The 70,968-nt window shown below is 45.6% G+C and overlaps 3 protein-coding genes across 6 annotated transcripts in view; 2 read left to right on the top strand and 1 right to left on the bottom strand.

Moving 5' to 3' along the window:
* LOC127584859 (uncharacterized) overlaps window positions 1-1,962 on the bottom strand; it is a 51,693-nt gene extending 49,731 nt beyond the window's left edge. The window contains exons 1-2 of the mRNA XM_052041826.1: window positions 1,706-1,962; window positions 875-963 (exon numbers count right to left, since the gene is read on the bottom strand). Coding sequence (XP_051897786.1) covers window positions 875-963; window positions 1,706-1,914 — 298 coding nt within the window. The 5' untranslated portion in view covers window positions 1,915-1,962. The remainder of the gene's footprint in view (window positions 1-874; window positions 964-1,705) is intronic.
* A 16,409-nt stretch (window positions 1,963-18,371) lies between these two features.
* LOC127585073 (cyclin-dependent kinase 4 inhibitor D-like) lies at window positions 18,372-26,513 on the top strand. Of its 2 annotated transcripts, XR_007958464.1 has the most exons (3): window positions 18,373-18,603; window positions 23,169-24,673; window positions 26,280-26,303. XR_007958464.1 is itself a non-coding variant. In XM_052042229.1 (2 exons), exons 1-2 carry the CDS (start codon window positions 18,466-18,468, stop codon window positions 23,541-23,543), a joined length of 513 nt encoding a protein of 170 aa, XP_051898189.1. In that variant the 5' UTR covers window positions 18,372-18,465; the 3' UTR covers window positions 23,544-26,513. The 2 variants fall into 2 exon arrangements, 1 of the variants encoding a protein (XP_051898189.1); XM_052042229.1 differs by having other exon boundaries at window positions 18,372-18,603; window positions 23,169-26,513.
* Window positions 26,514-33,135: 6,622 nt separating this feature from the next.
* On the top strand, window positions 33,136-66,678 carry kri1 (KRI1 homolog). Of its 3 annotated transcripts, none has more exons than XM_052042037.1 (19): window positions 33,136-33,374; window positions 36,110-36,180; window positions 37,875-37,980; window positions 40,018-40,123; window positions 40,596-40,647; window positions 42,190-42,239; window positions 43,257-43,353; window positions 44,303-44,380; window positions 48,201-48,310; window positions 54,105-54,237; window positions 55,363-55,458; window positions 57,501-57,671; window positions 57,779-57,854; window positions 59,540-59,655; window positions 60,337-60,478; window positions 61,845-61,975; window positions 64,201-64,265; window positions 64,679-64,774; window positions 66,079-66,678. In XM_052042037.1, exons 1-19 carry the CDS (start codon window positions 33,251-33,253, stop codon window positions 66,563-66,565), a joined length of 2,307 nt encoding a protein of 768 aa, XP_051897997.1. In that variant the 5' UTR covers window positions 33,136-33,250; the 3' UTR covers window positions 66,566-66,678. The 3 variants fall into 3 exon arrangements, with proteins under 3 accessions (XP_051897997.1, XP_051897996.1, XP_051897998.1); XM_052042036.1 differs by having other exon boundaries at window positions 33,154-33,414; XM_052042038.1 differs by lacking the exon at window positions 33,136-33,374 and adding an exon at window positions 34,220-34,367.
* Window positions 66,679-70,968: the final 4,290 nt, after the last annotated feature.

The following is a 70,968-nucleotide window of genomic DNA, read 5'->3' as shown; positions in this document are numbered from 1 at the left end:
CCCCCTCCCCCAAACACCCTCCTGTAAACCCCCTCCCGCAAACCCCCTCCCGCACCCCTTCCCTCCCATCCTCTTTGGGAACATGGACTCTTGCTCCTATAGGTGTGTCCTGTACCGATCGCCTGCGGCCATTCCTTGTGTGTGACCAGAGGCAATAGTGTTACAGAGAGAAATCGTTACCCACGCCGTACCTTCCAGAGGACTGCTGTGGTTATTGTACCTTTGGGGGAGGAGGGGGTAGTGTAACCGTGGATGGCGTCAAATTAACTGCCCCGGTACATCAACAAAAAGGGAAGAATGACCTGCATTTGTATAGCACCTTCCACATTAACTTTAGGTGTACCAAAGAGTTTAATAGGCAATGAAACACTTTTGAAGGTTGTAATATAGGAAACCTGGCAACCAATTTGTGCATAGCAAAAGCCCGTTAAGGAGAAAACAATCATCAGTTTTGGAACTGAGCAATGGCCAGCACACCAGAGAGAAATCCTCCACATTTCTCCAAACTGATGGCATGGGATGTTTCAGGTGGAGCTGAGAGGGATACAGGCTCACAGTTCAGTGGCTCAGCCGGAAGATGGAGCACTCCTTCAGGGCCGGTGCATCACCCCAGACCTGTCCCTGCACACCCTTCTTCACAGACTGGAACCCAGAACCTTCCATGTCAGGAGTCAGAGTGCTCCACCGAGCCACAACTGGCCAGCTGTAGTGGCCCAAGGTCCAGAGAGGAAGGGTTGGAGTGTGATGGGTGGCAGCAACCCTCTGACACAGTGAGCACCACCTTCCCATGTGAGCTCAGACAGAGAACGTCACTGGGCTGTCTGGTATCTCAGTGAAGGTAACACAGCCCGTGGAGAGTTCTCGGTTACTACACCTGATATGTATCCGATGGCTGTGGAAAAGGTAGGAAAGTTCAGATCGGAAAGGATTCTTTCAGATGGCATGGAGTTAGTTAATCGAAACCTAGGGAACACAAAACACAGCTGAGACGGTACAGTGTAATGGTTACCACAGCAGATGAACAAACCAAATGTAATAAGTCAATTTCTGTGACTTGCTCTGGTGGGATTTGCTGGCTGGATTTCTACTCATTTTCCACCAGTAGTTCTAGAGACATACAGTCATTCCCCAACCCTCTGGAATCCCCTCTGGAAATCTCTCTGCATCTTCTGGAGCCACTTGTTAAATCCTACATCTTTGTTCATGCTTTTGACCCCCTGACAATGCCTCCTTGCCTGGTCCAGTCTCAGATCCTGCCTGACGACTGTTTCTGTGACAAGGTTTGGGGGTGTTTTCCATCGTGAAAAGGCCTGATGTATTGTTTTAAGTTCCTTCATTTCTCAGGATCTCGTTGTTACTGGCAACACTGCACGTTGCCCCTCTCCATTTACCCTTCAACCCGAGCAGCTTCCTGGACATTTCAGAGGGCATTTAAAGGTCAACCAGATTAGTAAGTCTGGAGTCACATGGAGACCACACAAGGTAAAGCAGCAAATTTCTTCCCCAGGAGAGCAGTAATGAGCCAGGTGGGTTTCTACAACAATCCTATAACTTTCTTGTCATCAAAAGTAATGACTTCTTTTAGTTCTAAGTTACCAACTGAACTTAACTATGGCTACCCTAGTGGGATTTGAACACGGGACTCTGGATTGTTCGTTCAGGACACAGGATTACGTGCCCAGGAACAACCAACCCTACCTCTTACCATTCTGCCTGCTGCTGGATCTGACGGAAAAGTCTGGGGTATGGATTCTGTGGCAGTTCCGTGCTCCTCAGTAGCTGGGCACACAGGTCCTCCATGCACTTCTGAAGTCCTGCTGCATCCAGGTATTTCCACAGCAGGTTTAACCTTTGAGCTACACTCGGGTTGCTGGACTGCGGAGCCTTGGGTCTCTTCAAAATCTGGCCGGACATCTCCTTACCAGGAAATCCTGTTCAGCAACTCCTTTCAGTTCTCTGTAACTCACAGCGTCCAGTCTGGTTGGGACATTGCAAATAATATCAGAATATCAGAAAAAGTTCGAAATACTCAGTGCTCAGCGGAGAGAGAAATAGTTCATGTTTCACATCAATGGTTGATGACACTTCGGTTGAACGGACTTGATCTGAAACATTAAGTCTCCACAAATGCTGCCTGACCTGCTGAATATTTACAGCATTTTCTGTGTTCTCATTCCAGCGTCTGCAGGAGTTTGTATCAGGCAGCATCTATGGAGAGAGAGTCAGTGTCCGAGGTCAGTGGTCAGGAGTGTAGACTAACATCATGAGGACGGACCTGGAAAAGAGGTGACAGAAAACGTTCCATAAAAACAAAACGTGCAGATTCTTTATTTCCACAATTTCATTATTTTGCTCTTGCGTTGGTTGCTAAGATCTCCGGAGATGAGGTGTACTTTACATGGTGTGAGAAACTGCTGCTTACTTTCTCAATGTGACACGGAAAGAGGCCATTCATCCCATCGGATTCATGTTGGCTGCAGACACTGTATTTCCTGTATCCCTGCAGCTTCTGCCCCACAAATGCCCATCATCAACTCTTTGATTCTTTTGCAATTTATCTCAATGAGGCGTAATTCACGGTGGTCACTTAAACTTCCAGCATGGCTTTGGGACGTGGGGGGAAACCAGGGCACCCAAGGGAAACCAGGGCACCCAGGGAAACCATTGTCAGGGAAACCAATCTTTCACTAATCTCCTTTGTGGAAGGAAACCTGTTGTCCTTGGTCTGACTGCATTGCCAGAGCAATGTGTCTCTGAACCGGCCTAGCAGGTCACTCAGCCATCAGCTCACCATCCAATCACCAAAAGTGCCTGTCAGTTCAAAGAAAATCCTCCTTTTGATTCTATTGCCCACCACCATAGACCTGAATTCCCCAATGAACGTGCGATTAGAGCCAGCAATACCCTGTACCTAATCATGTTGGTCTCTCCACACCTCCACCATCACTTGTTCAGTGTCAGGCGGATGCACACTGTCCTGCACTGCAGGGTTATTATTGAATGTAGAACAGTTCAGCACAGGAACAGGCCCTTCGGCCCACCAAGTCTATGCCGACCATGATGCCAATTTAAACTACCCCCATCTGCCTGCACGTGATCTGTGTCCCTCCACTCCCGGCCTGTTCATGTGTCTGTCTAAATGTCTTTTAAACACCTCTGTCATATCTCCCTTCACCCCCACCCCTGGCAGCCCGTTCCAGGCACCCACCACTCTCTGTGTAAAAAACCTGCCTTATAAATCTCCTTTAAACTTTCCCCCTCTCACCTTAAACCTCTGCCCTCTAGTATTTGACATTTCCACCCTGGGAAACAGAGTCTGACTGTCCACCCTGTCTCTGCCTCTCATAATTTTATAAACTTCTGTCAGCTCTCCCCTCAGCCTCCAGTGCTCCAGAGAAAACAATCCAAGTTTGTCCAACCTATCCTTATAGCTAGTGCTCTCTAATCCAGGCAACCTCCTGGTGAACCTCTTCTGTACCCTTTCCAAAGTCCTCACATCCTTCCTGTAACTGAGTGATCAGAATTTCAATCAATGCACAGTTTTATACAGCTGCAACATGACCTCTTGAACCCTGTGTTCATTGTCCCATCCAGTGAAGGCAAGTTCACCAGACGCCTTCTTTACCACTCTATCTACTTGTGTGGCCACTTTCAGGGAGCTATGGAGTCGGACCCCATGATCCCTCTGTACAGCAATGTTTCTGTACAGCAATGGGCAGGCATGGTAGTGTAGCGGTTAGCGTAACACCGTTACAGCGCCAGTGACCCTAGTTCAATTCCAGCCGCTGTCTGTAAGGAGTTTATACATTCTCCTCGTGTCTGCGTGGGTTTCCTCCGGGTGCTCCGGTTTCCTCCCACATTCCAAAGACGTATGGGTTGGGAAGTTGTGAGCATGCTATGTTGGCACCAGAAGCGTGGCGACACTTGTGGGCTGCCCTCAGAACACTCAACGCAAAAGATGCATTTCACTGTGTGTTTTGATGTACATGTGACTAATAAAGAAATCTTATCTAAAGGTCCTGCCATTCACTGTATACTTTTATATTTGATCTCCCAAAGTGCAACACCTCACACTCATTCAAATTAAACTCCATCTGCCATCTCTCTGCCCACCTTTCCAACTGACCTATTTTCTGCTGAGTCCTTTGACAACCTTCCTCACTGTCCACAACTCTGTCAACTTTTGTGTCACCTGAAAAGTTACTAATCAGCCCACCCAACATATATATAAAACAACAGAGGTCCGAATACTGATCCACTGGCCACAGACCTCCCGTGAGAATAGCACCCCTCCATCCCTCCACCAATGATGAAGGTCTGGATGCTGACAGTCGTTCCATGAAGCAGACTGGGTCGTAAGCTTCAGGTGGCAGAATCAGATAATCAGAGGCACCCAAGCTGTTCAAATACACTTGAATGACAAATAAATATTTAAAAAATTAAAACTTATTTAAAAAAATCTACTGAAAGATTGCATGAGTGACTAGGAAAAAGGTAAATTTGGATAAGTAAACAGTCCACTTGCTTTTTTAATCAAGATTGGCAACTACAAATGAATGGAGTCATGCTACTGAGGGCAGCTGCCCTTGGAATGAAGCTGAGAGGTCAAATGCAAAATATCTCTGGCTCCTCATCTCAGAACATTGTTCACCATTGCTAACCTCCTGCTGGTCCCTGGCTCTGCACTGCAATGCACAAGTGGTGAAATCAGAGATGAACTAACCAACTTCTGTCCAAGTGTTTGTCTGCTTTAGTCCAATAAAAAGTGGTGCATCTCCTGTCTGAGGTTACTGAGTATCTGATTTGCCATTCTGCATTCCCTCCCGCTTCACTCCCAAGCTGTGACCTTGACCCATACGTGGAGTAGGTGACCTGCCATCAATTTCAGCACCGCTTCTACCTTGGAGTTTCACATCTGCAAATTGTTCCCCTGGCTCTCTCTCTCTTACGGTCCTAAGTAAATATAGAACCATTATGTCTATGTTATGAACTTAATTTGTAACGTATTTATGCATTGAAAAAACAGTTTGAAAATGTGTATAATGTGCACTTTCTGCTAAATCAAACCTATTATAAGAAAATGTATTTGACTGATGTTCCCCTGAATGATAATCACAGAAAGCATGTAGGAAAATGTATTATGAAGCATAAATCACTTTGCTGTCAGAGTGTGGTTAAAGTAGCCCACTGGTTATAATAATGGCTTGGTAATCTGGAGGTAAAGAGCTCAAATTAATTCAGTGAAATTAAATTCAATAAATCTGATTATTTATGGGTTAGTACTGGAACAGTTATCATAGCCTCTGTGGGTTTGATAATGCATTTCAGGGGAATAGAGTCATGGAGTCCTGCAGCACTGAACAGGCCCTTCAACTCACCAAGTGCATGTTGACCCCTAAGCGACCATTTACACTAATCCTACACTAATCCCATTTTTATTTTCCCCACATCAAACTGGAAAGATTGCAGAAAAGATTTACGAGGATGTTGCCAGGACCAGAGGGCCTGAGTTGTAGGGAGAGGTTGGCCAGGCTGGTCTTCATTCCTTGGAATTTAGGAGAATGAGGGGCAACCTGATAGAAATGTTTATAATTATGAGAGGCAGAGGTAAGGTGGACGGTAACAGCCTTTTCCCCAGGGTAGGGGGGTCCAAAACTAGGGGGCATAGGTTTAGGGTGAGAAGGGAAAGATTTAAAGGGGACCTGAGGGGCGACTTTTTCACGCAGAGGGTGGTGAGTGTGTGGAACGAGCTGCCAGAGGAAGTGGGTGAGGCAGGTACAACAGCATCATTTAAGAAGCACTTGGATAGGTACATGGAGGGGTGGGGCTTGGAGGGATATAGGTCAAATGCAGGAAATTGGGACTAGCTGGGTGGGCATTATGGTTGGCATAGACTGGTTGGGCCGAAGGGCCTGTATCCGTGCTGTACTGCTCTATGACTCTATGACACTACTTCTATGACCAGGCCAAGTTTATATTGAACAAAAGAAATACTGAAAACAAAGTCAGGGTCCACTACTTTTCATGTTATACATTAATGATCTGGATGACGGAACTGATGGCTTTGTGGCCAAGTTTGTGGATGATACAAAGATAGGTGGAGGGGCAGGTGGTGTTGAGGAAGCAGGGAGTCTGCAGAAGGACTTGGACAGTTTGGGAGAATGGACAAAGAAGTGGCAGACGGAATACAGCGCAGGGAAGTGTACGGTCATGCACTTTGGTAGAAGGAATAAAGGTGGAGACTATTTTCTAAACAGTGAGTGAATTCAGAAATCAGAGGCGCAAAGGGACTTGGGAGCCCTAGTGCAGGATTCCCTAAAGGTTAACTTGCAGGTTGAATTGGTAGTAAGGAAGGCAAATGCAATGTTAGCATTCATTTTGAGAGGACTGGAATATAAAAGCAAGGATGTAATGCTGAGGCTTTATAAGGCATTGGTCAGACCACATTTGGAGTATTGTGAGCAGTTTTGGGCCCCACATCTAAGGAAGGATGTGCTGGCTTTGGAGAGGGTCCAGAGGAGGTTTATAAGAATGATCCCAGGAATGAAAGGGTTAACATGTGAGGTGCATTTGATGGCTCTGGGCCTGTACTCACTGGAGTTTAGGATGAGGGGGATCTCACTGAAACCAACAGAATATTGAAAGGCCTGGATAGAGTGGACGTGGAAAGGATGTTTCCAGTAGTGGGAGAGTCCAAGAGCAGGGGGCACAGACTCAGAATAGAAGGATGTCCCTTTAGAACTGAGATGAGGAGGAAGTTCTTTAGCCAGAGGGTGGTGAATCTGTGGAATTCATTGCCACGGACGGCTGTGGAGGCCAAGTCATTGGGTATATTTAATGCGGAGGTTGATAGATTCTTGATTAGTGAGGGCATCAAAGGCTACAGGGAAAAGCCAGGAGAAAGGGGTTGAGAAGGAAAACTAAATCAGCCATGATTGAATGGCAGAACAGACTCGATGGGCCGAATGGCCTAATTCTGCTCCTATATCTTATGGTATCCAATCTACCAAGTTTCCATGGATCCCATGTACCTTGATCTTCTGGATCAGCCTGTGATGAGGGACTGTGTTGGAAGCTTTACTAAAATCCATGTACACAGCAATTAAATTCAAATGGAATTGAAAAGCAAAAACAAACTGATGTTGGAAATCTGAAATAAAAGTAAACATGCTGGAAATCCGCAGAAGGCCGGTCCCCATGACTGAAGAAACAGAGACAGAGAAACAGTTAACATCTCAGGTTCTGATGAAAGGCGATTGACCTGCAGTGTCAACTCTCACTCTCCACAGCTGCTGCCTGATCGGCTGGGAACTTCCAGCATTCCTTGTAAGTTCAAGTAGCATTTCCACACCACAAGATACATTTTCAGCCCCACAGGATAACAAACAATTCATCAAAAATAAATTAACAAACACTGCGCCTTTATTTTTCTTGTTTTATCCAGAAAGAAACACTCAGTGCAGCTCAAAGTGAGAAATATGGAGCTCTGGGCCATCTCCAAGAGGCAAAATGGAATTAGGTCGTGGAGCAGTGATGGACGCAACCACTAGGTGGTGGTGTGTTCCACGGTCTGACTGCAGCCCCAACACTGACATCCCTTGACCTGCTCCAGCCTTTGAGCTCAGTTCAGAGTCCAACCTGACTCCAGACAGAACCAGAGAAGGTCATAACTAAATCAAAAATACTTCATGGGCTGTATTATGGCAAGGGATATTTCCAAGAAAGATGTTAATTAGGTCATTTGTTTTAAAAACTAAAGATTTGTGCCTCGTGTTAGTTTACTCATCTGGAACATCTTCCTCATGCAAGGGGAAGACTATCACTGATAGCCACACGGGAACACAGGATCAGACAAAAACAGGAGCAGGGCTAGGTTTGAAGGGCTGAAAGGTGTCTCCAGTATGATCCTCTATCTCAGTAGGATATTCCTGCTCTCTCCCCATTGCCCCCGATGCCTCTCGTGTCTAGAAATGTTTTTGTCTCCTTCTTAAATATATTCAGTGTCTCTGCCCCCAGCACCTCCTGATTCTCATCATTTCAGTCCCAGACCCCGTATCCTGAGACTGTGTCACAGAACATAAAAACAGTACAGCACAGGAACGGGCCCTTCGGCCCACAATGTTTTGCCAACCTAATTAAATTAGTAATCAAATGCCCAACTAAACTAATCCCTTCAGCCTACATGATGTCCATATCCCTCCATTTCCTGCACATTCATGTGCCTGTCTAAAAGCCTCTTAGACACCTCTATCGTATCTGCCTCCACCACCACCCCTGGCAGCACATTCCAGGCACCCACCACTGTCTGTGTAAAAAACTTGCCCCACACATCTCCTTTGAACTTTCCCCCTCTCACCTTAAGTGCATGTCCTCTAGTATTAGATAGTTCAATCCTGGGAAAAAGATACCGGCTGTCTATTGTATCTATGCCTCCCATAATCTTATAAACTTCTATCAGGTCTCTTCTCAGCCTCTGCCGCTCCAGAGAAAACAACCCAAGTTTGTCCAACCTCTCCTTATCGCACATGCCCTCTAATCCAGGCAGCATCCTGGTGAACCTCCTCTGCACCCTCTCCAAAGCCTCCACATCCTTACTATAATGGGGCGACCAGAATTGAATGCAATACTCCAGATGCAGCCTAACTAAAGTTTTATAAAGCTGAAACATAACTTCTCGATTCTTGTACTCAATGCCTCAACTAATAAAGGCAAGCATGTCATATGCCTTCTTTACCACCCTATCAACCTGTCTAGCCACTTTCAGGGAGCTATGGGCTTGGACCCCAAGATCCCTCTGCTCTGTTAAGGGTCCTGCCATCATCTGCCCAGGCTCGTTACCCAACACCAGGTCCAGTACGGCCCCTCCTCCGTTGGACTGTCTACATATTGATTTAAGAAACCCTCGTGGATGCACCTAACAAATTCCTCTTGCACTGAGGAAGTCCCAGTTTATATTGGGGAAGTTGAAGTTCCCCACCACAACACCTCTCCCTAATCTGCCTGCATATCTGTTCCTCAATGTCCTGGTGGCTATTGGGGGGTCTGTAGTATAATCCCATCAGCGTGATTGCACCTTTCTTATTTTTGAGTTCTACCCATATAGACTCAGTGGATGAGCCCTCCGTTATGTCCCCTCTGAGTGCAGCTGTGATATTGTCCCTGATTAGCAGTGCAACTCCCCCCCCCCTTTACCTCCTTCGATCTTTTCTAAAACATCGAAACCCTGGAACATGAAGCACCCCATTCCTGTCCCTCTCTCAACCAAGCCTCTGTTATGGCCACAACATCACAGTTCCATGTACTGATCTATGCTCTGAGTTCGTCGCCCTTACCCATAACACTCCCGGCATTCAAACACACACTTCACCCCGTCCGTCCCATCGTGTCTGTTACTTTGCTCCTGCCTGTGTTTACTGGCCCTGACATCGACCTTCCTCTCGATCCCTCCACTTTCTAACCTGGTGCTCTGGTTCCCATCCCCCTGCCAAACTAGTTTAAACTCTCCGTAGCACCAGCGAACCTCCCTGCCCCCTGCACCAGTTCCTCAGCCACTCATTCACCTGTTCTGTCATCCTATTCCTGCCCTGACCAGCTCGTGACACTGGGAGTAATCCAGAGATTACTACCTTTGAGGTCCTGCTCTTCAGCCTCTTTCCTAACTCTCTATACTCACTGTGAGGACCTCTTCCCCCTTTCTACCCATGACATTGGTGCCAACATGCACCACAACCTCGGGCTGCTCACCCTCCCCCTTGAGAATGTTCTGCAGCCATCTGAGACATCCCGGACCCTGGCTCCCAGGAGAACACACACCATCCTGGTGTCTGACGGCCACAGAATCTCCTGTCTGTGTCCCTAGTTCTAAACTTCCATCTGGGGGAAGCACCCTTTTGGCATCCAACCTGCCAAACTCTGCCAGAATTTTGTACATTTCGATGAGATCTCCTCTTGTTCTTCTAACCTCAGATGAGATCTAGAGGCACCAGAGACTGCAGGTGCTGGAACCTGGAGCAACACACAAGATGCTGGAGGAACTCAGCGGGTCAGGCAGCATCTCTGGAGGAAATGGACAGTCAATATTCCGGGTTGAGACCCTTCATCAGGACTGGAAGATAGAGGGGAGATAGACAGTATAAGGAGGTGAGGGGAAGGGGAGGGGCAAGAGCTGGCAAGTGATAGGTGGATCCAGGTGAGGAGGGGTGATGGGCAGAAGGGGGAGGGAGGGAACAGTGACAGAGGCCAGGAGGTGAGAGGTGGTGGCGACACAGGGCTGCAGATGGTGGGATCTGGTAGGAGAGGAAGGTGGAACATGGAACCGAATAGGGGAGGTGGGGAGGGCAGATGGGAACAGTGGGGGGAGGGGACAGTGGGAGGGGTGTGTGGGTGATGGACAGATGGAGTGTGTGGGGGAGGGGAAAGAGACAGGGTGATGGGGGGGGGGGGGTGTGTAGAAGGAACTGGGTAGTTGGCCCAATCTGTTCTTACACGGCAGTCTCACCATCCTAGGAGTCAGTCCAGTGAACCTCACTGCACTCCCGGAGCTGCAGCTGATGCTCCGGATGTGGTCTGTCGAAGACCTTGTACCATTGTAGAGGATATCGTTGTTCCTGAGCTCAAAGCCTCCTGCAGTGAAGCCCAGCGAACCACCTGCTCGCTGCACCTGCATGTTTCAGTGACTGTGTTCTCGGACACCCAGGTCCCTCTGTAGCTCAACATTTCCTGATGCATCACCATGTAAACAACACCCTGAATACTTTGTTCCTTTCCCTACCAATGTGGATGACCACATTTATCCACATTAAACTGCTTCTCCTGTGTGTTTGCCCACTCACTCAACTTCCCTAAATCGCCTTGAAGCCTCTTTGCATCCTCCCCACAGCTCACAATCCCACCCACTTTCGTGTTGGTGAACTAACACATCCAGCCCCACATCCAAACCGCTGATGTGAGCCTAGAGTATCAGACCACATTCCCCACCACACCTGCACTGTTCGGGTTCCGCAGGTCAGGGAAACCACTCGGATTCCTCACACGCTCCCAGTGCCTCAGGACCTGCTGCAACACTGCTGCGATACTGCTGCAATACTGTGCAGCCTTCACGTACTGTCTGACCGCAGGGCAATGGGGAAAGTGCAGCTGTGGTCTGTACATAGCAAGATCCAACTGTTGGCCAGAGCTGTTCATTTTCATCAGCCTACTCCCTATACATTTCACCCCCCGGCTCTGGCTCCACCCCCCACCCCCCACCCCCACCTGGTTCTGGTTTCACCTACATTCCTCCTGCACGAATAGTTCCCACCATCACCTCCCTCACCTGTCAGGTTCCAGCCTTGTCTTCCTGTTTATCCCCCAGCAGCAGCGCCCAACCCCACCCCCTTCCTCCCCCACCTGCCTCGATCTGCCCATCACCTTTAACACCCCCCACCCCTCAGTCCACCAATCACCTACCGGCTCCCATCTCACCACTCCCCCTCCCCCCTCTATCCCGGCCATCTCCCCTCACTGCTCTCAGTCCTGATGCAGGGCCTGGACCCGGAACGTCAACAATTCCTTTCCTCCCACGGATGCTGCTCGACCCGCTGAGTTCCTCCAGCAGATTGTTTGTTGGTCATTTCTGCCTCAGTTAATTTTCAGCCAGAATCCAAGTCCAGCTGTGAACGGAAATGGCCACTTGCCATTCTTGGACAACTGGAGCTTGTCGTCAGTGGGAACCGGCACCAGAGCAGCTCACAGGACCTGCCTTTATGTAGCACCTCCTTACAGACAATGATGCACTTTTTAAAAAATAGTCACCCTTGTGATGCAGGAAACACAGCAACCAGTTGGTGCATAGCAAGATCCCAAAACAGAGGCGTGGTAATTACCAGGTAAAGTGTTTCAGTAAGTGTTGACTGAGGGGTTAACACTAGTCAGGGCAGTGAGGGAAACCTCCGCTCTTCTTCCAGGTGAGGCGGAGGGATCTGTTACCTGCACCAAGATGTGGAGGGACCTCAGCTTCATATCTCCTGCCAAGTGTGACTGAGCAAGTGTATCAATGGGCAAGTAGTTCCCTTACTTGAACAAACTAGTTCAGTTTTAAACTGCATTCAGGCCTGTTTAGTGGTCACTTTCTGGATTGAAACTACTTTTGGATTCATTGGACATTGTTTAATCAGTGTGACTGGAATGCACAATTTATCTGCTGTTGACATAACCATAACAGCAGCCCAATATCAAATAAAACAAAAAATGCTGGAAACACTCATCAGGTCAAGCAGCATCTGTGGAGGGAGAAACTGAATGAATGGTTCCGGTCAGAATCAGAGTCAGGTTCATTATCACTGACGTACGTGGTGAAATGTATTGTTTTGCAGCTGTACAGAGCAAGACATAAAAATATAAAATTATGATAAAATATCAAATATAAAAAATATCAAATATGAAATCTATCATCAGAACTCTCTGTACCCCCCGCCCTTGAACCACCCACTGATGGCAGCTCCTTCCCTCTATTCCCCTGGCTAAACCCGTTGTGACCTTGAATAAAACCAGAACAGACTCAGCAGGGCAGGCAGCATCTGTAGAGGGTGAAGCAACGTTCATGTCTCAGGTCGGGACCTGTCTGGTTTTATCTCAGGTTTCCAACATTTGCAGGTTTTGGTTCGATGTTCCCTCGCTGATCTTGGGGTCCACATCTCCTCCGTTACCTCAGGGAATATCTCCCTCCTCAACACTGCTCGCTCAGTGAACCCTCGGCGGGGGGATCTCGCTTCTGGGATCTTCACGTCCCTTCTAAATCAACCAGGTCCGGGGTATTCTCCTTACTGTTGAGAGCCCGGGACCTCGCCACCCTGTTACCTCCTTTCTCCAGATGCCCTGCTCCCTTCAGGGGTCAGCGCACCCCTCCCACGTCTCTCCGCCCTGCGCCCCTTGGAGAATTGGGCATTAAGTCACCTTTCCTGCCTCAAACTGTCACTTACGTGCCATCCCGACGTGTGCACTTGAAGCCTGTGGTAATTCTACGGGGGAATGTACTTACTGGGCGGCCGGACAGCGCATCAGGTCCTCCCTCTCGTTGCTCGGTTGTTTGGGGAATGCGGGCGGCGCGTCCTTGGTAACGGGCGGTGTGAACGGCAGGACTTGCTGCTGTCTGACCGCGCCGTCCACAGGGGCCACATCCTGCTGACAGCAGCGGTCACTCCGCAGGTTCACTGCCCGACTCTCACAGCTCAGTGTTGGTGGGACATCTCCCCCCACAGACGCTGACTTCCAGCAGATATCCGTGGGGCTGGGGAGTGAGTGCGGGGCAGGGGGCGGCTGTACGAACAGATTTAGGTGGGGAGGGATTATTTATTCAGAACTTTTGTCGTGTGTAAGATTTATTACAGAGTTGTCCTGTATGTTTGAAGTAACGAGGTTTTATGTTAAAGAACTTTGGGAGGTAAACAGAAAATCAAAGGCGAAATAGTAAACTAAAACCTCCTGATTTATATTGCAATTGTAAAGCGAGCTCCACGGCCCCGGCAAACTGGAGGAATTAAACAAATCACCAGGCGACCTTCCTGCTCCGGTCCTGTCACTGGGCAGCTCGACAGTCGGGCGCTGGACCCGCTCCCTGGGAAACCGCGGGGCGGCTGGAGGTGATGTGGAGCGGGGGCTGGCTCGCCACTCGGCCGCGTTCATAGAACATAGAACATACACAGAACATACATAAAACATAGAACATACATAGAACAGTACAGCGCTGGACAGGCCATTCGGCCCGCCACGTTGTGCTGATCTTGATGCCAGTTTATACTAAATGTCCTCCTCCTGTGTATCATCCACATCCCCCCATTCCCTCCATATTCCAAAAGCCTCTTAAACTCCACCAGACCGCCTGCTTCCCCTACCCCTGGTAACCCGTTCCAGGCACCTACCGTTCTCTGTGTAAAAAAATTGCCCCTCACGTCACCTTTAAACTTCCCCCCTCTAACCTTAAAACCATGTCCTCTGGTGTTTGACATTCCCACCCTGGGGAACAGACTCTGACCGCCTACCCTATCTCTGCCTCTCGTCATTTAAAAAACCCCATCAGGTTTCCCCTCAGCCTTCCCTCCTCCAGGGAAAACAACCGAAGTCTGTCCAACCTCTCCTTATAGCTCATGCCCTCTAACCCAGGCAGCATCCCGGTGAATCTCTTCTGCTGATAAACCTCATTCCATGAAGGGGTTAAAAGGGCGGGGCCAGTACAGGTGACTCACAGGATTACATCATTACGACTGGTATAAACAGAACACGGAGTACAAGAGCAAAGAGGTCATGGTAATTTTTCACAAAGCTTGCTGGGCCAGAGCATTGTGTAGTAGTCCCAGTGCTCGATGTTAATGTCACTGAGATCATTTACTGTGGGGGTTGACAACAGGTTGAGTACAAATAATGCTTCTAATCACAGAGACATATTGCTATTGTGTTTCACAGAGGCATTGGTCAGACAGAAATAGATCCCTAGCCAAAGTTTATTGACAAGATCAAAGCTCGGTCTGAGGGGAGGGATTTAATGAGGGTCTTTAGGTGGTAGATGTTTAGAGACAAAAGGGTCTTAGGGAAGGATTTCAGAGGAGTTGTTGCCATCATTAGACGGACGACTGGAAACTGAAACTGAGGGAAGATCAGAACAGTTCTGACCAAACTATCTGTTAGTTCTGACCTGAACAGTAACCTCTGCTTCTCTCTCTACAGAGGCTGACGGACCTGCTGTTTTTTTTAAATTTAAGATCTCCAGTATCTGCTTTATTTTGCTTTTGCAGAGATTCCTTTTACCTAAGCACAGATTTTATGGACAGTTTGGATAAGGTGAGAAGAGGATGTCTTTGCATCGGCTTGGGTGTCATCAGTTTAAAACTGTCAGCAGGACACAGATTGGGTAAAAAGACGTTAGGCGATGGCTCGATAAAGCATGGAACTGAGGCAAAGTCCAAGGCATTGTCAGAGTAAGATAGCCCACACGGTCATGAAGTGAGTGAGCAGTTGGGTGGAAGTGTGGATGAGACAGAGGATCACCCACCTTCCGGAATGATGGAGCAGGTTCCCGAGGCTTCTGCTACTTCTATTTTACATGTGCTGTGGATAGGATTAAGATACTAAACACGTTTTTCTTTGCCTAGTGCCATGGGCTTTTTAACATCCAAAAACGCCATCAGAATGCAGAGGTAACCTCTGGGTGGAACACAGTGCTCAGGGCCACCATCTTGCAGCAAGGAAACAAGCCTGTCTGATAACAGAGACCCTGCTGACCGGGACGTGACCATTTACACCAATCCCATGTTTCATTTCCCCCTCACTTCCACTAACTCCCCCCACAGTGTGTCTACTTCGCCGATACACAAGGGGCAGTTTACTGCAGCCAGTTAACCCACAAAGGTACTTTTAACAGTGCAAATCTCCCTCATCTTCACAAGGGGAAGAAAGGCCTCAATGCTCTCACACTTGCTTCCCAAAGTCCCTCCATCCCTCTAATTTCCTGGTCCTTTTTCATTCCTCTTCCATTAATCCCTCCGAGTACAGGAGTGATGTCGTCTCACTGCAGTTACAGGGGGCTTGGTGAGACCACAGCTGAAAGGTCTCCTTAGCCAAAGCAAGGATGTACTTGCCATAGAGGGAGTGCAATGAGGATTCACCAGATTGGTTCCCCGGATGGTGGGGGAATCAACAACAGCCTGGAACTCGGTCTCAGAGTGTGTGCAGTGATGGGCACTGTCTGCTTACTGCAGCTGGGCACTGGTGATCCCTGCCCTGCCACTCGTTTCTGGAATGTGGACCACCTACAGCAGCTCTGCAGGTCACTGGAAAGAAGCCACCAATGCTGTCTCCACAAAGTCCCCCAAGTTCACAGGTGGGCAAGTGAGCCAATGTCCTAGGCCAACACCTCCATCAGAAAGGCCCCAGTCAGGCTCAGCTACTTTGTGTGGGTCAGATCACTCGCGTTCCTGAAATCAGACTCCCATAACAGACACTCTATCCAGAACTTTGTCCCGGGAAGAGATTACTATAAGACCATAAGCTCTAGGAGCAGAATTAGGACATTCAGCCCATCGAATCTGCTCTGCCATTCAATCATAGCTGATTTTTTACTTCAACCCCATTCTCCCACCTTCTCTCTGTAACCCTTAACCCACTCACCAATCAAGAACCTCTCAATCTCTGCTTTAAACACACCTAACGACTTGGCCTCCACAGCCGTCTGTGGCAACGAATTCCACAGATTTACCACCTTCTGGCTAAAGAAATTCCTCCTCATCTCAGTTCTAAAGGGACGTCCCTTTATTCTGAGGCTGTGCCCTCTGGTCCTAGACTCTCCCACTGATGGAAACATCCTCTCCACGTCCACTCTATCCAGGCCTTTCGGTATCTGGTAGGTTTCAATGAGATGCCCAGGCAGACAGTCAAAGCCTCCTTGAGGAAGCACAACACCCCCTGGGAATCTCTGGCCTATGACTGCCCGGAGTGGAGAAGGAATATTCCGGCTGGTACTGGGGTTCTTGAGTCCCTTTGCCTGGAGCACACTGAAGTCCAGTGTAAGCAGTGAAAGGAGTGCACACCTCACAGAGTACTCCGCACCACTCCATCAGTCACCCCAGGACCCACAGAACAGAGCGGAAACAGGTCAAACTTGATTCCGAGAGGTTACAAAGAAGAAGGATGAGAGGAAATCTCACTGAAACTCACAACACTCCCACAGGTCAGGACAGGGTAGAGGCAGAGGGATTTTCCTCTAATACCAGGAGTCACAGTTTCAGTATAAGGGATCGGCCATTTAGAACTGAGATGAGGAGAAATGTCTTCAAGCGGAGGGTGGGGAAACTTTGGAACCCTCTACTCCAGAGATTGAGGAGATTTGGTCTGTCAACAAAGACTCTTACAAATTTCTACAGATGTACTGTGGAGAGCATTCTGACTGGTTGCATCACCGCCTGGTATGGAGGCTCCAATGCACAGGATCAAAAGAAGCTGCAGAGGGTTGTAGACTCAGCCAGCTCCATCACAGGCAAAACCCTCCCCACCATCGAGGACATCTTCAAGAGGCGGTGCCTGAAGAAGGCAGCATCCATCATTAAGGATCCTCACCATCCGGGACCTGCCCTCTTCTCGTTACTACCATCGGGGAGGAGGTACAGGAGCCTGAAGATCCACACTCAACGATTCAGGAACAGCTTCTCCCCCTCCGCCATCAGATTTCTGAACGGTCCATGAACCCATGAACACTCGCTTGTTATTCCTCTTTTGCACTCTTTATTTATTATTGTAACTTACTGTAATTTTATGTCTTCATGTCCTGCACTGTACCGCTGCCACAAAACAACACATTTCACGTCATATTTCGGTGACAATGACCCTGATTCTGATTCTCACTGTCCCGGAGTGTTGACAGCAGGCAGCTGCTCTGAGGTGGAAAGACTGGTATGAAGCGAAACTGCGGTCAGAGAATAAATTTAACCCAACGACAGCGTGGTGCCGACCTGTCGACAGAGGAGCAGAGTCAGACTCCCCGGAGTGGACGGCCAGCTGGCTTCTCTCGGAGTTAAACACCGGATTTACACCTTACATATTTAGCACTGTGTGACCGAAACCACTTCTAACTGCCACAAACGTGTGGTGTAAATGCGGATCCAAAAGCAAAATACCGCGGATGCTGCCCACCTGAAATTAAAACAGAAAGTGCCAGAAATACTCCCCGGGTCATTCAGCGTCTGAGCGGAGAGGAGATACCGTGTCAGGTCGCTGAACTGGTGTCAACTCGAGTCACCGGGCGCTGGGGTCGTGACAACAGTGAGGGAGCTCGTGTGAAATGTCCCTGTGGCTTTAACAGACGTGGGCCAAGGTTTGTAAACAGTCATGAAATAAATTTTATTCAAACGTGTAACATCCTTTTTACAAATGTTCCTGTGGAAGGTTTTGCTGGGTTGAAGGGGGCTATATCAATGGAAGTGGTTGTTGTAGCCTGGCCGTAAGCAGCCAGGGAGAGGGGCGGCTCCGGCTCCGGGAGCCCGGCTGTGTTTCCCGGTGAATTTCAGAGGCGATGCCGGAGCAGAGGGGCGAGGGCACGGCGCCGGGTGCGGGGCAGCCCGGCACACAGACGCCAGCACCGGGCGACGGGCCGACCGGCCGCGGACCCGGGCTCCCCGCGCGTGCGGCCGGGCCCAGTAACAAAAACAAATGACGTCACAACATGACTGACGTCAGGTGGCATTGTTGCCTTTTATACCTTTCCTCCCTCCTGATTGGCTGGCGCTCGGGTCTCCGAACGCCGAGTTTCAATTTCAGGCGTTGCTAGGGCGACGGCGCAGAGCGGCACTCCCATTGGCCGGCGCCATGTCAATTAGGCGGCGAGCGCTGGCAGGCGGGCTGATTCCGGGAAGGTTGGCAGCGCCGGGCTGTCGCAGCGGCCGCCCGCTCCCCTTCTCCGCACCGCAGGCAGAGCAGCGCCGGCGAAGCACCACAGCAGCGATGGGCAAAAGTATGTTGGGCGGGGACAGGCTGAGCAGGGCTGCGGCACAAGGCGACTGGCGGGAGGTGAAACGTCTCCTGAGCGAGGAGAAGGTGAATGTCACCGCGGTGAATGCCTACGGACAGACCGCACTGCAGGTTGGTGCCTCCTGAAAGATAGTCACCGCAGGCTTCAGTCACGCCGGTATCCCGGGCGGTGGGGAAATAATTCAGAATTTTGCTTTTTCAAAATTTGAATCTGCATTTTGTCTGTTTTTCCTTTTTCTAAATGTATGCACTTTGTTTTTCTTTTTATTTTTCCGGAGATTCCCGAAATTAAAGCTCTTCGGAGAATTGGATTTCTACTTAATTAATAACTGTCGATGTATTTATTGTGAGGGTGTTTGAGCTGTCAACGCCCCCGAGTTGCGATACCGCTGACCGCGACACCCTGTCAACCTGCGCTGTCTCTGAGCCGCTCTCTGAGAAGGCGGCTCGTAAACCTGTTAAAGTTTGGGCGCAATGTTTTATTTGTAACCCCACTGTATCGTAACATTTTGTGAATGGAACTGCTTCTCCGCTCGCCTTGGGGTTGAAACTCGCTCGCCTTTTTAAAAAGACATACTTTGAGCGAGTGTCTCATTTGCGGGAGAGGACGAGAGGTTCGTTGGACGGAGGCACCGCTGAAAGATCCGGCTGTTAACATGGTTTTTTTTAAGATTTAAAAGGCACTCTCATTGTGAAATATATCAGTGACATATTACTACTGAAGGGCGGAGCCTGAACCGGGCGACTGTGGCGCGGGTACAAACATTCACAATTAGTGAGCGTGCAGTTAGTTCCTGGAATTGAACTATCATCAACACTCTCCCACTCATGCCTCATGAGCAGTGCGGATTTAAAATTATCGCCAGACTCGTCGTAAAACAATTTTAAGCAGAACCGTGCGAGCGCTTGTAGGTAGCGGCACTATTAATTTGTACCGCTATTCACGGAATGTTGGTTTGCACCCAAAGTGATTGCTTCATTAATTCTAAAGTGACAGGTTTTGTGCTTTGGAATGGTAACAGAGGATAGAAGGAATTGACAATAAATATTGTTTGAAGATCTGGAGGTGGCTGTAAAGCATCCACAAGAACGGGAACACAACAGAAACAGATCTAACAGTGACTTCCAGCAGGATAACTGGCGGAGCTGTGGTAACACAATGGGGACTGGGACCTTTATTTTACTGTGGATGGCAATAGCAAGGTTTAGCAGTGTTTACTGATCACCCTGATTCTCCTCGGGGAGGTGATCGTTGCTTGCCTTCGGGAACCACGGCAGTGTGTGTGGTGAGGGTGCTGTTGTGCAGGGAGATCTAGGAGTTAGACCCGCCCATTGAAGCCAGGAGGTCCCGCTAAGGATGGTGTGTGATTTGGAGGGGAGCTGGTGGATGGTGGTTTTCCCCAGACTGGTCTTGAGTTGTAGAGGGTGTGGCAGGTTCTGGTGAATCCCTGCCTTGTTGTGGATGGTGAGGACTATAAACCTGCTGTGTGGGTGGTGGTGCGTGAATGCTTGGGTTGAGAGATGGGTTGCCAATCAATCAGACTGCAAGGTCCTGGAGGGTGTGGAGTTTCTTGACTCATCCATATATACAGAGGACCCTGATTTATGTCACATAGAGCCACTACCTCTGCTCCAGAGACCTGGGTTCAATCCCCACCTCCGGCGCTGTCTGTATGGAGGTTTCACGCTCTCCCTGTGACCCCGTGGGTTTCCATCAGTTGCTCCAGTTTCCTCCCACGTCCCAAAGACGTACGGGTGGGATAATTGGCCGCAATGTCATCCCTGGTGTAGGTGGGTGGTGTAGAAATCAGGGAAGTTGATGGGCTTATGAGAGGGAATATGTTTTAAGGAAATGTGGAGGAATGGGTTTGCTCTGAGAGCTGGCATAGACATGATGGGCCAATAGTCTCCTTCTGTGTGGTAAGGGATGCAAGGTGGGAAGCAGAGGCCACTTGAACAGTTGCTGAACCATTGCCCTCACTGGTACTGCATGACTTGTGCTGCATCAAACTGTGTGTCCATAGAACACAACAGCACAGGAACAGGCCCTTTGGCCCACGCAAGGTCCATCTCCCTCCATTCCTGCACGTCCATGTGTCTATCTAAGAGCCTCAAAGGCCTCTATCGTATCTGCCTCCACCCCCACCCCTGGCAGCACATTCCAGGCACCCACCGTGTTCTCTGTGGGGGAAAAACCTGCCTCACACCTCTCCTTTGAACTTACCCCCTCTCACCTTGAACCTATGCCCTCTAGTATTAGACATTCCGACCATGGGAAAAAGATACCGGCTGTCTACTCTATCTGTGCCTCTCGTAATCTTTTAAACCTCTATCAGGTTTCCCCTCAGCCTCTGCCACTCCAGAGAAAACAACCCAAGTTTGTCCAACCTCTCCTTATAGCACATGCCCTCTAATCCATGCAGCATCCTGGTGAACCTCTTCTGCACCCTCTCCAGAGCCTCCACATCCTTCCTGTAATGGGGCAACCAGAACTGAATGCAATGCTCCAGATGCAGCCTAACCAGAGTTTTATAAAGCTGCAACATAACTGACTCTTGAACTCATTGCCTTGACTAATAAAGGCAAGCATGCTGTGTTCCTTCTATACCACCACTTTCAGGGAGTTTTGGACTTGGACCCCAAGATCCCTCTGTACGTCAACACTGTTAAGGGTCTTGTGATCAGACAAACCTGACGGCATGGGTTTCCTGTTGTGTTTCCATAATTAATATATTTAGCATCTTGTATCTGTATCACATCTTCCAGTGGAGTGAATGAATGGGAGTCTGCCTGACTAACACTCTGCTGGAGGAACTCAGTGGGTTGAGCAGAATCTATGGGGGGGGGGGTGGAATTGTCGAGGTTTCAGGTCAAGATCCTGCATCAGGACCAGGAATTTTCCTGAGCCTCTTTTAGCCCTTCTTTGGTGCACCACCTGGCCACACATGGCTGGGATTGGGAGTGTGTTGTGTGGAAGGCAAGCTACTATTAACTGTTGTAAATCACTGGACGTCATTTGCTGTATAAAAGTATTTTTTTTCAAGCACTGGAGAGCTTTTCTTCCCCAACTGCAGAAGGATTGTCTTGGTAGATGTTGTGTGCCTTGGGGTTGTTATGGAGCCAAATCATAACAATTGCAGGCAAAGGTAGTAATTCAGATGTCTGCACTTCTCTGCAGCTGTGGGAGACGCAGATAGGAAGATGTACAAAGAAGAATGTTTACATTATTCTACAGCTGTGGTACAGAGAAGGGACGGAGGGAGTTTGACAGACACACAGATGCATGTCTCTGATGGCAAAACATTCAAATTTATTTATACAGAGAAAGTCTCCAACCGGTGCTAAACCTGCAATACTGCTTCATATTTCTTCCCTTCCTCACAAACCCTGCACCCACCACCTCTCCCCAGACAACTCAATGTCACCAAGACTGAGCAATTTTCTATTTTCTCAAAAGTACAAATGTATACCCCTTCTTATTTTTTTTTAACCGATTGGAACAGGAAGCAAAATTAGGCGTATACTAGCAGACAATATATCATTTCCACTGTTGTGCCCTCTAATTATTCAGTCAGGAATCCACCCATCTGTAAACTGCTACCCTCTGGTTCCTTCTCTGATGTTTTGGTTTTATAAAAAAAAGTCCTGTGCTCCCAATGCATTTCTCCAGGACCAGCCCTCCAGTGCTGGCAACATATCACTGTTAGCCTTTGGGAGGGAGAATGAAGTTTAGTGAGTACTAAATACCGTCTAGGCTGGCCACATTCTTGCCTTGGTCAAGCATGCTTGACTGGCTGAAGACCTCTTTCTACGGGTAATATTAATTGCCCTTTACAGTTTGCACAGAAATGTTTTCAAACTCAAAATATTAGCAACAAATCCAAGGATATCGTTTAATAAAAGTAGAATCTATTTTGCCCAGAAGAATTTTGAAATAGTAGTTATAAAGGAGCATCAGGAAGGTGTGATTTGGAGATAGAGGTAATGACCTTCTGATCCTTGCCCTTTGGGGCCACAGAGTCGTACAGCACGGAAACAGGCCCTTCAGCCCAACTGGTCCATGCCAACCAAGACTCCCACGTAACCCTAACCCTAACCCACCTAAGATCCCACAATTTGCCCATATCCCTCTAAACCTTTCCTATCCGTGTACCTGTCCAAGTACCTTTTTAAATGTTGTTAATGTACCTGCCTCGACCACTTCCTCTGGCAGGTTACTGGCATTTTTAACTATCCATTCACTGAATGTTGCTGACAAGGCCACAATTTATTGTCTATGCACATTGTCCTTGAATTGAGTGACTTATTAAATCATTTTAGGGGAAAGTTGGGAGTCAACCACATATAGGCCTATCCAGGTAGGTATGACAGATTTCATTTCCTGAAGGATACTAATGCACCAAATGGGTTTTAACAATAATCCAGTCATTTCATGTTCCTTATTAACAATACTAACTTCATTCCCATCTCTAATTGCCCGAAGTTAAGTTCTCCAGCTCCCATTGTGGGATTTGTCATGAGGTCATTAGTCCAGGCACCTATGGGTTTCTAGTCCAGTATCAAGGATCTTCATGCCAGCCTACACAAGGCTAATTAAGGAGTGTTAGTGATGTTCTGTGGTATTAAAGGTTGCATATTTAAGCACTGCATTCCTAATCCCCTGCTTCTCCTCCCAGGTGATGATGATGGGGTGCACCTTCGTTGCAGAGGAACTGCTGAAGAATGGGGCGAACCCTAATGTCCAGGATAAAAATGGCTTCTCCCCAGCACACGACGTGGCCCGCAGTGGCTTCTTGGATACCATGATGGTCCTGACAAAGTACGAGTCGGACGTGAACCTGGAGGATGCCTCGGGCTGTCTGCCAATACACCTTGCAGCCCAAGAGGGCCACTTAAACCTTGTTCAGTTCTTGGCTCCAAGGTCAAACATTTGGCACAAGAACTCCAGTGGGCAGACCCCGCTGGACCTGGCAAGGGCTTCTGGTAGAACTGAGGTGGTCGAATGGTTGGAGGAGCATTTCCAAGTGATAGAAACCCAGAGCCCCCACTGATTCACAGGCCACTGAGACACTGACATTTCCTCAATTTAACCTTCTCGAACCATGGTGTGTTCCATATTGCACTGCATTTTTATTTTAAATTTCTCCTTGGATCTTGAACTGGGGTGGAAGGTCCCCCCCATTGCCCCCCCCCCCCAAAATATTTGGTGGCCATCTTACCAAAAGATAACCGAATTCCTCAATCAATGATGAGCAGATTTTTTAATATATTTTTGCCACCTTATTGTTATGTAAATTTGAAAGGGAGCCACGGGCAGAAGTGACTACGAAGTCTGCGGTGCTCTCCCACCAAGGACTTTGCACACGTTTCCTCAGGAGCCCTGGGCATTGCAGGGGTGCTGCAGTGATCTGTACACCAGTGCAGTTCTGCAGACTTGGTATTCGGGAAACACACACCATGGAAGGGCTGCCTGGGTGGAAGAGAACTGAAGTCCGTGGACAGAACACTGCTGGGAGCCACTTGGTCAGTGGATCTGGAGATCAGCACTGAACCATGAGATCTCTGAGACGTGGGGATGGGTGGGGGTGAAATCAGCTGTTCTGCCCATGTGGCCTCGGGGAAAGTAGTGTCTCTGAAAAAGGAATATCCCAGATAACAGGGGAGCTAAAGATCCAAGGCTTCATGTTTTGTTTTAACCAATGTGTGTTTACATTGATTTAAAGTACTGTAAAAATGACTTGTGCTTTACAAATTTTTTAAAGTTAAAATGGTTTATTATTTTATTTTTGTTCTTGAAAGGAAACAGAAAGTAGTTAATGTAGCAACGAACTGTTCCTGGGTGCTTTAATACTTCATAAACGAGTGTATGTTCATTTATCTGGTTTTATTTTGAAAATTAATTTCCATTGACTAAAGGCATTGCTTTAAATGCCTCTTTTTTTTAAATCAAGAAATCATGCTTAACTTCTTAGAAGAAATTGTGAAGCATTTAAGGTTCTGGGTGTGATCTATTTGAGCAACATTGCACATATGCAAGGCGTGTTTGTATGTTTTCAGGTTTCATGGAGCAGGTAGACAAAAGTGTGATCAACAGAACACAGGCAGAGATTCCAGAGTTAAAAAGCATGGATTTTGGGATGTATGTACAGCATGAAGAGGAGACCTTCTTTATCTGGATTGCGTAGGTACCAGGAGGAATCCACTCACTAATTTCACGCAGCTACTGTGATGGAAAAATCCCCATTAGGCAAACAGCAGTCCTGGGACTTGTTTAATTTAATGCCATTTATTCTTTGCATCAGGCTAACAAACAGCATCTTCTTTAGCATTAGATTAGTTGGTGGCATTGGCATCATCTACTTGTGGGAGATGAAAGTTAGTGAAAGTTTGATGTTAAATTTTCACACAGAAAGACTGAATTTTCCTTGATCCTGTAGTGATACTGTAGACAACAACAAAATGTTGGAAACACCCAGCAAGGCAGACAGTGAAATCCAGTTAACATTTCAGACCAGTCGTCTGAACAGTGATGCTGTAATTATAGGGATCAAGTGTCTATTAAATTTGTCTAAATAGTGGAAGGGTGTGGCCACAGATGTAGGCATCTCACAGCCTAGTTTCCATATAAGGTACATGCAAGATGTAAAACAAGTTGAGTATTTTGTTTATGATCCATTTAACTCCCACGTGTTGGTAGACTTAGCAGCTGGCTTCTTCTCATGGAATGTGTATTCCGGTTCTGAGGAGCCAGAGGTGGAGAACTCTCAGGTTCTGAGCCCAGGACAGGTTGAGTAATCTGATCTCAGCCAAGATCTTCCCCAGGAAGGACACAGATCAGCTCCTCACCTCTTGGCTGGGGAGAGTGGGAACATCTCCTCCTGTTCTAGTCTCCTGGAAGGGAGAGAAGTCTAAAGGAAAATTTAGAGAGGACTATGGCTGTCCTTTATCATCAAGCTATTGATTTCAGTTCCATAGTATTCCTTTTGTGTAGGGGTGACTAAATGCTAGAGTGTGGAAAATTACAGTGAAGCTGGACTTCTCCTGTGCTGTTGTCAAGGATCTGTGCAGTTTCTCATCCATCTCTCCACCCTCTACTTTCCGATATCACCATGTCTTTGACAAGCAGTTACTCAGCTTGCTGCCTCTCCTGTGGCTATATTCACTCACACTGGCCTTGCCTGCTTTGTCTCAGCACTTATCAGCACTCTCGCTCCTGGTTCAGAGGGTTGTGGGTTCAAGCATCAACCCTGGAGACTTGAGGGCATAAATCTAGGCTGACACTCAAGTGAGGGTGTGCCGCATTGTTGAAGGAGCCTCCCCTTGTATTGAACACAGGTGAACAGTAAAGGTTCTTGGCAATATTTAGAAGTTAGCCTTCAAGTCCTGGGCAATATTTACACTCTACTTAACATCACTAAAGCCTGATTATCTGGCCATTATCACATTTTTATTAATGGAAGTTTGTGCGCAAATTGGTTGTTGCATTTCCAACATAACAGTGCTGATGCTTAAAAAGTATCTTGTTGGCCATGGGGCAATTGGAAGCCATGAGAGGTTCTACAGAAATTCAAGTCTTCAACTTTTTCTGCCTTTGGGAACTTTCCTCATGACTCATTTCTTGGAGCCTTATCTGTTTCTTTCCATATTGGTGCTTGTCCTCATTTCTGTCCATTTTTCTGTGGAGAGTTGGGATGTTTTTAGCTTTACTAACACTGTTTAAATGTGTTGCTGTTGTTACTGTTCAGCACGAGTTTGAAGTTTTGAAATCTATTTGTGCTTTTGCCTAGATCATTAACTTAAAGGTCCCTGACATTAAGAATAGGGCATGGGACTGCCCGCCAATTAAGGCAATCCCAAGCAGACAGACACTGCAGAAAGAGAAGAATCTGAGTTGGGAACGTTCTGAAGACTTTATAGGTTGATGTTGCACATATAATTATATTTATGAAGTTGAATTTATTGTTGAGTGGATTATACTTTTTTTAAAATTGCAAATAAATTATAACTTGTGAAAATTTAAACTAGTGCCTGTGGGTGTTTCTTTTTTTTGTAACAGACTGGTTGGAATGGCTGCTACTGTAAAAACATGGGAATATGAGTAGGCCACTGAGCCTCTCCCAGTGATGTGCATTCATATGAACACAAGAACATAGAAGCAGGAGAAGACCATTTGGCCCTTCACCCCTGCTCAACCATTCAATAAGAGCTTGGCTGAACTCTTACTTTGATGCATGTTCTTCTATTAACCCCATATCCCTTGATTTTTCTCAATATCCAGAGGTCTATCCATCTGTCCTTGAATATACTCAGGCTCCACAGCCCTGTTGGTTAGAGAATTCCAAAGATTCACTACCTGTTGGCGAAGAAGTGATCTTGGTCCTGAATGACTGACCCCTTACATTGAGAAGTCACGGTTGGCTGAGAGCTGTAACTCTTCTGTATGTTTCAATGGGATCATTTCTCATTCTTCTAAACCCTAGGGAGCATGATCTCAGTCTGCTGAATCTCTCCTCCATAGAACAATTTCCTCCTTCCTCCACACCCCTCTCATGAATCCATCTGGTGAACCTTCATCGCACTCCCCCTACCACAGATAAACAGCAATGATGGTAACCTTGGATTTGTGATGATCCCTGCTCCCAATCTCAGTGCAGAGATGTTCCTCTGTTTCATGAGAGGGATGTGTTCCTGGAAGGTGTGGCATTAAGTGAAATTTCATACATTGAGATGCCTGGGCAAAATGCATTGCGGATATTTGGCACGGTGTATTCCTGTGGATGGAATGTGGCGCTCTCTGTGGCGTACAGCACAACATAGATTGAAAACGTGTATCCCAATGACTCAAGGGCACTGTAGGAAAACTTGTAAATCCTACCTTGGTAAAACATGAAACTACTGTATTCGCCTTTTTCAAAGTCGAGTTTATTGTCAGATGCACAAGTCCATGTGCGCACAGGTGCAATGAAAAACTTACTTGCAGCAGCATCACAGGCCCAGAGCATCAGATACACAGCATTCACAAGAAAAATATAAATTGAACACAATTCTTACAAGAAGGAACACAATTAACAAGAAAGAGCCAGTTCCATCACAGGTACAACCCTCCCCACCATCAAGGACATCTTCAAGAGGCGGTGCCTCAAGAAGGCGGCATCCATCAAGGACCCTCACCACCCGGGACATGCCCTCTTCTCATTACTACCATCGGGGAGGAGGTACAGGAGCCTGAAGACCCACACTCAATGTTTCAGGAACAGCTTCTTCCCCTCCGCCATCAGATTTCTGAATGTTCCACGAACCCATGAACACTACCTCATTGTTCTTTTTTTTCTGCATTGTTTATTTATTTTGTAATTTATAGCTTTTTAATGTCTTTGCACTGTACTGCTGCTGTAAACAAGAAATTTCACATCATATAAGACAGTGATAATAAACCTGATTCTGATTCAGGTTCTGAATTAGAACGAAAAAAAGCAAAGTCCATTTGATGCATTTCTGAAAACGAAAAAAACCCCGAGTTAAAATGAACAACCGACCCAGCCCCACTTACTATTTAGAACTGGGTGTGCAGCCCTACAGTGAGGGAATCAAAGAAATAACCTGGCAGAAATCCTGCCTTGACTGCTGCCAAAATAATTCACCTCTGAGGCCCTCCTGAGTGGGAATAGGATTATACTCAGGCCAGTCCTGATGAAGGGTCTTGGCCTGAAACGTCGCCTGTTCATTTCCCTCCACAGATGCTGCGTGACCTGCTGAGTTCCTCCAGCATTTTGTCTGTTATACTCAGCTACGATGGTTTCTGCAGTTGAACAGTTGTCAATATCACCTGTCTCAACTCACATTTGAACAGTGACCCCTTGGGACTAACCATGTTGGGATAGTGGACCTGTAGCTGTGGCAGACATTGGTAGGGGGCAAAATAATACATTTGTACATAGCAGCATACAAATTAGGAGGCCATTTGGCCCCAGGACCCTGCTCTTCCTTCCTGTTCGATCCCAGCTGACCTCAGTTCTGCATTCCCATCTACCTCCAATAACATTTCACCCACTGACTAATCAAGGCTCTGCCTTAAAGCATTAAAAACTCCACTCCCGCTGCCTTTTGAGGAAGAGAGTTCCAAAGATCCATGATTCTGTGAGAGAAAAAGAATTGCCTCCTGTTTGTCCCGTGTGAGTGACGCTTTACCTTTAACCAGTGTCCCCCTCACTCTAGGTTCTCCCACAGCTGGTATAGGTAAAGGAGTGTGCTCTAATTGTGTACACACTCATTACACCAGTAGCATCAGGTGGCGATTGTAAGATGAACTTTGCTCTTCTCCTCTGGGCTTAACATAAAAATGCAGATAGGAGCAGGAGTAGGCCATTTGGCCCCTCGAGCCTGCTCCACCGATCAATAAGATCAGGGCTGACCTAACGTTGGCTTCGGCTCCACTTTGTCACCTGATCCCTTTTAACCCTCGATTCTGATGGACCAAAAATCCATCAGTGTCAGTCTTGAATGTACATAACTGACTCCTCGTGTGTAGCTCTGTAGGGTAGAAAATTCCAGAGATTAATACCCCTCTGAGAAGAAATTTCTCCTCATCGCAGTGTTAAATTATATGGGACATTTGTTTGTTCTGTGACCATGCTCCCCATTTCTTGATTCCCCCACTAGGGAAAGCTGTCAAGCCTCCTCGGAATCTTTCCTGAGATTGTGAGGAGTTTGTCCTAAATTTCATAATTGACCCCAACAAAAAATAAAACTAAAAAATCTTCTTAGGATGGCTTGTGTCATTTGACAGGGGCAGGGGAGTATCCTTCTCAAATTTCAATGCCCACAGAAATTATTCTCCAACTGATATGGTGTACACTCTGAGCTTAACCAAGTGGTTCGCATAGACTCGTCTTGGTGCAGACTGGTGTTAAACAAGCTGCGTCATCGCCCCAACACTTTTTTCCATCTTATCACTGCACCCTGCCTTCAACAAGCTTCTCACTGGAGTGAAGCTAATCCACAGAACAAATGGGGATCTCTGTCATCAACAATCATCGACTCGTTCACTGAAATGTACCCCATGAACAACAACATCCCTGACCACAGATCCACAAGGAGACCCTGGCAAATGTGGACCAACTTGTGTCCCTCCTGTACACTTCTGAGACATGGACTACCTACAGCAGGCACCTCAAGGTATTACAGAGATGCCACCAAGGCTGCGTTTGCAAGGTCCTCCTTGCAAACCAATGTTGGCCTCCAATCCAGACCAACATCCAACACTGAAGCTCTACTTACACCAATGAATGTGCCATGTTATTTCCATACCCAACAACAGACTCCTGGACTCTCATCTTTCTGAACTCCATCGTGGCAAGAGATCACCAGGTGGATAGAGGAAATGATCCATGGCCTGTTTGAAAAGATGTACGATTCCCACCAAGTCATGAGAATCCCTGACCCTAGACTGTTCAACATGGAGAAGGAGCTTACAGGCATTGAGAACCTCAAGTCCTTCAATCGGGAACACCCGATAGTCAAAGTCAATGGCAGAAGGAATGTACCAGCTCCCAGCCTACCCATCCATCTGTCCCACCTCCTGCCACAACTGTGGCAATGCTGTGGTTCCCACACTGGCATCATCAGCCACCTCAGAACACACAACTGGCATGCAAATCATCCAAAATTCCAGGCACTGTCTAAGGTGAGAAGGAGAAGAGCTCAGTCTTCGAATGTGGCTCATTATTGGAAACGATGAACTTATCAGTCATGTAAAAGGAAGAAAAAGTCCATTTGGCCCAACATGTCTGTGCTGGTGCTTGTGCACCACAGAAACCTCTTCCACCCTCGTTATCTAACCCTATCAGAACCTCATTCCAATGCTTTCTCACTCTTGTGTTTATCTTGCTTCTTAAATCCATCTTTGCTATTGGCTTCAACCACTCCCTGTGGTAGTGAGTTCCACATTCGAACCATCTGTGGGTAAAGAAATTTCATTTGAATTTCCAGTTGGATTTATTGGTGTATCGCATTTTTGTATAATATTTTTAAATATCATATTACTTAAATAGGTAACATTTTTATACAAAAGATAACTGTTCATTTTTGAGGCAAGTATTGGTCCGTCAGTTGGAGGTACAACAGTGTTTCTGAGTTTGTTTCAAGCAATATCCAGGCTGTTGCTTGTAATATTTTTTCAAGAAGTCTTACATCTGCACACACTTCCTGTCTGTAAAATATTACTGCTAGTTATCAGCTTTGTGTGTTTCCATTGTCACCTTTTCGGTGAGACTTTAAAGTGATCTCTTGTTCCCTCTGATGCACGTAAATGATGCCAAGGCATTGTTTTGAAGAAGAACTTGGACTTTCTCTTCAACATCTTGGTTAATATTTGTCCCTCAATCACCATGACTAAAAGACAGATTGTCCAGTTATTACCATAGATCTATGTGTGGGAGCTGGCTGTGTATAAACCAGCTGCTCTCTTTATCTACATTATAACAGTGCCTACACCAAAAGTATTTAATTTGCTGTAAAGTGAGTTGGGTGGTCCTGAGGACTGAAAGGTGCTAACATTTTCTGAAACATTTTTTAGAACTACCCCCCCCCCACCCCACCCCACCCCACCTTCTATTTTTATAATTTAATTGGCCATGTCAGCTTTGTGCGGCAATGCTGTCCTTCCCACCAGTGATGTCAGTGCAGAACCCCAGTGCCTCATCTCCCACCTTCTCTGCAGGGGTTTCCAAAGAGGAGCTCTGAAGTTTCAAACAAGTCCTATACTTCCAATTTGCCATGTTTTGTCATTTAACCATGAAAATAATTATCTAAAAATTATATAGCACGTGCCTCAAAATGCTAGTAACATCTATGAGCCCTGAGCCAACATCACAGGAGATGGAGCAAAAAACAAACTGCTGGAGGAACTCAGCGGATCAGGCAGCATCTGTGGAGGGAAATGGAAGTCAATATTTCAGGTCTAGACCCTTCACCTGGACTGAAAAGTAGAGGGGAGGTAGCCAGTACAAAGAGGTGGAGGGAAGGGGAGGGGCAAGAGCTGGCAGGTGATAGGTGGATCCAGTCGAGGAGGGGTGATGGGCAGATGGAGGGAGGGGAGGGTGGGAACAGTGACAGAGGCCGGGAGGTGATAGGTGGAGGTGACAAAGGGCTGCAGGTGGTGGGATCTGATGGGAGAGGAAAGTCAAGCATGGAACCAGTTTAGGGAGGGGGGAGGGCAGAGGGGAACAGTAGGAGGAGGTAACCCAGTGGGAGGAGTGCGTGGGTGATGGGCAGATCGAGTGGGGTTAGAGGGGAAAGAAACAGGGTGATGGGGGCTGGAGTGGGTGTAGGAGGAACTGGAGAGATCAGGGGACAGAGGGGGTTCAGGTAATCTGCTCTCCCTTTGTTTGTTTTCTCTCTCCTTTAGTATTTAGAAGGAGATCTTCAAATAGGTGGCTCAGCTCCTAATGAGAACTTGTCAAGATAAACACAGCTTTTTTCCTTAATACATTGGCATGTTTTATGCAAAAAATTTGAATAGATCGCAACCAACCTAAAACTTCCAGAAGCCTAAAGAAAGTATAGTAGGCTACACTTCCTATATCTAGTTCATGTCTGTATTTGTAATCTTGTAGAGTTTAGCTGAGGTTGAAAGGTTTGAGGAATAGTGAGAGAAGACAGAAAGACACAGACAAATTGAAAAGGAAATCACTGGATTCTTTTTTGCAAAAGAAATGATCCAAGGTGCAAAAAGGTGAGACACAGGTGGGATTAGAGAACATCAGACTCCACGGTCAACAGAGCACATTAAAAACTTCACCATAGAATTTCTGAGAATGAACCATGTCTTCATCAGTCTATATGCGATTCCTGTACACTCCTAAGGATTTGATTTTTCACACTGAGGTGCCAAAATACGTTGATATGGCAACTGAACTAATTGCACCTACATTCTAAGAATGAACAACTGGATAGTACCACCCAACCATTAGAATATGCACCCTAAATACACCAGTACAGACTACAGTGCAAAGCTCGCTATATGGAGTTCCGTCATCGAAAAGCCATTATCACCAAACGATGAACACTCAGTGGGTTAATTACCCTTCACTAGTTGCAATTCTTCCTCTCCTTTTGTTCTTTCTGTTCCCCAGTTGCTCTGTGACGGATGAAGCTTCCGAGGAAAGTGGACAGAGACATTAATATTCTGGAGCAACAAACAGGATGCAGGAGGAGCTCAGCAGTTGAGCAGCATCAGTGGGGGGAGTGGACAGTCCGTGGGGAGAGTGGACAGTCCGTGGTGGGAGTGGACTGTCCGTGGGGGGAGTGGACAGTCCGTGGGGGGAGTGGACAGTCCGTGGGGGGAGTGGACAGTCCGTGGGGAGAGTGGACAGTCCGTGGTGGGAGTGGACTGTCCGTGGGGGGAGTGGACAGTCCGTGGGGGGAGTGGACAGTCCGTGGGGGGAGTGGACAGTCCGTGGGGAGAGTGGACAGTCCGTGGGGGGAGTGGACAGTCCACACTTTGGGTCCAGACTGTCCTTTCCCCTCCACAGAGGCTGCCTGACCCTCTGAGCTCCCCCACACCTCCTGTGTTGCTTCAGCTTCCAGCATCTGCAGCCATTAATACCATCACTGGGCTTAGTGCTTCCAGTTGCTGAAGCAAACGCATCTAAAGCTCTTTAACTCGCCCTGTTCCCCGGGTCTGCTGCTCGCTCTGAGGATCAGTGCGGCCCAGCCCGCCATTGGTGGGTGGCCGGCCGTGACCCCTGACCCCTGACCGATGGCGGGGTCGGGCGGTGTGCATGGTAACGGCATGGAGTCGGAGTCGGGCCCGGGGCTCCGGATCAACCGGCGGTTCGCCGGTCGCTACGAGCGGTACCGGCAGAAGGAGGAGCTGCAGCGGCGTGAGTGACGGCGGGGCCGGGGCCGGGGGGAGCCCGCGGGGTAGGCCTCCCTCACTGAGCGGCGCCGGGCCGGGCCGGGCCGGGAGGCCGCACGGCGCCGATCGGCCTCCCAACGGCTGGGGCGGGGGCCGGGGTAGGGGCGGGGGGGGCGGGGGGGGGCGGGGGCCGGGGGAGGGGCGGGGGGGGGCGGGGGGGGGCTGGGGCCGGGGGGCCGGGGTAGGGGTAGGGGCTGGGGGGCGGGGGGCAGGGGCTTTGCAGAGGCTGCAGAACAGGTTCAGCAGGATCACAGAGCGCTGGAGGAGCCCAGCCCGTCGGGCAGCGTCTGTGGAGGGAAATCAACAGTCGGCGTTCCGGGCCCGGACCCTTCATCGGGGCTGGAGAGGGAGGGGGGCAGAAGCCGGACAAAGGTCGGAGGAGGGGGAGGGGGAGGAGTGCAGGCTGGCAGGGGATGGGCGAGTCCAGGTGAGAGGGGGAGGGAAGGGAGGCAGGTAGGTGGGTGTTGGAGGGAGGGTGAGGGGTGGAGGTGGGAGGGTGAGGGGAGTGGAGTGGAGGTGGGTGGGGTGTTGGAGGGAGGGTGAGGGGTGGAGGTGGGAGGGTGAGGGGAGTGGAGTGGAGGTGGGTGGGGTGTTGGAGGGAGGGTGAGGGGTGGAGGTGGGAGGGTGAGGGGAGGGGAGTGGAGGTGGGTGGGGGGTTGGAGGGAGGGGGTGGAGGTGGGAGGGTGAGGGGAGTGGAGTGGAGGTGGGTGGGGTGTTGGAGGGAGGGTGAGGGGTGGAGGTGGGAGGGTGAGGGGAGTGGAGTGGAGGGGTGGGGATTAGAGGGAGTGATGGAAGAAGCTGAGGGCTGATGGGTAGAAGAGGCAAGGGGCTGAAGAAGAAGGAATTCGGTAGGAGAGGACAGTAGACCATGGAATGAAGGGGACGATGAAGGGTCTCGACCCGAAACGTCGACTGCTTATTGTCCTCTGTGACCTTCTGAGTTCCTCCAGCATTTTGTGTGTGTTGCTCTAGATTCCAGCATCTGTAGAATCTCATGTGTCTCAGGTTCACCAGGGTGCTGCCTGGATTAGAGGATATGAATCAGAATCAGGTTTATTATCACTGATTTATATGACGTGAAATTTGTTGTTTTGCGGCGGCAGTACATGAAATTACTATAAATCACAAAATAAATAAAGCTAAAAAAAGGAATAGTGAGGCACTAAAAGGAAAGGTTTGACAAACTTGGTTTATTATCTCTGGAGAGGGGAGGAGAGACCTGATAAAATTTCATAAAATTATGAGAGGCATTGATAGGGTAGACATCTGGTATCTGTTTTTCCCAGGGTAGAAATGTCAAATACTCAAGGACATGTATTTAAGGTGAGAGGGGGAAAGTTTAAAGGAGATGTGCGGGGCAGGTTTTTTACACAGAGAGTGGTGGGTGCCTGGAACTGGGTGCCTGGACAGGCTGCCAGAGGTGGTGGTGGAAGCAGATACAATAGTGATGTTTAAGAGGCTTTTAGACAGATGAATATGCAGGGAATGGAGGGATGTGGATCATGTGCAGGCAGAAGAGATCAGTTTAATTTGGCAACATGTTCGGTACAGACATCATGGGTTGAATGGCCTGTTCTTCTGCTGTACTGTTCTATGTTCTAACAAAAATGGTGCTTACCTCGTAGAAATGAGTAATCTATATAAAATATTAATTCAGTGTACATGTAAAGTATGTTTATTTGTAATCTGTGTATGCATGATGTGCTAGAGATTATTTTAACATAGAACATTACAGTACAGGCCATTCAGCCCATGATGTACTGACATTTGATCCTGCTCTAAGATCTATCCAACCCCTCCCTTCCACATAGCCCTCCATTTTTCTATCATTCTTGTGCCTATCTAAGAGTCTCTTAAATGTCCCTCATGTATCTGCTTCCACCACCTCTGTCGGCAGTGCGTTCCACACACCCACCACTCTCTGTGTAAAACAAAACCTACCCCTGACAGCTCCCTTATACCTTCCTCCAATCACCTTAAAATTATGTCCCCTCGTGTTAGCCGTTGTTGCCCTGGGAAAAAGTCTCTGACTGTCCTCTCGATCTATGCCTCTTATCATCTTGTACGCCTCTTATCATCTTGTACACCTCTATCAAGTCCCCTCTCATCTTCCTCCTCTCCAAAGAGAAAAGCCCTAGCTCGCTCAACCTATCCTCATAAGACATGCTCTCCAATCCAGGCAGCATCATGGTAAATCTCCTCTGCACCCTGTCTAAAGCTTCCACATCCTTCCTATAAAGAGGCGACCAGAACACAATACTCCAAGTGTGGTCTGAGCAGAGTTTTATAGAGCTGCAACATCACCTCGTGGCTCTTGAACTCCATACCCTGACTAATGAAGTCCAACACGCCATATGCCTTCTTAACCCTATCAACCTGCATGGCAACATTGAGGGATCTATGAACGTGGACCCCAAGATCCCTCTGTTCCAACACTTTCAGGAAGCTGTGGACTTGGAACCCAAGGTCTCCTTGTACACCATGCTGTTAAGGGTCCTGCCATTAGCTGTGTACTTTCCCCTTTACGTTTGACCTTCCAAATTACAATGCTTCACACTTGCCCAGATTAAAATCCTTCTGCCAGTTTCTCTTCCCATTTCTGTAACAGTTCTATATCCTGCTGAATCCTTCAACAACCTTCTTCATTGTTAACTCCACCAATCTTACTCCGAAGTCTTCATTTTGCTTTTTGATTCTCAGTGAAGGATCGCTATGGTGACAGGGCAGGGGAAGAAGACAGCTCCAGCTCTGAATCTGATGACAGTGAATTGGTAAGATTTCTAAGCATGTTTTTGTTTCACTGCGTTCTGTTTCTTACACGAAATTTAAACATTAAAGGACATTGATTACTTACAATTTGGGGTGGTTAAGGATGGCGTTAGCCATTTGGGAAACTAGTGTAGTGTGCCTGATGCAGAACTCCACAAAAAGCAGTAGATGCAAATTCAACTTTTTCTTTAACTAGAAGAAAAGTGGTTGAAAGGAATGCAGCCTGTGCTATTTCCGTGCTTTTCACAGAGAAGAATGCATGGCTTCTGCTTATTTTTCCCCGCATCAGTGGAACACCGCAGAGTAGCAGCTTGTTAGCAAAGAATGGGCATTGTATTTTCTGACCATCTGGAAGGCAATTCAGATTTTTCCTTCTTATTTTGAAAGATGCAGTTGTTAATGAGCTGAATATGGTAACTGGTTTGCTGTTAGCTGGGTATTCCAGATGCATGATCTGAATGGCCAGAGACTGAGGACAGAATATTGGCTAGGAACTAGAAGATGAGAGAAAGGTCCTATCTTTGGCAGACCCAAAGGTCTTTTAATTGTCCAGTCTCCTAAGTATCTGTCCAGTCCTGGAGCATACATAGAACATTACAGCACAGGAGCAGGTTCTTCAGATCAGCATGTCTGTGCTGACCATCATGCCACTGTAACTAGTCCCATCTGCCTGCACATGGTCTGTATCCCTCCATTCCCTGCCTGTTCATGTGTCTGTCTAAATGCCTCTTAAACACTGCTGTCATATCTGTTTCTACCACCTCCCCTGGCAATGCATTCCATGTACCTACCACTCTCTTTTTTTAAATCTTACCTTGCAAATCTCCCTTAAGCTACTTATGCTCCTCTGGTATTTGACATTTCCATCCTGGGAAAAAGATTATCCTATCTATGCTTTTCATAATCCTGCATTAATATTTGCAGTGCAATCCCTCTTCCTGAACAATGTGTCCCACTTAGCATGTTTTTCAAGTAGTAGTTATTAATAACTACCTTATGAGCAAACAGGGTATTTGTTCAATGCTTTTTCCATGAATTAGTCCCCATTCAATGGCCCACATTACATCAAATGTTTAAGTTATGAATCCACAAACATAACTGAAAGCTAGAGCCCTGCTTATAACTTGTGACAACCGAGGAACTTTCCAGATGGTAATAAAACTCCTGGGTAGCTGTGGAATTTAAGAGATGTGTAGTAAATGTTTAACATCACTGATGTTAAGATAGCAAAATCTGAATATTTCCTTTAGCAATAAGTAGCCAGTTAGTTGGTCAATTACTGTATGAAGCTGTCAATGGGTATCACCAAATCTCCGACCACTACTCTGTGCCTGCTATGACCCATCCTGCCACGTAGGCAAATAGATTTTGATTCATTTCATTCCACAGGGTCATTTCACAGAGAGAATTCATCACAACTATAGATGGCTCCAAGTGAGCTAAGATTGGGAAAGTAACTCCTTATTAGGTACAATTGGGAGAATGTTATTTCAACTGCCCCACCCCCCAAAAAAAGCAATGAAATGTTAGCAACATAATTCTCAGGAAAAAATTAAATTTCAAACCCAATTTAGTAATGAGAATGTTTCCTTTTTAAGCCTGAGGTGGTTCTTGGAATCCAGGTTGGATTGAACATATTTGTGGCTGATCTTTTTTGGAAGTCAATAACACATAGCCTCCTCTATTTCTTTCAAAGGAAACTGACCCCACTTTGGACATTGACTTCTACAAGACTCTATCGTTGTTGAAGAAGAAGGATCCCAAAATCTACCAAGAGGATGTACGGTTTTACACACCAGATGGTAGGTGTTTTTGAGATCTGGGTGGCAGATGGTACCAATGTGGTCATTTTGTTACTGCTGAGCAACTTTGAGTGCCCAAGTGTAGTAATATTTTTAAGATAAGATCTTTATTAGTCACATTTTTGCGTGGTGTTCTGGGGGCAGCCCACAAGTGTCGCCACACTTCTGGCGCCAACATAGCATGCCCACAACTTCCTAACCCGTACGTCTTTGGAATGTGGGAGGAAACCGGAGCTCCTGGAGGAAACCCACGCAGACACGGGGAGAACGTACAAACTCCTTACAGACAGCGGTGGGAATTGAACCCGGGTTGCTGGCGCTGTAAAGCGTTACGCTAACCGCTACACTATGTGCCTGCCCATCCCTTGTCAGGCAAATATTAGTAAATGGGTGGTGTCAGCAGGATTTTCATACCCCATTATTGCACGACTTTCAAACAATCTATTACACAGTTCTTTAACATACAATCTTTGCTTGCTGATTAACATTGGCTTGCAGTCCACCAATGCATCAGCCTCATTTTCGTACTCCTCCATAGCTTTGTCTCTTCCTACCCAAATTTCCTTAAGACATAGAAGGAAACCCTTTCCTTCTGTGCTGTGCCATTTTCACACTAATTTTCTGTGTAACCTATTCTCTTCACATTCCTTTCAACTTCCCCCAGATTCTATTACTCACCGATACACTAGGGGCGCTTTACAGAAGCCAATTAACATTCCAACCCACACATCTTTGGGATGTTGGAGGGAAACAGAGCACCCAGAGGAAACCCACGTGGTCACAGGGAGAATGTGCAAACTCCACACAGCAAGAACTGAGATCTTTATTGAACATGGGTCTCTGGAGCTGTGACAGCAGCTCTGACATCTGTGCTACAGTACCACCCTGAATGTAACCGTTTTCAGCACCCTTTACACTCCGGCCTTGGCATGTCCCTACTTGCTTTGCTCCGGCACTGACAGCCCTGCTTTCGACTGCATGTTCCAGACTCTGATCTCCTTCCAAAACTGATTTCCTATCCTCCTTGTAAGATTCTGTGAAAACTTAATACTTATGGTTTTACTTGCCATTCTAATGACCTTTTCATATTTTGTACCTCACAATTTTTGTCATTTCACTTGAGTGAATTACCTTGGGTTCACTGTAAGTTGCCATTTCAATGAAAGTTTTACTATGTTGTAAAACAAACTACATTTTTATAGTGCCTTTCACCATCTCCGGATGTGCCAAAGTGCTTCACAGCCAATGCATTGCTTTTGAAATGCAATCGCAGTTATGTGTGCTCAGAGTCGGCAGCTAATTTGTGCATAGCAAGATCCCACACGGACAAACTGATCAGACGTTTTATTTTGATGGTGTTAATGAGGGAAAATATTGACCACAACGCTGGGCGAACTCCTTCACTGATTGTTTCCACAGACATTTCTACATCTTTCTGAACACCTTGTTCAATGTCTCATCTGAAAAGTGACTGCCTTGTCAGTTTCAGCACGTCCCCAGTACTGCAGTGTAGCGGCAGCCTAGATTACATGCTCCAGTCCTCGATCAAAGCTTGAATCCATGGCTGTCAGATTTTTGAGAGAATATTACCACCGGCTAATTTGATGGAACTTGTGCAAGTAATGGTAATTCAGTTATCTAAATCACTAACTGAGAATTGCTGTGATGGTTCAGCTGGACCTACAGGTATATACATATTGTTGGTTAACAGGCATCTGTAATTTGATTGGGCTGTGTAGCAGGTTGTATTTACCAACAAGTTCAACGTATTAATCCAAATACGAAAGAACACATCTGAAGTGCTTTAAATGATACAAATCCTTAGTTCTCCACCCCAAATTATTTACCTGATGTTCTCTTTTAACTGTAGATTGACTGGTTACAAATCTCAAACAGTTTTTTTTTTACTTCACTTTTCCAGTTTTGTCTTATTTTCCACTTGAAATATCTAGGGCTGGAGAGTGTAGGGAAAGTTGGGAAACTGTTGCAGCTATGGAAGGGGATCTGGTGGTAACATCCCACATTATCTTTTAACAGATGATGGCAAAGAAAACGGTAAGGGCAAAACTGCAAACAGGAAGAAAAAGGAAAATCCAATGTACCTGAAGGATTATGAAAGGAAGGTCATTCTTGAGAAGGGGGGGTAAGTGATTTTAGTAACATTACTGGAATCTTCTCAGTTCCAAGATGTATTTTACTTGCTTCTATCATATGGCTGATGCTTGAAGTCACTCCTGGGTGTTGGAGATTCCCTATTGTTCTCTACAATTAAAGTCTTTAGAAAATTGACAATATTCAAAACCACAGATTCCAGGATTTTGTTAGAGTGCAATCACTTTATGGGGAAGAAATAGATGTCTCTGTTTAAACGTTGGTAAAGGAATTTTGCCCTTTTTGCACGCCTGTTGTCACCTTGTTTGTTCATTGTTTGTACCTTGGGATTAAGTTTCCTCTTTGAGAATGGAATTAAAAGTCTGACTCAATTACTTAAATACTAATTTATTTGGAGTGAAGCTTGTCAATTTTTAACCATTGTGTTGTATAAGATTTAGATAATCAGAGCAATGTGATGGCCATTTTATAGCTTTATAAATATTGTTTCCTTCATTACAAAGGAAATATGAGGATGACGACAGTGATGGGGAAGAAACGAGAGCTAAAATAGAGGTAGGAGGACTGCAAGTTACTTTCTGAGTCTGTCTTTTGTTGAGTTATTGGGGCCTGGGGTTAACATGTGCCTCCTGTATTGTTTTTCACCCTGTTGTTCTGTGACGCTTTAGTACCTCTTTAGTTTGCCTCTCTCCCTCCAATGCAATACTGCCTTGGAAGAGGGAGGGAAGACAGATCAACCGAAAATCCATCCAAACCTGGAATTCTGGTTAGCAGTTGGAAATTTTCAGTGGTAATGTTGTAGGTAGCTGACTCATTATGCAAGAGCCCGGATCTGTGCGGTATTGTTTGAGTATCCCTGGCTCATGTCAGCTAGCTGCTTGCACACTCTGGTTCCCACAACTGGGTTTATAAAGTTGAACATTAGAAACAGAAGCTGGAGTAACCCATTTGGCCCCTGGAGCCTGCTCTGCCTTTCAGCAAGAACCTGGCATCAATATCACTTTCTGACTCTCTCCTTGTACCCCTTGACTGCCTTGAAGTTGAGGTAACTGTCAATGTCTGCCTCAAATGTGTTCAATGACTCCACCTCCTTGGGTGAATTCTAAAGAGTCACAACCCTCTGAGGGAAGAAATTCCTCCTCCATCTTAAATGAGTAACCCTCTATTCTGAAATTGTGCCCCCTAGTTCTAGACACCTCCAGTAGGGGAAGCATCCTCTCAGCATCCACCTTGTCAATCCCCCTCAGAATCTTGTATGTTTCATTAAGATCACCTCTCATCCTTCCAAGCGGTAAGGAGCAAAGGCCCAACCTATTCAATCTCTCTTCATCCGTCAACCCGATCGTCTGAAGAATCAACCGGTGAACCTGATCTACACTTCTCCAATGCTCGCTTCATGTGAGCAAGGAATTTCATTACACACTGCTGTTTGTGGCGCTAAACTGAATCTGAATCTATCCTTCCGTAAATAGGGAAACCAAAGCTATATGCCGTAGTTCAGGCAGTCTGAAAAATTGCATCAGAACTTTTCTACTTTTGTACTCCATACCCCATTCAATAAAGGCCAACATTCCTCTAACCTCTCTAACTGCTTTCTCTATCTGCATGCCAGCCCTTGAGCATTCCTTTAGCCTTTGCATTGGAGGGGGGAGAGAAAAGTTGCCTTTCTCTTCCTTCCCATTTTTCTTTGGTTATCTTCTCCATTTCCAAAGGTAGAGACTCAACGATACTTTGCATTGATATACCATGCTTAAAGTAACAAGATGGTTAACGGGACGCACTTGAACAAGCATCAGCATCCCTTGTGACTCCTACAGTACGAGCTGCTCCTCACCTGTACCTAAACAGAGTGCTGCAGCTTAATCTTGTAAACACTCTAACCTGTTTTCTGTGCAATTGAGTCCTTCAGAAAGACTTAGTAGTACCAGACTCAACTCTAAAACCAGGAGTGCATTCACTGAACATTTCACTAAGCTTTTGGTGTTGGAGGGAGCTCAGGTGGTTACTAAAGGCCATTTTTCTAGAAGTGATCATTTGGAAATAGGTTTGTTACTTTGCTTTTGTGATGATGACATGTTGTTGGGATCTTGATTTCAGAGAGCAGCATCTCCCAGTTATATAGAAGAACAGAAACAACTGAAAGAAAAGTAAGTACATGAGAGACTTGTGCTTGGGATAAACACTGCTTGAATACACTCAAATTTTGCTAGTCAATTCATCTAATTTCTGTTTCCAGTCCAAGCTGGTCCTTGCTTACATCCAGCCATGCTCTTAATTCCACGTGCATTGAATCCACCAAAAAAAAAATCCTGTAAATTTTGTTGAAGAATGGGGTTACATTTGACACAACGTCTCCTGTAACTTATCGAAATTACCAGGTACGAGAGTGAGCTCTGGGTCACTGTAGGCAGCCAGGGGCTGCCCCCCAGAGACTTCTCTGGGCTGCTGATGCTACTGCTGTGTGTGTGCCTGGCTGGAGCAGCTGCCTCAGGTGCTTTGAGTCAGCTAAATGCTAAAGTTTGCAAATTAGTCTGAGTTGCACTGTTTCTTTCCTAGGTATGTTACCAATGATTTTCTTTTTCTAAGAAAGCGTTAGGCACAAAAGTGTGCAGCATCAAATGCTACAAGCTATATAAATGTATTGACAGCTGTTAAATCAAAGTTTTTAACAAAAAAAAACATTTTTTTGTTCTCTTTAACTATTATGAATTTTGGATTTATCGTGGTTGTAATTATCAAACATGGAGGGGAACCACAGTGTTGTGATCCAGTACAGAAGTTTGGGTAGATTTGAAACTGGGCAGTGTCCCTTTACACTGTTTGCCATCGCTTCACCATCTCTGGTTTTCACACCATCTGCCCTCGTATGAGAACACCATGAATACTATAAGTGCCATGAGTTTGATGTCAAAGAATGATATTCCTTTGAAGGAGACTATTCAGCCCATTTTGCCGGCTATATGGGAATGGAATCCTGTTCCGCCTAGTTAGGATCCTTACAGCTGCCAAGTGGAAGACTTTGATATCATTGATCTTGAGCAGGTTTAAGACTGGGGATGGAGGGGGGAGACTGAGATAACCCATTCTGCTGTTCAGTTGCCCTGAAATTAAACATTGCAATGGTTATTGCTCTTTCTTAGTTCTCTTGTGTATATTTTCTGTAGCTTCCGTAAGTTTGTTGAAGACAGCGATGAGGACAGCGAGGGTGAGAATAGTGGCTCTGGCTTTCTGAAACTGCGGGTGAAGTCTGAAGAGGAGAAGGTACGTGACGAGGCTTTCTCTACTTTTAGTTTCAATGTAACATTTAAGATAAGATATCTTTATTAGTCAAACAAAGTGAAATGCATCTTTTGCATAGAGTGTTCTGGGAGCAGCCCACAAGTGTCACCACGCTTCCGGCGCCAACATAGCATGCCCACAACTTCCTAACCTGTACGTCTTTGGAATGTGAGAAGAAACTGGAGCACCTGGAGGAAACCCACACAGACACTGGGAGAACGTACAAACTCCTTACAGACAGCAGCTAGACTTGAACCCAGGTCACTGGCACTGTAATAGTGTCACGCTAGCCGCTACACTACTGTGCCTGGAAAGACAATCGTTCTTGGTTCAATGCCTGCCACTGCGCCTATTATTGGCTGAAACCTTTTATTGCGTGGCAAGTAATTTATTGCTCTGTAACATACTTTTATCATTCTACAGAAACCTGCTTTGCTTGCAGTATGTAGATTCACTTGCAATTTGTCACGTTGAGTCCCATACAAATTATTGACAATCTGACTTTGTAACTTGGGAAAACAAGAAAATTAAGGAATGAACAGTCTTTTCCTTCACAAAATAAAACCATATCTGTCAATATTCTGTTATTGTGGGTTTTAGGGTCAGTGATTTTATAACATTGGCTGTTTTCTGAGCTTAAAGTCAGGAGTATGCAACTTAAAATTTATGAAGTGCGGCTGCATTTGTCTCAACTGAGAAAGGAGAGCCAGGCTAGAAACTTATGGGAGCAAATAGACATTGTGTTGCTTTAGGCCCCATCAAGGGGCAGGTGTTGCTTCAGGCCTGCCAGGCAACCTGTGTCTCGGCTCCCTCTTAATTTCTTGCTGTGCACATTCATTTCTGCCCAGGGCAGGGCAGTGAATAAGGTCGTCACCGAGTCTACATTTAAGCCACCAACAATAATGATTACTCGTGTGTTGCACCTTCAAAGGAGAAAGAAGAGGAGTCTTACATCAATTGGCTGAGAGGGCAAAAAGATTTGGAAGAGAAGGGGCAGCTAAAAGACATAGTAAGTACTTTCAATGTATTTTCCATTATCTTGACATAACAGATGTGAGATCTATCTCTGCGGATATGTAAAAGTTATATGATTTGTATTACATTTAAAGATGATGCTGGATTAAAATAACAATCCAGATTACTTTCTGTTGCAGATGTTAAATAATCTTAAACCAGGTCAGAGTCATTGAGTTGTGTAGTAGTGAAACAGGTCCTTTGGCCCACCATGTCCATGCCAACCCTTTCTCCCATCTACACTAATCCCACCTGCCTGCATTAGTTTCATATTCTTCTATGCCTTGCCTATTCAAGTGCCTGTCTAAATGCCTCTTAAACGTCGAGATTGTATCTGATTCCACCTCCTCCTCTGGCAGCAGGTTCCAGATGTCAACCACTTTGTGTAAGAAAAACAAATTTAAAAAAGTACCCCTCAGATCCACTTTAAAAATTGTTTACTCTCACCTTGAGTCTATTTCTTCTTGCTTTAGATACCACCACCCTTCCTATGCCTCTTAGAATTTTATACACCTTGGTCAAGTCACACCTCAGCCTTTGTTCCAGGTAAACCAAATCCAGTCTATCCAATCTCTCCCCATAAATAAAGTCCTCCAATCCAAGTAACATCCTCCTGAAGCTCCTCTGAACTCTCTCGAGTGCAACCACATCCTTTCTATAGTGTGGCAACCAGAACTGAACACAAGTGCAGTCTAATCAGTGTTTTGTAAAGTTGCAACATAACATCCCAACTTGTATATTCTTTACCCTGACCTATGAAGGCAAGCACACCATATGCTTCACCTTCACCACCCTATCTACCTGTGCTGCCACTTTCGTGGAACAATGGATTTGAACCCCAAGCCTCCTCTGTTCAACATTCTTTAGTGCCCTACCATTTACTGTATATGAGCTATTCCTATCTGACTTCCCAAAATTTGGGATTAAGTTCCATCTGCCAACACTCTGCCCAACTTTCCATGTGATCTATATCCTGCTGTAGCTTTAGACAACCTTCTTCGCTATCCACAAACTTACTAATCATTACCTCCTACTGTTTCTGTTTGACCTTCAGTCTGAAACTGACCACATTTCCACCTGCAAGATTACCCATAGAAATCTGAATGATGTCAGTGGCTGTTCACTGAGCTGTTAGACTTCATGGCTTTATAAGAATTTCAAATGCATTTTAGTTAATATATTTGTTCTGTGTGATTTAACAATGTAACTGTATTTTAAAACTTGCTACGAACATTTCATGTTGGTGATGGTATTTTTTGGTAGTTCAACAAATGGAAGCATGGTACATGACCATACAGCAACACAGATGCAGATTTTAATGTTGAAAAAATGTATTTTGAGACCCTTCTCTGCAGCATTATCGATGAAATTCAGCATAAAGCCGCATAATATGAAGACGGAAGACCAAAATTTTTGAAAATAAATAGTTTTAAGGAACATTTTAAAGGGGGAAAGAAATGTGGGGAGGCTTATGGAGGGAATTCCAGAGGCAGGGGCCCTGTAGCTTAAGGCAAGGTGTCACAGGACACACGGAGGGTGAAGTTCATTTCTTTATTAATGATCCCAGTGGTGAAATACAGGGGATACTACAAATGGTCTTGCCATCTGTTCTGTGGTCGTCAAAGGACAGCTAGCATTTCAGCTTTTGATCGATATCTGTTAATTTCTGCTACAAGTAAAGGAAATAATCAGCAAATCAATCCTTAGTAGAAGCTGCTGCAGTAACTTAGTTTTTTGTTCCAAAAATAAACTTTAATCATAATAAAAAATATATACAAAGGAATAAACAGTGCAAAGCTCTTTACATTCTGAGTGTCATTTGGTCAATACATTCAGTTGTGTTAGCACATTTTTTTTCCTGCACATAGCACCTTTCTTACTCGTGGCCTGGGGGTGGGGGGGTGATACACTGTCTGTTGTTTAAGGGTCTTCCCCACCATGTCCAGTAGCGGAAGGAGCCTAGACTGGTTCTTCCCCACACAACCTTTGTATTGGCTGCACAGAGCTTCAGTGCATCCCTCAGCATGTCCTGTAGCTTGGACTGTGCCAGTCAGCATCATTCCTTTACGCACATCTCACTGTGCTGGAAGACCAACAAGTTTCAATCATATAAAGGGTGTCTTTCACTGAGATAATGCTCTTCCAACAGCAATGTTTGTCTCTGTGTGTCCCTGGGAATGGCCTGTAGACCTGAGAGTCCTCAGTTATGCAGCAGCTGGGGATGAATCATGACAAGGACCCTTGGATACTTCTCCACACCTTCTTGGCAAATCTAGTCTGCCAAGAGGTGGTCTGAACAGCAGTACGGTGACTTGTTCATAGCCAGAGGTGTGCTTTACTTGGGGTATTTATAAACAATAAAGCTGCAACACTCGGTGATTAGATCTGTAATTTCCCGTGTTTCGAAGCCTCTCCATTGTCTAATTTTTAACACCATCAGGTTTTGTGTCTCCGTTGTGCTTTAACGATTTGTTGAACTGGCTTTATTACAAACAATGGATATCTTGCTGTCAGCAATTGCCATTCACCCACCAGGACTAAATCTGTAGTCAGTCCAGAGAGACTTTCATCAATTCTCAGGCCAAATCTTAAACCTGAAACCAAGTGCTACTATAAATCTGGCTGAAAACAACCACCCTCTATTCCACCGATAAGTTTCTATTTAAAAAAAATAACCATTTTCATTAGTGTTTTTAAATAGCTGACCTTGTAGAGTGGGTTTTAAAGTACTGCTGAAGCACCTAATTTAACTGTTAACACAGGAGTCTGCAGCCCATTGGGTACCTGACAGCCCAGCCTCTATAGAATGTGCAAAGTTGAGTGATTTTTGCCCCCCCACCCATTCCTCTGTAAAGCTTCTGTTTTCTGCATTGAAACTGCCATCTAAAATAACAAATTTCATAAGTGGCTTTTGACCCATTTCCAGATTTTAACAGTAAATCTTTCTAACACATGACAAAAATGAGTGTTTTGTAAAATGGTCAGGCCTGAAGTATAAAACTGCTCCACTTCTGGAAGTGACTGTCAGTATGGCGATAAGATGTGAGTGGAAATGATGCTCTGTTCTGTTATTGCCCCGACCCATTCGGAGACCAGATTATCTCTGCTCCCAGTACTTATCACATAGGCTTGTACTTTGGTAGCATATCCTACTACGCATGGTAATTGTGCAGAATCATAACATTTATCCTCTTGCATTACCAGTTTGAATACCACAAACTTGGATTCATGCCATCAATTTCCTTCCCCTTCACTTAGTGTTACTGAAATCAACCAAGCACTGTTGGCAGTGTGTTGAACAGTACTGTTGGAGGCACTCAAGTTGGGCAGACTCTCAAGCCAGTCGGTTTTCAGATCTGCACTGCTGTAACCCAAAGAGTGTGTCTTCTGCCGTATAAATGATGACAAATTATATTTAAGTGGAATCTTCCCTGCAGAAGATTACTTTCTCCTGATTGGATGATTCTTTAAACTAAAGAAAATAGATTGTAAATTACACAATTACTGTAATTCTGCCTAATTTTAGGCAGTGCTAGATTATTAGAAGAACGTGGTGGGTCTTGGGTCAGTGACTGACAGGAATGTTGTAGTGTTGTGACAGAGACCTCCATTAGACTACAAGGGCGTCTCTTCGAGGGAGGTGTCTCACTTGCACTGCTCTTGCTTCCCAAAGCAGCTCAGTGGAGTTTGGGAACCCAGAATGTGGATGTTTTTAGTGCATTACCCAGCTGTTCTCCCACACTGCATCACTGTATTTAGGCACTGCTTGCCAAACCCAGACTTAAATAAAAGGAAATGTTTTGAATGTGTTACAGAAATACTTGAGGGATTACTGGAATGATCCTCAGTTGGATGAAGGGGAGAAGTTTCTGCGGGACTATATTCTGAATAAAGGGTATCTTGATGAGGAAGAGGAGGAAGACCGGTAAGAACATTTATTGCCAGTGTTTTCCACATATGCCGGGCTTTTGTTTCCATTATTTCATTTGAATTTTCTTTTATAAACAGTGTATTTATTTTTAGATTTATGTCCTGGACCCTTTGGGCCATGCTACGTGTGACTGTATTTGAAATTTACAGCCAAGGTGTTTATCTGTCTTAATGGCTTCCTTAAAAGAGAGGTGATCTAGGAACACTATTATCTGCTTTTTCATTGCACATTCCACTTTCGTCCAATTTTAAGACCAGATATGGGCAGTGGCGTCCTTGCACAGGACTATCATTTATTGACACAGGTCGTGCTGGACTCTGGACTATACCGGCTGGTGACCTCTGCCAATCCAACAGTCACACTTTTCGTAGCCCCTTTGGTCCAAAGGTTCACACTGTTGCTGCTGGTCCCTGCGATGGAGTTGTCTACGACCACTTCCTCACATGATGGATCCTGAGGTCCCCGCATCCTACCCCACCCCCTCAGACCACCCTGATGGTCTTTTGGCAGCTCGCTGCTGTCAAAGGCCTTTGAACTGCTTTTAAATGTCTAGTAATCACAGATGTTAAAAACAGTTCAAAATTACTTAATTTTTAAAAAAGACCTTTTAAAATTAATATAACTTAATTAAAAACATTTTTAAGTAAAAAGAGGAAAGTACACAAGCCTGAACTTTCTTAATCAAGGTAAATGACCCCATTCCTATGAATGGGATGTGCTGTGTACAGTTGGTCTAAGGCCAAGGGTCAAGATGTGACATTTATCTGACCCTTCAGCTCAGCACATCTGTACCTCACCTCTGGACAAGATGCTGAGTGCAGCAGCAGAGCTTGAGGGCGGGTGCACTGGCATTGGACGTCCTTGTTGCAAGCCCGTTCTACCTGAAATGTGAATGCTCAGCAGTCTTTGTTAGAAGGTGGTTTGTACCTAATGTGTACCAAGACATTTGGCACAGTGATTTAAAAGAAAAGCAAAGCTCTGTTAAAATTCAAACAAGATGCTGGAAGAACGCAGCAGTCAAGGACCTTCTGTGGAAGGAAATGGACAGTGAATATTCTGGGTTGAAACCCTTCATCGGGACTGAAAGTGAGCTCTGTGTTGCTGTTTCCACACTGCCCTTCTCCAACTGCCTATCACCCCCCTCCTCACCTGGATCCACATCACTTGCCAGCTCTTGGTCCACCCCATCCCTTCAACTCTTCATACTGGCTATCTCCCCTCTGCCTTTCAGCCCAGATGAAAGCTCCCAACCCAAAACGTCAACTGTCTTTGTTTCCCTCCACAGATGCTGCCTGACCCACTGAGTCCCTCCAGCAGTTTGTTGCTCCTGTTTCCAACATCTGCATCTCTTGTGTCTCTGTAAAAATTCAAGTCTCTAAAGACTTTGCCATGTCCCTAGACGCTGTGCAGCCAGACAATGAAGGACCTGCATTTACATAGTGCCTTTCTTAAACTTGACACCCTTAAGTGCTCTACAGCCAGTGAAATATTTTATTGGAATACTTGCAGATTTATTGCAGGACACATGGCAGTCAATTTGTTTACCATAGATTCCCAGAAATGAGACAAATTACTGGATCAGTTATCAGTGATGTTGGTTGAAAGATAAATAACTGGGAATATATTTCCTGCCCTTCTTCCAAATAGTGCAATGGGACTTTTCTTTACAGCATAACTGTAAAGGTTGATGGTGTAGAGAGCCTATGGATCGATAAGAAACTGTTGGAAGATTCTGCTTGGGGCCCAGTGTAACAAACTGACAGTTTCAGAATACAGCACAGGAACAGGCCCTTCAGCCCGCAATGTCTGCACTGAACACGATGCCCAATTAAATTAAATCTCTTCTGCCGGCACAAGATCCAAATCCCTCCATTCCCTATGTATTCATGTGCCTGTCCAAAAGCCTCAAGTGCCACTATTGTAACTGCTTCCACCAGCTCCCCTGGCAGCCCGTTCCAGGCACCCACCACTCTGTGTTTCTTTTAAAGGAAATGTGCATGGCAATTTTTTTAAACTTTCCCCGTGACACCTTCAATGCATGGCCTATGCCCTCGAGTGTACCTCAAGTATGCTCTCTACCTTGGGAAAAAGATTCTGACTGTCTACCTTATCCATGCCTCTCGTAATTTTATAAACTTCTATCAGGTCTCCCCTCAGTCTCTGACACTTCAGAGAAAACAGTCCAAGTTTGTCCATCCTCTCCTTATAGTTAATACCTTATACCTTATAGTTAAGGCAGCATCTTGTAAACCTTTTCTGTACCCTTTCCAAAATTGCCACATCCTTTGTGTTATTGGGTGACCAGAACTGCACACAATGCTCCAAGTGCTGCCTGAGCAGAGTTTTATACAGCTGCAACATGACTTCTTGACCTTGTATTGCCCCATCCAGTGAAAGCAAGCATGCCATACGCCTTCTTTACCACTCTACTTGTGTGGCCACTTTCAGGGAGCTATGGACTTGGCCCCCAAGATCCCTCTGTACATCAGTGCTGTTAAGGGTCCTGCCATTTCCTGTATATTTAAGTGCATATATTACAAAAGAAGTCTCTTTTGAATCTACGTGGGTACTATTGTTGATTGTTACTGTTTTCCTAATTCTTCAAAAATACCTGCAGCAAAGCATGGTTTTTCCCTTTTAAATTCTGGAGATCGGGATGAAGGGTATCCCTTACTGATTGTCTATATTTGTAGAGGTTCCTGGAGGTGGTGGTGTTGTAAGGGGCTTCAGGGTACATGTATGTACTGTCGTGGGGGAACTCCTAGAGTGTGTACATTTGCAAAGATGGCCCACAAATTAAAAATTTCTGCCTTGGAGATGAGCCTGTGAAGAAATTCGAGCATAAGACTGGCATGTGCCTTCAGTAGAGTTGCTGGACAGCGATTGACGGCAGGAACACACTAGCCATCTTTGATCTTACTGGGGGTACACAGAAGCTGGGTTTGCTCGGCTGCAGTTCCCTAATCAGCTGAATAGTCTGTTGAAATTTGCTGGTTTTGTATGTAAGAAATGGCTGTTTGCATGAGGTCCAAGATGTACTATTCTCCCAGCAACATTTGGCATCAGTGTTTCTGTGGTTGGAAAGGAGGAAATTTATCTTTCTATATACAAAAGAAATCTGTGTGATTTCTGCCTGAATCTGTGTGATTTTTTTTTTAAGCACTATCACCTCCCCAAAATGTGCATTTAAGATTAAAACAAAAAAATCAAGAAGACCAGATCTGTAAGTTAGAACTTGGTCATTTCTGGGTGGTGTCAGCAAACCAAATTGAATTTGGGGAAAAAAAAACTGGGGAAGGGAAAGGGGCAATTTGAAAATTTAAATACTAAAGTTAATAGATTTTTAGTTAGGTCAAGGGACGCAGGCAGGTGAAGTTAAGAAACAGATCAGCCATGATCTAATAGCAGAGCAGGCTCGATGAGCTGAATGGTCTCCTCCCTTTTCCTGTACAGTATTTGATTTGAAGGATACCTCTGGTGAACTGTGTGTCAGTGTCGGGGCACTGACAGGTCAGCCATCTGGGGCAAAGGATGCACGTAACAGTGTTGCATTGCAGAGTAACACAAGTTTGCTACAGCTGCTTAGCTGCAAGCTGATTGGCTGCAGCAACGTGTGCTACAATGACACTGCACCGGCATATAAACCTGTTTGACCATTTCCATTGGTAAATCCTTAGATATCTCTTCCAATGAAATGTAAGTTGAGGAAGAGCGGGAATTTTGACACAGCTTTCACTTTTTATATATATAAAAAAACGTACAAAATTATATCTTTCCCTCCGTCCCTGTTTAACCTAGGTCAAGGGGAGGGCCCAGAATACAAACCATCGCTGATGCCTGATTGCCCAATTGCAAGTTTAAAATCTTGACCAATAAGATAGCATTTGACAAAGAGCGGGAGTTATGAAATGGCTGTTATTAAAAGTAGAATTAACAATTTTCTGTCTGAAAATGGCTCTTGTACAATCCACAGCGAGGGCAGGGAATCCATTTAGATAAATCCAATCATTTATGTAAAAAAATTACTTGACCAGTGAAACATAAGATGCTGATAAGTGGGAAATATGAAACAAAACTATATATATATTTTTTTTAAAGTTCCCTGATTGCCCCACATCAGGAAGAAGGTCTGTTGGCATTGTATTCGGGCAGTTATGCCCTGTCCATTTCGCCTGTGGTTGCAAACCAAGGGAACTGTATAGTACTGCATTCCTCTTGCCTTGCAGTTGTCCTAGGTCTTCCTATAACTCCAGTCCTGGCCTCCTATCTATCCACAATGTTAATCTCTCCACCACTGACCTCCTGCACTGAATCTCTAGAACTCTCATTATAATCTCTTTTGATCTTTCCCTCTCTCTCTCTTTTTCCTCCTTTGATATTCTATTACAAATAAACCTCTGACCAAACTACACTTTAGTTTGGTCATACATAGGTATCAATCTTAATTATACAACTTTGTGTTTTGAAGTGCCTTATAGCATCCAGCTGTGTTAAACACACTGCCTAAACGCTATCAACACTGATCTGTAAATGTTTAGAACCCCTCTGAAAATTCTATGGGGAAATTCACTAGTTAGTATGGTTCCCTGCCTTGCAGTGCTCTACCCTGTAGACCAGCAGGGATTTCTGACTGAATCCATCATCAGTGCTGTCATCTGATCTCAGAAGGGACAATCCAGGAAGCCAATAACAGCTCAATGGCCCTTGACTAGGGAGGCAGTTGGTTCTTGTTGTTCACCCAGAAAGGGAAACTTTAAAAGAAGCACAGTTCATTAGTGGTGATGCCTGTCATTGACAGGAGATAATAGTGCGGTGGTAGCAGAGATCTCTGGAGGATCTCTAGACCCTTGTCTTGAACTAATGCAAGGAGAAAAAGCTCATGGAAATATCCAGGAATGTACAGTTTCTTAATTCCTGCATGTGAGGACAAGGTGAAGCTTGACGATGTCCTTGGTGATGCAAATAGCAGAGATCATCATTTGGCTGACACTGAAATACTAATGAGTACAAATTAAAATTTACAAGAAAGAGGAACAGTTTGTTTTCATTTCCCTAAAGACTAGTTGATTTTGTGGTGTTGTTCCATGCACCGAGTTGAGATTGATTGCCAACCAGGTAAAATGGGATTTGGAATATTGGGATAATTGGAGCAGGGTCTGCAGAGATGTATGCCCATCCTTGAATTGTATTTGGTTTGACCTTTTAATCTGCAGAGCATTTGAAGCAATGCAATGCCAAACCAAATTGAGACCTGCAGCAGAGGATGTCCAGGCCTCTCCTCAGTTGCTTTGAGAATTGAGAAATTGTCATAAATTGCACCATTATTGCCACTTTAAAAAAAAGTCTCAATTATTCTTTGGTGTCTGAGTAATAATGTAAAGCTGGAATGCAGTTGTCCAACCTTGCTTCATGTCAGGATGTGACAAGCAGGCAATGAGAGATGTTCACCCATCCAGTATGGGATGGACATCAACCTAAGTTTGACCCAGCAAGTGTTGATCCAAAGTAAAAACTGCAGTGTTCCAAATCTTCCCTTCCCTCATCACCAACAATCAGATGTGTTGTAAACTGCTGGCTTTGTCATGTGTTTTGAGCAGCAGTAGAATCTGCCTGGATGGTGAGAGAGAGGAAGGGGAAAACGCTCTTCTCTCTATGCACTTGTCTACGTGTGTAATGCAGCCATAATGATGTTGCCGTCCGTGGGAATTGCTTTCCATTTAGTCAGGTTGACACTCACTTTGATTTTGTTTCTTTCCATTCTTTCCTTCCCCCCCAACTGATCTTGAAGGATCCCTACCTATGATGAAATAGTTCAGGATGAAGTGGATGACTCCTCAGATGAAGGGGAGGAATTTCTAAGGAAACAGGAAGATTTTGAACGAAAATACAACTTCAGATTCGAGGAACCCGATGCAGAATTTGTAAGTGACGTATTATATCTAGATAATATTTCACCTCTCTTTATTGGCCCCAATTATCAACAGCTGTAATTTAGTTTGAGTCCCAAGTTCAATGTTGACTCTGCTGAGGTAGCTCTTGGTCATCAGCAGTGGAAGGGGTTCTCCAGCAGAATTCAACAGCCTCTGGAGATGGTTTGGGGTGGGGGGGGAAGGTGGTGGTGGTGGTGGGCGGGCAGAAGAATCAGTAGGGTTTCCCACTTGAGTGCTATCTCATGACTTGTGCAAGAATATAATTGGCAGAGGGCAGGAAGGAACTGAGCATCTGAGCAATTGGCCAACATTCAAATCTTTGGGCTTGCAGTTAAGGAATGGCTGTCAGGGTGTGATAGACTAGCTCCGTACCAGACCCTAGCACGTGTCCGTGCCTCAGGAAACTTAGAGTGGTATGGAGAGAAAGGAGACACAGTATGGCTGACTCCATGTTTGTTTTTTTTCACATGTCTCCCAACAGAGTGGGAGCCTAATGTAGACTGACTGGACAGCCTGTTGATGACATATGGCATGGGAAACAATGGAAATAATTTTGAAATTGGAGCAGTAATGTAGATATTTTAGTAACATATGTGGATTTTGGAAACTGCCCCACAGTTACCTGGTTGCCAGAACTTCCTAAAATCAGATGATAGTGCAGCAATGAAGGCCATTTGTTCCATTTTGCTGTTGCTAGCTCTCTTGGAGCAGTTCAGTTATTCACAGTTTCTCCATTACTTAGCAAAAGCCGAATATTTGATGCATCAAAATTAAATGGAAAATGTGGAAACCACAATTTTAAACATAGACACTGTAATATTAGATTTGAGGTGATAGCTTCGAGCTTTCTTTCAACATCTGCACCATCCAGCAGTCTCCCACTTTTAACAGGTGTTATTTTCAGACTTGTTCCTGCTGCATGATGCAGAGGAAGGACATGCACTTACTGCTTTGATCCTCGCCTGCATAGTACTGTGGCAGGCTACAGTGAAGAGTCTGTGTCCAAAACTGCCAACTCCTGAAAGTCTCCGCAGAGCTTTTGGTAAAACTCTTGTATAAACTGATATAATTGTTTTTTGTGGACTGCCAAAACATGGATTGTTTCCTCTCTTAAAGATAAAATCATACCCAAGAACCATTGCAACCTCAGTCAGAGCAAAAGACGTTAGAAGAAAACGCAAAAGAGAAGAAGTTAAGGAACGAAAGAAAAAAGTAAGTGTTTTACATAATCATTGAAACAGAATGGTGTCAATACAACAATGTTTGTTTGGATTACCTATGGATTACCTACAGACACCACTGAGCATCCTCCATAAAACCAAAGGCATTCAGACCAGGAGCTGACCCTTTTGAGCTCACTCCACCATTCAGGGCTGATCTTTTGCCTCAGTACTAATTTCCTACAATGACTCCATGTTCCTTGATTTCTAAAAACTATTGATTCTTTTGAACATACCCAACAAATAAACCTCCACAGCTGTCTTGGGTAGAGAATTGGGTGAAGAAATTTCTTCTGATCAGTCCTGAACAGCCAACCCCTTATTCTGAGAGTGTGACGCCAGTTTTGCACACCTCACCCAGCCAGAAGGAACGTCATCCCTGCATCCACCTTATCAAGCTCTGTAACAGGTTTGTACGTTTCGATGAGGTTGCCTCACGTTCTTCGAAGCTCAAGTACAGATCAAGTCTGCGTAATCTGTCCTCTTTGAACAATTTCCCACCTCCCACACCCTATCCCAGGAATCAATCTGGAGAACCTTCATTGCACTCCCTCTTGTGTGTAAGTCCTGTACAGAATATTCCATGTGCAGTGTCAGTCAGTACCCTCCACAAGTTCAGTAAGATATTTTTACTTTTGAACTTGAGTCCTCTTGCAATAAAGGCCTTTCAGGAAGCTTGCTGCATCCGCTCATTAACTTTCTCTGTGCATAATGACACACTGGTCCCTCTTAAAGCCAACACCTTTCTACCTCTCATCATTTAAGAAATTTGCTCCTTTTCTCTTCTGTGCACCCAAGTGGATGACCTTGTTCCTATACACACTTCATCTGCCTTGTCTGGCCTACCTATAACCCGCTGAAACCTCTCTCACCCTCCTCACAACCCTCCCTAGGCTTTATTTCATCAGTATTTTGCCCCCAACTCCATGTGCTCGACTCTGCCCAATACTTTCATTATTTTCAGTGCTTTGTTACCAGTTCCTAAATAATAGACTTGTTCCCTTGTTACTTTATTTTAGGTGTAATAAAAAAATTAACTTGGCGACATTTGGGATACAGAATATAAAAGTTGAGATGTTATGTTGCAACTGTACAAAACACTGGTGAGGCCACACTTGGAGTATTGTGAGCAGTTCTGGCCACCAGACTATAGGAAGGATGTGACTGTAGTGGAGAGGGTGCAGAAGAGATTCACCAGGATGTTGCCTGGATTGAAGGACTTCAGTTATGGGGAGAGATCGGACAGGCTTGAGCAAAGGAGGCTGAGGGGGGGACCTGATAGAAGTGTATAAGATTCTCAATCGGCATAGATAGGGTAGATTGAATCTTTTTTTCCAATGGTAGGGATATTAAAAACAAGAGGGCATATGTTTAAGGTGAGAGGAAGGAGTTTTAATGAAGCTTTTGCTCAGAGAGTGGTTGATACAGTATCTGGAATGTGCTGCAGAGGTGGTAGTGAAATCAGACATAATGAGTATGTTTAAGGGGCATTTAGACAGGCAAAAATAGGCAAGGCATACGAGGATACGATCATAACATGGGCAAATGGGATTAGTGTAAGTAGGTTTAAAGGTCAGCATGGACCTTTGGGGCGGGGGGGGGGGGGCCAAAGGGCCAGTTTGTGTGCTGTACCATTCTGTGACAATAGTTAGTATTGGCTGCTCCACTGTAAAAGACCTGCCTTCATTCCCACTATATAAAGCACATTCATTCCCACTGCATAGGTCACACCCTTTGCACTTTAGTTTTGGGTGCAACCCCCTGCCCAAAGGTCAGCCTTTCACATGCTTCAATGTATAAAGCACAGCCTCCGGTTCCATCTCCATTGCCAGCTCCTTGGGATGCACAAACACTAGCACTTGACACTACAGAGGGATGAACAGTTATCTGTCCTGAGTCTGCTGTTAGTGAGTTCCTCAGTCACTGCGCAGAGAAACGAATGCCAGGTTGCAGAATTTGGAGCACTGTCAGTCAGCAGGCACTCCAAAAACAAACCCTTTCTTCTGGTTTAATGTTTATAAATGGGTTCTTTAGGAGAAGGAAAAGAAGAAAGAGGAGATAAAGCAGCTGAAGAACCTGAAGAGGATGGAAATAATCAACAAACTGAATTGGCTGAAGGAGATAACTGGGAATGAAACCATTGGCTTCAGTGAGGAGCACCTGGAGGAGGACTTTGACCCAGCCAAACATGACCAGCTCATGCAGGTTTGTATGAGTCAAAATAAAACCGTGCCTTGTGGAGCTGCTTTCATCATCTTACAGAAAGAAGTTGAGCTTTTGTAACCAGAAAACTTCTTTATTCATCCCCTCAGGAATTCTTCAACGACGACTATTATGGAGTTGGAGATGAGCAGAAACCACAGTTTGAGAATGAGGAGGAGTTTGGTGGTAATGTGTCTTCCTTTGGAAACTTAACTAAAAAATATAACAAGTACAGGCACATACTATTTTTGTGTGGTTGTTGGTGTAGGAAGATATGAATGGAATGGTGGTGTGCACTAAAGTGGCATTCGATCTAGACAAATGTGAGGCAGTGCTTTTGGGGAGATGGGGCATGGAAGGGGAATAAATGGTAAGATGCTGAGAAATGCTATACATATCTGCCAATCCCTGACAATAGCAGGAGGGGTAGGTAGATGATTCAGAAGTCCTACTATATTTGATTATTTGCTGAAACACATCATAAAACCAGGGAAGTTATACCAGACTGTGTTTAAAAATGCCGCTAGGCCACAACCAGAGTACAGCATGCATTTCTGGTCACACGTTATGAAGGATGTCATTGTTTTAGAAAGGATATTTGCAAGGGAGTTGCCAGAAGTGAGGAAATATTGGACGTGCTGGGATTGGTTCCCAGAATATCCATTCTTTGGTGTAGAGACTGAGGAGAGATTTATTTAAGATTAAAATTATGTGGGACCTAGATATGGTCGATAAGAAGGACCTGTTTCCCCTGGCAGGGAGGCTGATAACTCAACTGTATATGGTTAAAGTATTCAATAGATATTGAGCAGGAATCCTGAGGATGAATGTTTTGAAAGGATGGTAGAGACAGAAACTGTCATTGATTAAGAAATCTGTGAGTTTGAAGTGTTGTAACTTGCAGGGATCTAAATGAAGACCTGAGGAGTGGGGTTAGGCTGGAGTAGCTTTATTTTTTGGTCAGTTTGGGCACAATAGACTGGCCATTTTTCTTTGCCAAAAAATTCTGTGAAGTTAATGTCTAAGAGTTAACCATGAGGGATTCACCTGACTACTAATGTATATTACTGGCAGATTCATCATGAATAATGTTGGCCTAGGATCTGGTACATAGTTTTCACATTATGTTGCTAGGAAGCCCTGACCCATTGCTGCTTTGCAAGATGTGTAATATCAATAGCAATGTTTGAATGTTTGTTAAATAACTGCACTTTCAAATCAGCCAGTGGAAATGTTGCCCATTTACCTGGAGTCAGTTCTCGGCTCTCAGCCATGTGTATCAGTTGGAGCCATCCTCCCTATTTGATCCTCATCCCTCTGTCCTCCTGTGGGTCTAGTTGATTAAATGTACTTTGTGTGAACATTTTACTTTATACTGACCGCAAACTGCACCTACAGCAAGTGTTTTGATTTATGCTGCTGGTGTGCTTGTGTTCAGTGTGACACTCCTAACACCAATGTAGGGTGGCAGGCCCCCACAGAGGGGACATTACTGCATGCACAGGTGCTCAGTAGACATGCCCAGGATTGCCCACTGTCTCTGTGGAATGAAGATGACCTTAAGTTAGATGGCAGTTTAATGCGACAGTTAACAATGCAAAGACTCCTGCCCCTTGATTACTGTTGAGTATCTATTAATGATTAAACTGTGTGCATATGTGCTTTGGGGGAAGGCCATGCTTGATTGATTGACCATCTGACTATATGGATGGTCATCCTGGTATTGCAAGTCCCACAAGACTATATCCAACCAACCTTACTAGTAAAGGAGAATACATAAGATGAGACTTCAGCAATGAAAACAGACTGTTACTGGTACACCTTTAAAAGGAACCTAACCTAACGGAAATTCCTATTTGCTATTACACTAGATGAGTGGAACTGGGACACGTGGACGGGAAATGAGGCTGACTGGACGGAGAGAGAGGGAGAAGAGCAGTGGCAGCAAGAGAGTTATGAGCCTCACTGTGATGATCCGGACTTTATTGTAAGCCAAGATTCCCAGTTCAATAAATTAACATTGCCACAGAGTTGAGTTTGCTCCGTAGGAATTTCTCTCTTATTCTGCCCTCTTGGGCACTGGCAATCTCAGTTGTAGTTCATGCAGAAGCACTTAGTGTTGTAGTGATTTTTTTCTGTGTACACCTTTTTCTACAAAGGTAAGAATCCAAAGATGTAGAAATTAGGATTTCTATGTCTGTGGTCTTGGTGTTGCTCAGAGAGACTTTGGTCACAACATTTGGCAAACGGACAGGGAGGCAGATTTCTCATTGCTGATGATCACTTTCTCATCTTTTGCTGGGAATGAGATCCTTGGGCATCAGGAGCCGTCTGTACAGTGAGAAGTTGTTCATGTCTGAGTGCTGGCCTTGGATGGCATCACAACCACACAGACCAGGCAGCTCCCAGACTGGGAAGGTATTGGGCTCATTCTGTGCTGAGCTTGCCTACACTGATGCTCCACTCCTAATTTCATTGGATTCGCCCTTGAAGAATGAGCTATCACTCAGCGGCCATTACCTGTGAAGCTATGGGCCGTGAACCTGTGCCTTCAGGGAAGGGAAATGGAAGGTTATTGAGAGGACTGTGGTAGAGTTCTGTTCTTTCCAGTGCAGGAGCTCTGTGCTGTGATCGGAACATAGATACTGACTGGTTGCTCCTTTAACAGATGGATGCGGATTATGATCCCAGTCAGCAGGTGGTCTCCTCCAAGAAGAAGAAGAAACAAGATGTTCTACTCATGGGCAAGAAAAGGCGAAAATCTAAATTTGCAGAGGCAGTTTGCAAGTTGAAGCCAACTTTTGATCCAAGTAAGTCTCTCTGTTGGTCCCTGGTCCCTCTACCCACACTGGTAATGGTGGCCAATCTCTCCTTGGTAAAAATGCATTCCTTTTTCATCGTTTAAACTGAATGTCCACTGAGAAGATCACAACACAAAACTACATTGTGATTGTCAGACTGAATAAAGATATTTGCAGGATGCCTTGTGTTGGTAACATGGCAGAGTAATGGGAAATGAGCTGGGGCTTGATGCTGTCGCTTTTCTCTCTCCTTCTGATCTACCCAGTACCTTCTACACCCGCCCTGGCAACCGCACCCCCCCCCCCCAAATAATTCTCCATCAACCCTTCCTCACCCACTCCAGCACCCACACACTTCTTCCACTAATTCCCCCCCCCCCCCCCCCCCCACTGTTCCCATCTGCCCTCCACCTCCCTCACTTGGTTCCAGGCTCCACCTTCCTCTCCTATCAGATCCCACCATCTGTAGCCTTCTGTTGCTTCTGCCTATCACCTCCCGGCCTCTGTCAGTGTTCCCTCCCTCCCTCCCCTCCTCCGTCTGCCCATCACCCCTCCTCACCTGGATCCACCTATCACCTGCCAGCTCTTGCCCCTCCCCTTCCCCTCACTCTCTTACACTGGCTATATTCCCTTGATCTTCCCTTCCAGATGAAGGGTCTTGATCCGACATGTTGACTGTCCATTTCCTTCCACAGATGTTGCCTGACCCACTGAGTTCCTCATGGAGTAGTGGATTATCCAAAAATTTCCAGTGTTTTTCCATTTGGCTCACAGTGTTCCCACTTCCTGCACTCTCTTTAACTCACTGGGTGAATTTATTTTTCTACTGCATAGTGAATAAAATGTTTGGGGTATTAATAGGAAGGTATCAAATAGTCCAAGAAAATCTGCTCATCCAGCGCAGAGGATGCTGGATTATCAGAGTTTTACTTTGTGATGGGGTGAGGCCAGGGCCATCTCTGTACTAACTGTTTAAGTTATGCATGTATTCTCTTTTCCCTGATTTAATATCATTACATCTTTGCATCCTTTAGCCTTCCTACAGTGTCCTGTAATGGGTGTGTATTTTCTGTTTTTGTTTCTGGATTGGTGAGTGTGCTTTAGTGCATTTAAAGGGTGGATTGAAGCCAGAACAAATATCAGTCAGGGGAGAAAAAAATCACTAACATGGGAAGTTAGAAACACGGTATAAAAAGCAGGGTGGTTCTTTTGGACTTGTATGTAATTTTGATTTTAGTTCACACAGCCAGTTCAATTGGAACAATTGTGCTGTGCACTTTCACTTTGTGCATTTCGAATGTAAATTTGGTGATGTGGCATTCATTCTTTATCTCTTTTAATGTGTTTGACTTTTGACCAAATTGTCTTTTATCAGAGGACAAGACCTTTGAGCAGTACTTGGATGAGTACTACCAGCTGGATTATGAAGATATCATCGATGACTTGCCCTGCAGGTTCAAGTACAGGCGGGTGTTGCCTAATGACTTTGGGCTCAGTACAGATGAGGTATGTTTATATTGTCAGACCTGTAGTTCGCCAGCTGTGCAGATCAGAAAGTCAGAGATAGTAAACTTCAGGTGCAGTAACTGACAAATATCACTGTAGAGAGTTGTGGACACAGCTCAGCACATAACGGAAACCAGCCTCCCTTCCATGGACTCAGTCTACTCTTCTCGCTGCCTCTGTAAAGCAGCCAACATAATCAAAAACCCCACCCACCCCAGACGTTCTCTCTTCTCCCCCCTCCCATTGGGAAGAAGATACAAAAGCCTGAAAGTACATATACCACCTGGTACAATAAAATGAACTCTTGACCTCACAATCTACCTCGTTATAACCTTGCACCTTTATTGTCTGCCTGCACTGCACTTTCTCTGTAACTGTGACACTTTATTCTGCATTCTGTTACTGTTTTCCCTTGTACTACCTCAATGCACTGATGTGATGAAATGATCTGTATGGATGGCATGCAAAACAAAGTTTTTCACTGTACCTCAGTACATGTGACAATAATAAACCAATTTACAACTCACTGCTCTCTGCACACTGTACACAGTGAGTGCTGGGAGTGGAAAGACTGGATATTCTGCTCAGAGACACAAGATCGTTGTTGAGTGGAAGGCTTTTGTGGGATAGAGTTCCTCAAAAGCAAAAATTTATTGACCAAAAATGTGAGGCGTCGTCCTGTCCACTTCTTCACCCTTCAGTGACCGCCAGGCTTTCAGCGATTTTAACTATAAACTCTGAGTTTTTGTTGGTAAATTCTTCTAACTCTCACCCTCTTGAAATCTTCCTGACCAGCATTTTGTCACTTGTCTCCATTTCTCCTCAGTGACACTGAGCCAGCTTTTGTCTTTACAAAGATCTTGTGGATTGCCTCGGTAGATTGAAAGTACAAGTGTGAGCTGCATGCTTACAAACACTCAAATGGAGTGGACTGGGCAACAGTAACCATCTTGGTTATTTCCTAGCAATAGAATGTGTAAAACAAGGAAATTACTAAACTGAATCCTTTATGTACAACGGCCTGGTGATGGATTTAGACAGAAATTAAACCTTTTACTTTTTAAGCTTTCTTTGAGCCAGGTGGCCAGAATACCAGTGGCTGCACTGCTGGAATAGATGCCCAGATGTTGTGTCCAGATTCCCCTTTAGCAAGAGGGCAGGCACAGACCGTGATCACATCTGCTGGATTTTAGTTCAGCTTTTAAAAGAATTTGGTTTGTTCAGAATGTGATTCCAGGTTTATTAATACAAATAATCCCCAGCGACTTCTGTAGCTGGATAGTTTGAAACCCACTACTCTGTACCAAGTTGTGGCACGTCCACTAGAGGTGATTAGTAAATGAACTCCTGCTAACGGTATCCACGTCCTGAGAGTAAGTAACAAAAAGATACCTCTTGTCACAAATGCATATTGACATTGTTAACACATCCGCAAAGTTTTTTCTTGATTACTCTTTGGATCACCTGTTAGAGAGTCAAAGAAAACCAAATCCATGCTGACCATCAACCACCCATTTACATGAACCAACACTGATCTCATTTTATTCTCTCCACTTTCCCATCAGCTCCCCCCCCAGATTCTACCACTCGCCTACACTCCATTTGAGTGTTTGTAAGCATGCAGCTCACACTTGTACTTTCAATCTACCGAGGTAATCCACAAAATCTTTGTAAAGACAAAAGCTGGCTCAGTGTCACTGAGGAGAAATGGAGACAAGTGACTAAATGCTGGTCAGGAAGATTTCAAGAGGGTGAGAGTTAGAAGGATTTACCAACAAAAACTCAGAGTTTATAGTTAAAATCGCTGAAAACCTGGCGGTCACTGAAGGGTGAAGAAGTGGACAGGACCACGCCTCACATTTCTGGTCAATAAATGTTTGCTTTTGAGGAACTCTATCCCACAAAACCCCTCCACTCAACAACGATCTTGTGTCTCTGAGCAGATTCTACCACATCTTTGGGATGTGGGAAGAAACCCACACAGTCACAGAGAACGTGCAAACTCAGACAGACAGCAGCCAAGGGTGAGACCGAACCTGGGTCACAAGAGCTGTGAGGCGGCAGCTCTATGAGCTGTCTCATTATGCTGCCCTAGTGAATTGAGAATGTGTAGAACCGGGCTATCCTTACAATCAAGCCTGCAGTGTCGTGGGATGTAGCTTTGTGGCCAGGGTGCCTTCAGCTTGATATCCAATTTGTAACAATAATCATTTGTTTCTTTTCAGATTTTGGCAGCAGATGATAAAGAACTCAATGCTTGGTGTTCGTTAAAGAAAACCTGTCAGTTCAGGTCAGTAAAACCGGCACTTGTCTTGCTGTGCACTATCTTTCTATTGCAGATTATAAAATGAATACTCAGCAGTCTGGTATAAATAGAATAATTCCATTTCCATGTTCCCAAATCCTACAGGGGTCTAGATTTGTATCATTCTTGGAATTTCCCAGAAGTGACTTTTTTTATTACTGTAATTAGGATTTTGGATAGGGAGAGAGCAGGAAGAGCCCTGGGCTTTGCTAAATTAGTCGATTTTGCTGATGGTATATCTTAACGAGACCTCATAAAATGTAATAATGTATACTTAACTTGGGTCCATAAACTTAGTGAGAATGCATAACTGCATGTACAATAGGACAAATGTCTGCGTGTCAGCACACACATCGTAAGTACAAACCCAATACAAACATAATTTTGTATTTTCTCAGAACTGAGAAAGAAGAGCTTCGCGACCTGAAGGTTTATCAGAAGAAAGCGCAGAATTTGTGGAAAAAGCAGCAGATCTTGAAGTCTCTCACACTACAGTAAGTGTAGTCTGTCAGCTGTGTCAAATCATCAACAATCTTGATAATGACAGGAACCCGACTGGAGAAAGGAAGTGGTAGTTTCTACGTGTTTATCACAATGACTAAGCATTTGAGCAGTGTTTACAGTACTGACATGCAGGGTTTTTGAGGCAGAAAGAGCGATTCTGCCTGATACCCAGTTTTGTGCTTTGCATTCATAGGAATGAGCTTTATTAGTTTGGTCATAACAGGATACCCTGTATATTTTGGGGTTTTTGTTAATATTGTTGGCAAAGGTCTGGCACTTTCGGTTATTTAAAAATAGCTTTTAAGCAAATGTTTCAGCTTTCAGTATCTCTAATGAACTGCATGTAAATTGGTAGTGCCAACACGTTCCCTGCACTTTCTGAGTTGCTTCACTGCGGCCTGTGCTTGTCCTATTCTGTTCTTTTCCATCAAATTATCCCAGTCTCATCATTTGTTGTACTGTGCATCTGCAGACAAAGGTGACTGGTCAGCAGGCAGTGCATAATATACACATTTTGAAAACTGCATTCTTAAAGCAAGATGCATGGTTGACATGTGAAATATATAGTCAGAGTTTTCTGTGTTTTTTTTTAAAACAAAACCAGTGTTGTAAGTAGGTTCTTTGGGGTTGTCTATCTGATTTGTGATTATTACATGATTAGTGAAAGTTAGTGAAATATTCAAATTCTTGATGTATAGATTGAAACCCGTTATTCATTTATTTGTCATTCTCTGGCTGTGTAGCTGCCCTATCAATCTGCAACCACCACTCTCTGGGCACACTTTCCACCATCAAGGACTGCCAGATCCAGATACAGGGTCAACCTTGACACTTACTCTGTAACTCGCTTCAGCCTCTAAGAGCTTCTCCTACCCTGTTAGCTAGGTACATAAGTATGGAGGGATATGGATCCATGTACAGACAGAAGAGATTTTAATTTAGCATCATGTTCAGCACAGACATTATGGGCCAGAGGGCCTGTTCTATGTCATATGTACCCCATCTTGCTTTCTATCTCCATCTCTCTTGAGTCTCTCTCAAAGTCTGATATTCATCACGTCACCCAGGTGGGGTCGAGGTACCGAATTTGAAGGGTCAGTGGCCTTTTCAGATAATTTTTATGCCCAATTGTCGCTCCCGCTGAGCACCTTTCAAACGCCAGCCCCTTCCTGGACAGTAAAGGCCACGGCAGAGCTTCTCCCCACTGACATAATAGGCTCCTCTATTAATAATGGATTGAAGGTTAATTAACTGAACAAAATACTAAATGGTTGAAAATGTTTGTGTTCTGCAGGGAAGATGAATCCCAGAATAACGAGGCAGCTGTCAAATCCAAAGTTGGAAAGAAGCGACGGGATAAACTGAAAAAGGCGAGGCTGCTGGAGGGGGCAGAAACAGAGGAGGAGACCACCAGCCCAAGCCCAAAGAAAGTGAGGTCAGAGGCCGACACCGGCAGACTGGATGTGGAAGTGGATGACGATGTCCTGCTTCCCAGACACAGCAGCAGCGTGAATGCAGCAGCAACAGAGGAAGCGGGAACCAGCAAAGCATTGGGAACATCATCTGCTCCTGCAGCTATCCCCGACAGACAGGCAGGACGGCCCACTGGGAAGAGGAAACTTAAAAGGAAAAATAGGTGGCTGACTTCACGGGTGAAGCTGGGTGGACGGGTGTTCAGCGGCTGCAGACTGCAGGCGTACGGACTGGACCCACGCAAACTGAGGTTTAAGCAGATTAACAGAGAAAGGAAGAAACGGGAAAAGAAGGAATCCAAAGACTAGTGATTTACTTTTGCTGAGCAAGGTTATTTTGTAGATTACTGTGAAACATGCACAGGTTTCTTATATCCCACATGGTTCATTAAAGTACATCTCGGTCCTTGTGTAACCTGGAAGGCTGTTTGAACTGCTGAATCTCTTTCTTTGATGAGGTTGAAGGTGGACGGGGAGGTGGGGGTGGAGGGGGAGGTGGGGAGAGATGGGGTGGAGGGGGGTGGGAGGTGGAGTGGGGGTGGGCATGGATGGGGAGGTTAGAGGGAGAGTGGGGGTGGACAGGGAGGGTGGATGTGGAGGTGGGAAGGGGAGTGGTGTTGAGAGGGAGTGTGGGGGGGAGGTGGGAGTGGGGGTGGGAGAGGGAGTGGGGGAGGTTGGAGGGGGAGGTTGGAGAGGGAGTGGGGGAGGTTGGAGAGGGAGTGTGGGAGGGGGAGGTTGGAGAGGGAGTGTGGGGGGGTTGGAGAGGGAGTGTGGGGGGGTTGGAGAGGGAGTGTGGGGGGGTTGGAGAGGGAGTGTGGGGGGGTTGGAGAGGGAGTGGGGGAGGTTGGAGAGGGAGTGTGGGAGGGGGAGGTTGGAGAGGGAGTGTGGGGGTGTTGGAGAGGGAGTGTGGGGGGGTTGGAGAGGGAGTGGGGGATTTGTATACTAGTTTGCTCCATGTCTAGTTTTCAAACTAGTAACTAATTCTGTAACTAGTTCAGCATTGGAATTGTATGACTTGCTCCAATCTGGTGATTGTGCATGAATGACCATTACTGTATCCAGCAGAACGATACCCTCCCTGGCTCAGACCATGCCCGCCGGCAGTGTTCCATAAAGTATTATTGGTGCCAGTTAGCAGACTAGATGTTCACCCTGTGGGGCTTGAAGGCCAACTCAAGAGACTGAGGTGGTACAAATTAAAGCCACCTCCAACTTTCCGTCACTACCTCTCTTATAGTTGGTCTCCCTGCCAGTAGGCAGCACTGATCTGGTGGAGTGGGATTTGTGGGATTGCTCTGAGAGCCAGCAATGGCTTGATGGGCCAAATGGTGGCCCCTTTGTCTTATGGCAATACATCAGCAGGGGAGCAGAATTTGGTGTCTTCAGGCTTCTGTACCTTAAGTTCTGGCATGGAGACTTGTTGAATTTAAGATTAATGGTTGTTTCAAATGGTAACTAGGGACACATTGCTTAGTTATTTAACAGACAGATTCTGAGCCTACGGGTTGGGGAAGGGTGAATGTTGCCTGGTGAAAGAATCCCGTGCCATATCCATAAACTGGAATACTGAGACTGGTTCTGATCTTGGCCCAGGAGAGGGGCAAATGGGAGGGAGGTGGGTCAGTTGTATGTTAGAGCAGTTACCATCTTCCTTCTCCTTGTGAACCAACAGTGAGGGTGGGATGTGTTATTCACAGGTATTTCAAATAAGCACAGCACACATTCTGATGTGAAGCAGAAGCCTAGGCTGATTTTGGGGATTTTCTTCCAAGTTTCTTTCCTCCACCAGAGCTCAGGAAACTTGATTCCGTTTTGTAGTTTTCTGAGCAGCCCTGGGAGAGCATCAGCTGACAAACTGGGATCGAACCTGCATTACAGAGAAAGCGTGCTGCTTGTTATACTTCATGGCATGCTTCATTTCCATCTTCAGTTCCCCATGGTACCAGTCTCCTGTCTGATCTGTGCTAGAACAGTATAAATTAAAGCAGATCCTTTCCCTGGGTGTTATTACTCATTGTAGGTAGTTTGTATTAGAAATTTTAGGTTATTAATGATTGTGAATAAAATTTAGTATTAACATTTCATTCAATTATACTTGAAACCTATTTCCTTAGTGACTTGACTGAGTAGTGTTTAGGGATGCTTTCTTCACAGGTCCCTCTGAAGTCTGCCAGTCGGGTGTGTTATCTACACTATGAATAGTCCCTGTGGATACAACGTCCTGCAATAAATTAAAATCAATAAACTGCAGATACTAGAAACACTCAGGTCAGGCAGCATCTGTGGAGAGAGCTTCTTGACCTCCTCAGAGTTTCCAACATTTTCTGATTTTATTACAATTTCTTACAAGTCTGCCAATCATTGCTTAATATCTTTGAATATTATTGTACAAAGACTCATTAAGCCTGAACAAAATCCCATCCTCTCTCTATTCAGGAAGTTTGATCCAGTGGAAAGGTTAGTGGTTCCAATTAAAATAGCAGAAATGAAAGTAGTTGCTATGACATATTCTATTTAGCTGGCACTGGGCTTGAACTAACCTCTCTCTGTCAAGAGGCAATGTTATATCTGCTGCACAACTGAGGCATTGGAAGGTGCAGAAATGATTGTCAGACTACCCTTTGTACATTTTAATCCTGTCTAATGCTGCAAATAACTACGGTTCACTGAATCTTACTGGCAATTTAAATCTTAGAACACATTGGGTGTCTCCGATCTGCAGGACACCAGTTGAAAGGCTCTCATGATGCTGTTCACCTTTTCTCTCCATCCCTGCTTATCTTCCCATGTTTGACTGTTTTAAGGGCGATGGTTCAATTGGTGGTAGATTTAATGGAAAATATATTTTACAAGAAAAGTGAATTACTTGTACTTTGCAGGATAAAAGTGGTTAATCTAAGAATGGTGCCTCTTTCTGAATTTCCACTTTTGTATGATTTGCCCAAGCCCAAACATCACTGGCTTTGGGACTCAATGAGGAAAACAGTGAGCAGGTAGCCAACTTGGATGGCAAACACCATCAGTTGGGGAGCAGTTGTGATGGAAACTCACAGGTCCGGGCTAAAAACCCTTTTTAAAAAAAAGTTCGTGTTTTCACGGGCTTTTTACTTAGGAGTGAATCAGGAGCTGAGAGACCAAGGAGCAGCGGGTCCTCACAGGTCTGGGCGAATCAGCCTGGGAGACAGAGCAGCGGGTCCCTCACAGGTCTGGGCTAATTTAGAAGGGCCAATAAAAAGGAGGTCATGTCAAGCAGAGCGGCCAGAGTCAGAGTGAGTGGCTTTGGCACAACGGGCTTCGGCATCAAGAGGCGGAGGCCGAGGCCATCTGCAACAACACTGGTGAGTAGCTGGTAAGTAAAGGTAAGGTTTACTGTTATTTTTATAACTTTTAAGTAGACTACAGGTAGGTAAGAAAAAAAATAGTTCAAATGGAGGGCAAGGCGATGTGCTGCAGCTGCATGATGTGGGAGATAGTGGACCCTGCTGGGATGCACAGTGACCACATCTGCAGTCAGTGCTTGAGGCTGGAGGAACTTCGGCTCAGAATTGATGAGCTGGAGTCCCAGCTTAAAACACTGTGAAGCATCAGGAGATAGTTATGTAGATGCTGTGCATCGGGAGGCAGTCACCCCACTTAGACCAGGTACTTCTAGGGTCCAGGAGACAGAGAGGTGAGTGACTGTCAGGGGAGAGAAAGAGAAGGGGAACAGGCCAACAGTGCAGAGGACCCCGGAGGCTGTTCCCCTCAATAACAGGTTTTCCACTTTGGATGCTGTTGAGGGGGACGACCTACAAGGATCAAGCAGCAGTAGCCAGGTCTCTGGCACTGGGACTGGTCCTGCTGCTCAGAAGGGAAGGGAGAAGAGGAGGGCAATAGTGATCGGGGAACAGACAGGAGGTCCTGTGGACATGAGTGAGTATTCTGGATGGCATGTTGCCTCCCAGGTGCCGGGATCCAGGATGTCTCTGATCAGGTCCACAGCATTATTGAGCGGGAGGGAAAGCAGCCAGAAATCGTGGTACATGTTGGTACCAATGACATAGGTAGAAAGAGGCATGGGGTCCTGAAAAGTGAGTTTAGGGAGCTAGGGAGAAGGCTGAAGGACAGGACCTCAAGGGTAGCAATCTCAGGATTGCTGCCAGTGCCACGTGATAGTGAAGGTAAGAATAGGAGGAGATGGCAGATGAATGCGTGGCTGAGGAATTGGTGCAGGGGGCAAGGTTTTAGATTTTTGGATCATTGGGATCTCTTCTGGGGAAGGTGGGACCTGTACAGAGTGGATGGGTTACACCTGAACTCGAGGGGGACCAATATCCTTGCAGCAGGTTTGCTAGTGTGGTTCGGGAGGGTTTAAACTAGTTTGCAAGGGGGATGGGAACCGGAGGGATAGGTCAGTGGAGGAAGTGTATGGAGTAAAGTCAGATCTAACATATAGAGAGGCTTTGAGGAAGGAGAAGCAGAGTACAGGGTATAAAAGTAGTAAGGTGGATGGGCTAAAGTGTATTTACTTAAATGCAAGAAGCATCAGGAATAAGGGTGATGAACTGAGAGCTTTGAATAAGTACATGGAACTATGGTATTGTGGCTCTTGCAGAAACTTAGCTGTCATCAGGGCAGGAATGGATACTGAATATTCCTGGATTTCAGTGTTCTAAAAGGGATAGGGAGGGGGGGAGAAGAGGAGGAGGGGTGGCATTACTGGTCAGGGATAC

Source organism: Pristis pectinata, chromosome 31 (genome assembly GCF_009764475.1).
Source record: "Pristis pectinata isolate sPriPec2 chromosome 31, sPriPec2.1.pri, whole genome shotgun sequence".
NCBI classification, from domain to species: Eukaryota; Metazoa; Chordata; class Chondrichthyes; order Rhinopristiformes; family Pristidae; genus Pristis; species Pristis pectinata.
Note: the sequence above shows the minus strand (reverse complement) of the source record. Positions and strands in the feature narration are given on the sequence as shown.

Excerpts from the sequence above, each read along its gene's own strand:
- LOC127585073 (XM_052042229.1), top strand. The coding sequence starts at position 18,466 with ATGGGCAAAAGTATGTTGGGCGGGGACAGGCTGAGCAGGGCTGCGGCA. Across the intron at positions 18,604-23,168 it reads ACGGACAGACCGCACTGCAG|GTGATGATGATGGGGTGCAC; the intron begins GTTGGTGCCTCC and ends TTCTCCTCCCAG.
- kri1 (XM_052042036.1), top strand. The coding sequence starts at position 33,273 with ATGGTAACGGCATGGAGTCGGAGTCGGGCCCGGGGCTCCGGATCAACC. Across the intron at positions 40,124-40,595 it reads GTCATTCTTGAGAAGGGGGG|GAAATATGAGGATGACGACA; the intron begins GTAAGTGATTTT and ends TTCATTACAAAG. Across the intron at positions 48,311-54,104 it reads GAGGAAGAGGAGGAAGACCG|GATCCCTACCTATGATGAAA; the intron begins GTAAGAACATTT and ends CTGATCTTGAAG.